Source organism: Maylandia zebra, linkage group LG18, assembly GCF_041146795.1.
Source record: "Maylandia zebra isolate NMK-2024a linkage group LG18, Mzebra_GT3a, whole genome shotgun sequence".
NCBI classification, from domain to species: domain Eukaryota; kingdom Metazoa; phylum Chordata; class Actinopteri; order Cichliformes; family Cichlidae; genus Maylandia; species Maylandia zebra.
This window is the reverse complement of record NC_135184.1, coordinates 25,248,022-25,308,484: the sequence shown is the minus strand read 5'-3', so window position 1 is coordinate 25,308,484 and position 60,463 is coordinate 25,248,022. Positions and strand designations below refer to the sequence as shown.

General features: G+C 40.5%; 5 protein-coding genes and 1 long non-coding RNA gene across 10 annotated transcripts; 3 read left to right on the top strand and 3 right to left on the bottom strand.

The window, feature by feature from the left end:
• The first annotated feature begins 1,843 nt into the window (after positions 1–1,843).
• On the top strand, positions 1,844–14,180 carry LOC106676020 (complement factor H-related protein 1). 2 transcript variants are annotated; one of them, XM_023154360.2, is made up of 9 exons: positions 1,844–1,960; positions 2,042–2,221; positions 2,671–2,850; positions 2,932–3,108; positions 11,301–11,357; positions 11,617–11,778; positions 11,872–12,033; positions 12,816–12,841; positions 12,960–14,166. In XM_023154360.2, the coding sequence occupies exons 1-9, from the start codon at positions 1,906–1,908 to the stop codon at positions 12,990–12,992; spliced, it is 1,032 nt and encodes a 343-aa protein (XP_023010128.1). In that variant the 5' UTR covers positions 1,844–1,905; the 3' UTR covers positions 12,993–14,166. The 2 variants fall into 2 exon arrangements, with proteins under 2 accessions (XP_023010128.1, XP_076732488.1); XM_076876373.1 differs by lacking the exons at positions 1,844–1,960; positions 2,042–2,221; positions 2,671–2,850; positions 2,932–3,108 and adding exons at positions 8,913–9,052; positions 9,134–9,325; positions 9,972–10,160 and having other exon boundaries at positions 12,960–14,180.
• Positions 14,181–23,946: 9,766 nt separating this feature from the next.
• Positions 23,947–35,923, top strand: LOC101468945 (complement factor H-related protein 1). Of its 2 annotated transcripts, none has more exons than XM_024805981.2 (11): positions 23,947–23,965; positions 24,087–24,219; positions 24,313–24,489; positions 25,389–25,568; positions 25,650–25,826; positions 26,265–26,351; positions 26,513–26,554; positions 26,675–26,836; positions 26,925–27,095; positions 35,605–35,630; positions 35,762–35,923. In XM_024805981.2, exons 2-11 carry the CDS (start codon positions 24,165–24,167, stop codon positions 35,780–35,782), a joined length of 1,098 nt encoding a protein of 365 aa, XP_024661749.2. In that variant the 5' UTR covers positions 23,947–23,965; positions 24,087–24,164; the 3' UTR covers positions 35,783–35,923. The 2 variants fall into 2 exon arrangements, with proteins under 2 accessions (XP_024661749.2, XP_023010119.3); XM_023154351.3 differs by lacking the exons at positions 35,605–35,630; positions 35,762–35,923 and adding exons at positions 27,863–27,888; positions 28,067–28,272.
• Positions 31,624–32,648, bottom strand: LOC111501234 (uncharacterized). The gene is made up of 3 exons (XR_002721438.3): positions 32,197–32,648; positions 31,983–32,089; positions 31,624–31,847 (listed from the first exon to the last, which is right to left on the bottom strand). It is a non-coding gene; the product is annotated as an uncharacterized LOC111501234 (long non-coding RNA).
• A 959-nt stretch (positions 35,924–36,882) lies between the features above and the next one.
• On the bottom strand, positions 36,883–46,566 carry zbtb41 (zinc finger and BTB domain containing 41). The gene is made up of 11 exons (XM_004570472.5): positions 46,283–46,566; positions 44,529–45,770; positions 43,352–43,559; positions 42,101–42,170; positions 40,389–40,536; positions 39,925–40,054; positions 39,696–39,791; positions 39,420–39,526; positions 39,179–39,284; positions 38,943–39,031; positions 36,883–38,323 (listed from the first exon to the last, which is right to left on the bottom strand). Exons 2-11 carry the CDS (start codon positions 45,736–45,738, stop codon positions 37,692–37,694), a joined length of 2,796 nt encoding a protein of 931 aa, XP_004570529.1. The 5' UTR covers positions 45,739–45,770; positions 46,283–46,566; the 3' UTR covers positions 36,883–37,691.
• Positions 46,567–47,672: 1,106 nt separating this feature from the next.
• On the top strand, positions 47,673–55,517 carry LOC101470289 (protein crumbs homolog 1). Its single transcript, XM_004570471.2, has 8 exons — positions 47,673–47,844; positions 48,086–49,057; positions 50,226–50,776; positions 50,907–51,072; positions 52,746–53,655; positions 53,740–53,781; positions 53,892–54,014; positions 54,133–55,517. Exons 1-8 carry the CDS (start codon positions 47,796–47,798, stop codon positions 54,383–54,385), a joined length of 3,066 nt encoding a protein of 1,021 aa, XP_004570528.1. The 5' UTR covers positions 47,673–47,795; the 3' UTR covers positions 54,386–55,517.
• LOC101469453 (sentrin-specific protease 5) lies at positions 55,512–60,223 on the bottom strand. 3 transcript variants are annotated; one of them, XM_012924456.2, is made up of 12 exons: positions 59,976–60,223; positions 59,801–59,889; positions 58,776–59,401; positions 58,461–58,673; positions 58,282–58,387; positions 58,059–58,206; positions 57,899–57,946; positions 56,884–56,961; positions 56,558–56,695; positions 56,399–56,482; positions 56,261–56,311; positions 55,512–56,177 (listed from the first exon to the last, which is right to left on the bottom strand). In XM_012924456.2, the coding sequence occupies exons 3-12, from the start codon at positions 59,140–59,142 to the stop codon at positions 56,061–56,063; spliced, it is 1,350 nt and encodes a 449-aa protein (XP_012779910.1). In that variant the 5' UTR covers positions 59,143–59,401; positions 59,801–59,889; positions 59,976–60,223; the 3' UTR covers positions 55,512–56,060. The 3 variants fall into 3 exon arrangements, with proteins under 3 accessions (XP_012779910.1, XP_004570526.1, XP_012779909.1); XM_004570469.2 differs by having other exon boundaries at positions 58,461–59,401; XM_012924455.2 differs by having other exon boundaries at positions 58,461–59,398.
• Between the last annotated feature and the right edge of the window lie 240 nt (positions 60,224–60,463).

The window sequence follows — 60,463 nt, the reverse complement described above, 5'->3', positions numbered from 1 at the left end:
TATTCAGTGCCGTGGACCTCTCTAGACCTGGAAGCCTTCATAACTGGAGGAGTGTCTGGCTTGTTCTGTCGCAAAGTTCCCACAATAGTAAGACCCTTCTCCAGGAGATGCTCTGCAAGAGGCACACTGGTGAAGACACAACTGATGGACAATGTTTTCCCCCAGATTCTTCTGGATGTCTTCCCCTGGTTGTCTCCCTAGGTACATGATCCCATCAATTGCATATGGGGTGGGTGCATCACACACCCAAAAGATTTTAATGCCATACTTGGCAGGTAGATGTCTAAGGGGGACAGTCAGAGATGCGAAGAATTAAAGGTTCATAGAAGATTCCATAGGAACTGCTCCGGGTCATTTTTGACACCACTTGTGAAAGAGTGAGGTAGTGATACAAAAACTGCAATTTACTTAAATTAATGAAAAAAATACATAATTATCAAAATGGTCTCATCTCACAAACTCATTTTATGAGGAATACCTGGAATATGAATATATTACACTGGACTGAGGTGAAGCTTGTCCAAGGAACAGTTTAGCAAATATAGAGAAGTATAGCTATAACAAAGGCATGTTAATAATAGAGTCTGAAACTTTTGTCATCATCAAGCCTCTCCAACAGTCACTGGACCCATCTGTAGCAGTTGTCACTATGGAAACTTCAACCACAGATGCCACAGAGGTCAGGTCTCTCTCCAGAGAAGAATCAGTCTACTTGTTCTTATTATTAATGATGCAGAATAATCATATAGAAATAAAAAACCTGAAGTTGTGCGCTATTTGAGCATGTTGCCTGACTAAAGGACTCGGCAAGAGACATCTGTCTCTCCCTAGCAGCACCTGTCCCTCTCCTCCTCTTCAGTTCGCCTCAACATAAGCTCATCATATTCTGTGATATGATTTGAGGTGTTTGACGAGGTTAGTGGTGTTGCCACCGCGTCTTGGCTGTTTGTGGAGGTAAAATACGTCCACACATGACTCCGTCACACACACATTGTTGTGAGTGCGCACGCCAAGGGGCTGCGACACATTTATACAGCCATATTTTGCATATGACTGTGAAATGTGTAAGAAGAAGTAGTTCCTTCTAATTTAGACGATCCGAATGATATAGTTTCTTTCCACTGTGTTCCTGTTAAAGAAAAACTACAAATTTTCCCCAAAGTACTAAAATATCAATATTTTAATACGAGAATCGATTCTAGAACATAAATTACTGGTAAAAAAAAAGTCAATATTTCAATATGCCACTAACGGGCAGCTGACCCAATCAACTCAATATGGAAAATGATAAACGCACATTGGCCCTCTCAATGGGAAATTTGAGTATTTAAAACATAACAAGATGGAACAATCGACCAACATAAAGTATTATGCACGTTGTGCAAGAAGGAATTTTCTTTTCACCGAAGCACCTCCAGCTTAAAATATTAGTGTATACTTACTTATTAGTACATAGTTTTTTTAAGGTATATTTCACAGCAGAGAACCTGTGCTAAAAGATTGAAGAAAACTACACAAATCCTCTTTGAATTTAAGCATACATTCTTTGTGTTTATTCTGCATTTACTTCATTATATTGCATAAATGTCAGTTACAAGCTTAAATATAAAGTTGAAAAAAAATGTATATGCAACCAGGCTGTTGATCAAGTATATGCCATTAATCGTGATTAATTACAGAAAATTGTGAGATTAATTAAGGTTTGTTTTTTTTAATCTACTGACAGCAATAGTTTGTTTATACAACATGTCTAAGAAATATGGACCAGAGCCAGAGTTACTCAGCGCAATGTTTACTGTGTCCTGACTTCTTAGTTCTTTGGGGGAAATTCCCAACAATTATTAACTCGTCCAGCAGAACACGGCTCTTTACTCTGCCTTCACATCGTGCTTTCATTGCTGCAAAATGTGTCTCAGGACTCTTGGATTTGTCCTCGTTTTGTTTCCTGGATTGCTTCAAGGTAAGAAGATTCAATTCTGTTATAGTTTGTAAATGTGAGACTTATGTGGGATTTTAAACAATTTTCTTTATTGTACATCAGCACAGGGTTGTGATCCTCCCAGACTGGTTCATGGTAACTTTCTCCCCAGACAAGAGGCTTACTCTGACAGAACCACGATCACTTATTCCTGTGATAACGGATATAAACCTGTAGTGGAGGGTTGGTGGGCAACCAGTACCTGTGAACGTGGGAAATGGTCTCATGAACCGCAATGTATAGGTAGGTCAGTCCCGGGAATGGTGAATTCTTTTACCATCTTTTACCAAAGATGAAAATGAAATTCTGTTCTTAAGGAACAATGTAATTAGTTTAGATTTGCTAAAAAAAAAAAATCAACTCAATTGAGGAAAAAGAACGATGAAATCTGATTATTTCAGTAAATAAATATAAAAAGCAATAAAATCCAATTGAAGAATTGTGAAGTTTAATTTAATGTTTTTGTGTCAAGTATAAAAAAATTATATTATCGTATTTTTTAAGAATTACAAACTAGGAATTTCAGTCTCTCACAAGGAATAATAACGAAAACTTTCTTCCAGTAATTCCTTGAATTAACTATTCACAACATTTAATGCGGCATGTTGCTGTTCGCAATCAGAAAGTTGTAATTATAGTTACTCTGTAAAATCTCAAAGTGTTGATGGTGACTCTGGTCTGTTCTTCCTCAGATGAAAGCGCCTGTTTTGGACCAACTATTCCCAATGGAAAGTACCCTAAAAACTCAAACGGCTGGTATGAGGATGGAAGTACACTAACGATAACATGCGATGGAGGATTTGAGCACCAAAACCAGATCAACACCACTACCTGTGGAAATGGAAAATGGTCCTCTGCACCAGTCTGTGAGAGTAAGTCTGCCACATGTTTGACTCCAGTTAGCTGTTCAACACTTTTTTTCTGCTTCTATTCATGACTTTTTATTTTTACAGGAAGTATGAGTGCATGCAGTGCACCTCCTAAAATCCCCCATGCAGTCATCATTCATGGATACCAGGAAGTGTTTGCAGCAGGTTCAGAAGTGCAGTATGAGTGTGAAGATGGATACACTGCACACACCGAGAAATCTGTTTGTATACAGGGAAACTGGACACCAGTGCCAACATGCAGTAAGTGGTCATGAGTTAAAATTCTTGACTCACTATAACATAATATTATAATAATATAGTAGCCACGTAGTACAGATCAATGGTGTGACTTGATCTTCACGGAAGAGCATTTAGGCACCATTATTGACAAGTTTGTACCAATAACTCCTCTCAACCTGCAGACAGAGGAAGTATTAAACCATTTATTTATTCTCTTTATAAAATATAGATATACCTTGTAGCAATGTTTTGAAAACACTCATTCACACATCTTTCTTTATTTTGACTGACAAACAAGACTTGCAAATCATTAGTTATAGAACAACACCAGTTAGTAAGCCACAAAAGAAATACAAATGAAAATTGGGGGTGGACTCAAACCATGAAGTAGCCTGGGAGAGAAACAGAATAGGAATGTCCTTAAAGCAAGCACATGTGTATAGTGTTGTGGAGGTGAAGAGAGTGTCAGACAGGGTCCATCCATCCATGCATCCATCCATCTTCTTCCGGGGCCGGGTCACGGGGGCAGCAGCCCAAGCAGAGAAGCCCAGACCTCCCTCTCCCCAGCCACCTCCTCTAGATTATCCGAGGGAATACCAAGGCGTTCCCAGGCCAGCCGACAGATATAATCTCTCCAGCGTGTCCTGGGTCTGCCCCGGGGCCTCCTCCTGCTGGGACATGCCTGGAACACCTCACCCAGGAGGCGCCCATGAGGCATCCTTGTCAGATGCCCGAACAACCTCAACTGGCTCTTTTCGATGTGGAGGAGCAGCAGCTCTACTCAGAGCCCCTCGCGGATGGCTGAACCTCTCACCCTATCTCTAAGGGAGAGGCCAGCCACCCTTCAGAGGAAGCTCATTTTCGCCGCTTGTATCCCCGATCTCGTTCTACTACCCACAGCTCGAGTAGGGACGTAGATCGACCGATAAATTGAGAGCTTCGCTTTTACGCTCAGCTCTCTCTTCACCACGATGGACCGGTGCAGCGTCTGCATCACTGCGGCCGCAGCACCAATCCGTCTGACAATCTCTCGCTCCCTTCTCCCATCACTCGTGAACAAGACCCCGAGATACTTGAACTCCTACACTTGGGGCAGGAACTCATCCCCGACCCGGAGTGAGCACTCCACCCTTTTCCGGCTGAGAACCATGTTCTCAGATTTGGAGTTGCTGATCCTCATTCCTGCCGCTTCACACTCGGCTGCGAACCGTTCCAGTGCATACTGGAGGCCTTCACCCGATGAAGCCAACAGGACCACATCATCTGCGAAAAGCAGAGATGAGATTCTGAGGCCACCTAAGTAAAAGCCCTCCGCCACTTGGCTGTGCCTACAAATCCTGTCCATAAAAGTTATGAACAGAATCGGTGACAAAGGGCAACCCTGGCAAAGCCCATCACCCACGGGAAACAAGTCTGACTTATTACCGACTATGCAAACCAAGCTCTTGCAACGGTTGTATAGGGATCGAATGGCCCATAGCAATGGGCCAGACAACGCGTACTCCCGCAGCACCTCTATGTCTCAATGAAATATATGCAGCATGTACCATATAACTAATGAGTTATCTGTTCTCATCAAGTAGAGGAACTACTGGACATCAGGGAGGTACAGCTAGCAGCAGGACTCATTTATAAGTCAAAGAAGTTTATAAAGTGATTTCACTAACAAGGACCACATCCTTGGTAACAATGGGCGATGGGGGATAAGGAAGTGTGAATAGTGCTGCAGTTTGGGGAAGGCCTTTTTTTTTTCTTTTTTTTTTGGCCTGTCCCGTTTGGCTCTTTTGCCATCAGAATTGTTGTCTAAAGGCAAAGAAAGATGCCCAACGGATTTACTTTACCAAACTGACCATCCCAGCCTTGCCGTAATGGTCCATTTGATTCACCTTTTATTGTTTATTTTATTTTCACTTACTGAATACGGGACAGACTTGACTGGGGGAAAGGAGGGGAGAAAGAAAGAGGGAAAGAGAAACAGCTGAGAAGAGGGACGGGGGAGAAGGGCAAAAGACAAAAACCAACAGAACGGGCAGAGAAAAAAAAAATGCATATATCAATCACCTGGATCACCTGCTGAGAAAGAAAAAAGAAAACAAGCAGAAGAGAACAAGAGTAATAGAATAAACAACATCACAATGATATATGGGAATATGACAGTAAATACTAAATGTTAAACATTATTGTGCAGCACATAAGATCAACAGAACACAGTGTGCTTTGAGGTAGGAGCCAAAAAGGGTGTAGTTTGTGGGTGTGATCACCCGTGTGTACACCTGTGAGCATGGACGCGTTTGTTTTTTGTTTTTTAAAAGGTTCCTTCATGTAATAATCTGCTAGAGGGTGTGGGGGGGCCACAGCCCCGTCCTCCAGGGCGTGAAGCAGGTGTGGAGATCAAAACTCCAGATATCCAGAGGCCCCCAGAACACAAGAGACCAAGGAAGACCAACAGAGGGGCAGCCGCGCCACTGTCCCGGAAAGAGCTGAGGAGAGTCCCAGATGAGGGCTCACTCAGCAGCCGCGGAGCAGAAGCCAGGGGGAGTTGCAGTGACGCGCCCGTGAGCTCCGCCGGCAGCCAGCCGCGCCTGAGTGACCGAGCCCCAGGCCGGGAGGCCGGGGGCACCCCCCCTCCGAAGTGGCCCGAGCGAGCCCCAGGCCCCGATAAGCGGCCGCCAAGGAGTGAGCCGGTGTGTACCTGGACGCCCATCCCCGGACACAAAGAACCACCAACGCACCGATGTCTGAGGGGGTCCACCACTGGCAGGGGAAGTGGTGGTAGGGGGAGATAGGCCTCCAAACCTTGCAGCATCCACACTTGTTCCAGTTGCCCCCAAATCACCACAAAACAGTTTGTTATGGTTACAAAACACACAATGAAGTAACTTAAACAAATGTTAATGTGGAATAAAAGTAAAACATGAGGAATAAAAGCAGTCTGGCTCTTTAAGAACAGAGAGGATTTTCCTCTGTAGGTTTATCTTTGAATGCAGTGAATCAGTCCTCACTGATAAAGTTTATGGATCTGAGCTTCTAACTGACAAACTATCTGCTTCTTTTTTAGGCTGTACTGTATCTGAATTTCAATATTTTGTAAGTGTTATTCTTTGATTTATTTTCAAACAAATATAGTTTCTTTGAAATAAATGTGCTTGATGTTTTTCACTCAGCTGTTGTTTGTTTGTGTTTTAATCAGCCTGATTGCAGAAGATTCGGAGAATCCTACTGACAACACAACCTTTCTGAAACACTTCAACCAGAACCTGCAGAGCAACAATGAAACATGTTTCTTTTCTTTGTCAAGTTTTGGGGCTGATTGTTCTCTAAACACCAAACTGTCCATAAATGATTTGAACTTTTCATGCACTCAGTACATGATGTGTACATTGAATCCATAAAGTGTCGATGGCTGGCTGAGGTCTGAATAAAATGTTTCGTCATCAGAGACGTCTTTGTATTGCTTTGTCTGCTAACTGTGTAGAACAGTTCTTTTACTATGCACACCAAAATATTATTTAATAAATAACAATAACGGAAACACTATAGTAAGCAGACAGGAACAAGTTTATTGATTTGTTTTACTTCATGATGGTGTTGGCTTTGGTTAGTGACCAAAAGCATGCAGAAGATTCAGTAAGAGCATAGGGAGATATTTTATTTTAAGCCAACATGAAAATAATCTCAGGAAATAATTTAAACAGATATTATTAACACATTTATATTTAAACAAAGATTTTTAGTAGATATTTGTCCAACTGATATTTAGGCTTAAAATGTCAGAGGTCTGTGATGGCACAAAAACACTCATTTGGTGTCCTGGTCCAAGAAACAGGAGCAGAAGATTTAAAGAACTGACCATCAGACACAGAGAAAGTTCTTATATCCAACCCAACATTTGAGCCAAGCCCAAAGATTCTTGTGCTTCACAATATCAAAAGCAGAAAGCAGCTAATGTCCAAAATAATGAGGGCTGTGATATCTCCTGAATCTAATGTGAGTCACAAATAATCGATCACCTTCAACAAAGCTTTTTCAGAACTATGAAAAGCTCTGAAGTCTGACTGAAATAGTTGCTGTATCTCATTTGAGAAGAAGTCATAACAAAATCACTTTTCCCAACACTTTTGACATTAATTTACAATTTGTAATTTATGTTAACAGGACAATGATTTCTTAGACTCAGCATAAAGGTTGAATTTTTATGTGTAAACCCTGAAATACAGTATTCTTAAAACATGCAGTGCTTTAAAAAATTATTTTCATATTGTAATATTCAACAAAGATATCCTGAGTAAATACAAAATCCACTTTAAAAATGACGATTTCATTTATTAAGAGATATAAAGCTATTCAAACCCACCTGCCCCTGTGTGGAAAAAGTAAAAGCAATTAGATCAGATTAGATGATTGGAGTGGAGCAATGATGTCAGCACTGACTAGGACACCGTGAAAAAGTGGAAGTGACGTGATGAACAGACTAGCAGCCAAACAGCCAAGAAAGCAGACAGATGAACACTTACAGATCGTCCTTACTGAACATACACATGATAACGTAGGTGTAAGTGTAAAGATGTATACAAGTGTAAGTATACTGAATTAAACTGAACTGAATTAATACGCCACAACTGCAGACAGACTGACGACCTGTCCAGGGTGTATCCTTCTCTCACCCTTGGATCGGGCCCAGCACCTCCTTTCTCCACTTAATGTACTCATAACATGTCATCTTCATTCTTTATTATATCTTATCATGGCAGCCTCTGAGTCCTGCATTTGGACCCTAATGAATAAGCTCACAGTGACTAAGATGCAGAAATGTTTCACAGCTCACTTTTGCATGTACTAAATGCGTGGTACAGCCACTAATTTGATGTGACATTAAAGTTTCAATCCCATGGCTGTTAAGCTGTGGCCTGTTAAAGGCATCACGGTGACCGAGTCCCTACTTGAACTTTTTCTAAAATAAACTCGGCCACAGGTTTATAAAATCCAGCACTCAGGCATGCAGACGTCAACAAACATTGTGAAAGAATGAGTCGCTCTCAGGAGCTCAGTGATAGGATAGGATGCACCACCCGTGCAACACGTCCAGTTGTGAAATTTCTTTGCTGCTAAATATTTTACACTTAGCTGTTATTGGTATTATAACAAAGTGGAAGTGATTGGGAACGACAGCAACTCGGCCACAGAGTGGTAGGCCATCTAAAATGACTTTGAAATTTGGACTGTAAATAGTTTCATTGATTTGATGTTTCAAAGTAAATATTTCGAGTCGCTTCAGAGAAAATGTCCCAAACACAACATCCACTGTGTGATTAATAAAATCAATGCAAAATATGTGTTGCTCTATTCATTCAATACGCACTGAAATAATAAATGTCATGAATAATGTAATTTGAAATCACTATGTTTAAACCAAACTAATCGGCAAAGTAAAACCAACAATTTTCTCTTCATTTTCTGGGTGATGAGAAGTTTTGTAGACATCGGGAAGATGTTGGTGTGTGCATGAAATCAACAGATGTAACGATATGTAACAAAAGCACTGAGAAAAGAAGCTGTGGAAAACCCCAGTCTCGATAAATTAGCTGTAAAAGAAAGAAGTTCATGAGTTTTAGATCAGAGCTCTAACATTTATATATATTTTATTATATATATATATTTATTTATATATATATAAATAAATATATATAAATATATTTATTATATATATATATTTATATTTATATATACTGGTTTTTCTCCCGTTCTTTCTCAAAAGTTGTTTTGGATGTGTACGAACTTTTTTCCATCCCACAAAATGGGAAGGGCCAAGGTGATTGCACAAACTTTCGGATGACAGTTGTGATAAGTAGCTGGTTCTCATGTGGATTACCTTTAACTGCTGGTGCTGCTTTGTTGTTGGACGATTTAAAAATGTGCATCAAATATTTTGCATTTGCTCTTCTTTGGTTTCCTGGAGTGCTGCACGGTGAGAACAACAAGTAACTTCACAGAAAAACATTTACACTGGTTGATAATGTTTTGCACTTACTTCAGTGTTGTGTTTCAGCACAGAGCACCACACAGGCCTGTGATGCTCCCACACTGGACGGTGGCTTCTTTGCCCCAAAGCAAGAGACTTACTCTCAGGGCACCAAGCTGAGCTACACCTGCAACGAAGGACGCATGCTAGCAATGAAGGGTTGGTGGGCAACCAGCACATGTCACAATGGAAAATGGTCTCATCAGCCACAGTGTATAGGTAAGTCCTGCCAATAGCTCTTCTTTCTTTGCTCACCCACTTAAAGAAATCTGGTCGCCTTCTTTCCAAGATCCTTAAACTGCTAATCTTAAAAGTAGAGAGGGTGTCTGTCTCCTCAATCTAAACTGGGAGCAGGTTCCACAAAAGAAGGGCCTGATAGATGAAAGTGCTGCCTCCCATTCTACTTTTAGAAACTTTAACTCTTTATTTAAGACCTTTTATGTCAGAGGAGGAGTGTCAAATTTAATTCTGCATTTTAAAGGAGCCAATAAAGGGAAGATGATACAGGAGACATATGATGATAGTACTCTTGCTATAGCAATTTGGATTAACTGCAAAGTATCTGTAAGTATCCGGTTGGACACCACAGTCTGCACACTATGATGAAAACTATTGGTCAACCAAATTAATACTGGTCAACACAGAACAAATTTGAGACCAATGCTGTTAATAAAGGCATTTTATGTAATTTGTTTACAGTAGCAGGTCCTCACTTTTCTTTGATCCATAACTCAACTCACAGGAGTTTTTATGATTAGTGTTTAAGGACTGTAGGTTTTGTGGGTTTGATCCTGTGAATAAGCTACAAACAAACGGCCCTGCTCTGGGATTAATAACGTTTTTGAGTCTAAATCTAATTTTACAGAAAGCATGAATGCGTGCAGCGTGCCTCCTAAAATCCCCCATGCAGTCATCGTTCATCAGGACTACCAGGAAGTGTTTGCTGCAGGTTCAGAAGTGCAGTATGAGTGTGAGGATGGATACACTGCAGAGGGAGCACACAACACAAAATCTGTTTGTACACAAGGAAGCTGGACACAAGGCCCGACCTGCAGTAAGTGGACATGAATTAAACTTCTTGACACACTATAACATAATATAATAATAATATAGTATCCATGTAGTATAGATCAATGATGTGTCTTGATCTTTACAGAAGTGCATTTAAGCACCATTACTGACAAATTTGTAACAATAACTCCTCTCAACCTGCAGGCAGAGGAAGCATTAAACCATTAAACCATTTTCTTGATCATTAATATGCAAATTGTCATGACCATTGATCAACAACTACTGATCAAAAACCATTGATCAATGGCTATGAGTAGCATTCACAGAGAGTTGGGGAATGGCTGCAATCACAGCACTGAAAGATGCTGAAAGATGTACCCTTAGGCTCCCCCCTCAAATCAGAGATGGTCTTTCCCTTTTCACGTAAATGGCCTCCTTCACACCCCACTCAAACCAGCGTTCCTCCTGGAACGCCAGGAAGTGAACCCCCTCATGTCCACTAGCATGTAGGTGTTAATAGACTGCAGAGTCCTGGCCTGACACTTTCACTCTTTGATGTACCAGCAAAAGAACTGTGATAATGCAGGTGGAAAAGTAAAGATGCAACGAATAGAAGTAGTAGTGGAGATACCTTGGGTCAACCAAAATAACAGATGGTGCAAAAGAGAAGTGAAGAAGATTGCATGCAGGGTGGAGTGGGTGGAGGTGACTGTCTTGTAGTGAACTCTGACACAATGATAGCAGCAAGAGAGAAAAGGAAGGTTTACCAGACAGTAGTGATACCAGCTCTGATGTATGGCACTGATAAAAAGACAGGAGCTGGAGGCATCAGAGTTGATTTTCATTAGGAGTGCCCAGGAACAAGATTTGACGAAATGAGTGCATCATAGGAACAGCTCAGGTTGCTCAATTTGGAGATGAAGTCAGAGATCTAAGATGCTGAAAATGGAGCTGCCAAGCAGGGAGAAAAGAGGAAGACCTCAGCTCATGGACGTGGTGCAAGAGGAGATGCAGAGGGTTGTTGTGACAGAAGAGGATACTGGGGACAGGATGATTCACTGTGATCACATATCAGGGAGGTACAGCTGGCAGCAGGACTGATTTGTAAGTCAAAGAAGTTTATAAAGTGAAGCTGACTGATGTGTTGTCTGTATATGTGCGTTATCTGCTCTGTATCCTGCAGCATCTTCTAGCACCTCTGATTCAAATAACAGAGACAACAGTCTTATACCAATAAACAGTAAGTTGCTCACAACCTTTCCACTTAATCAGCATATACATCAAATTCAGTTTATATATTTAATTTAGTTATATGAATGACAACAAGCAGCTGGATTGGAGTTAGAAGCCAGCGTTAATGAATGAATGAATCGTTGATCACTGCAGAAATGATTGATGTTGATTGGTTCAGCACGTTGTACAGGAATTCAAAGATTTGGAAAACTAAACAGCTGAGTAAACAATGATCATTTTGTTACACTCACTTTCTTTTATTTTAGTTCAGTCGTGTGGAGCCCGCCCATACATTGAAAATGCTGTAATTGTGGAAGAAGGTCCAATGCATTTGAAATACCAGTGCAATCGTTATTACAAACTAGCTGGTCCAGAGGCTGTGAGTTGTTACAGTGACGCTCACTGGTCCAAACTGCCCACCTGTGAAGGTATCAAAAAAATAATTTTCACTCTAAAAGTTTATTAAAAATGTTCTTAAAATTCTTTTTATGTTTGGTTTTTACTTCTTGTTGTTTTTGCAGAAGCGTTCTGTGTGGTGGATCCTGCTAGATATGCTCGTTATGGTCTTGTAAAAACTTCACCTGAATACATGCGGGAAGGAGAGACGAAGCCTTTCCCTTGTACAACAAAAGACTATTATATCAATGTTCGGTGCACTAATAGAAGAATATTTCTGAGCACATGTAAGTATATAAAGGATCTCTTGTTTTTCTTTCAGTTTCTTTTTTCCTGTAACAGCTAACATACATAAAACTTCATTCTCCAGGATCTAATTAACACATCATTTCAAGAAGAATAGTAAGAGAAAACCAGTAAATAAACATTTCCCACACAGGAACATAATGAAATAGAAACCTAACATTGCTGATTTGTGAAAGGCTGCAGCTGATGTTTGCCTATAGAGTCGTTCCCAACTTCCAACAGCCAAACTCATGTCATGTCAGAGACATTATTAGACAAATATTGAGATAAATATAGAGATATAGGTATAAATACAAACATAAATATATATATAAATATAAAATATGTGTGCAAATATATGCTATGGTGTACAAAAGTAACAGAGTGCAGTTAGGTGTGTTTGTTCTGCATGTGTGGATCTGACCCAAGTGGATGAATTAAAGAGTCTGATAGCAGCAGGAAGGAACGGCCTCCTGTAACGTTCCCCTCAGACAGTGAACTTGAAGAAATCTGTTCCTGAAACTGCTCTTCAGATTGTGCAGTGTGTTATGGAGGGAGTGGGAGTCATTGTCTATGATTGCAAGCAGTCTTGACAGCAAATGATAATATGGAATAAAAGTAAAACATGAAGAATAAAAGCAGTCTGGCTCTTTAAGAACAGAGAGGATTTTCCTCCACAGGTTTATCTTTGAATGCAGTAAATCCGTCCTCACTAATAAAGTTTATTGGGTCTGAGCTTCTAACTGACAAACCCACTTTGTTGCTTTTGTCTCATTATGTTTAGGTTGTCCAACAGCTGACATTTTTTATGTAAGTGTAATTCTTTGATTTACTTTTCAAATATATACATTTCAAAGAAGGATATTAAATTGTAAGTAACATTTACACAGCAGTTTGAAAAATATTGTTTTATTTGTAATTTAATCAGGAAGTGTGCAGAGTATTCAGAGAACCCAACTGACAACACGACCTTTCTGAAACACTTCAACCAGAATCTGCAGAGCAACAACGAAACATGTTTCTTTTCTTTGTACAGTTTTAGTGCTGATTGCTCTTTAAACACCAAACTGTCCATAAATGTTTTGAACTTTGAATGCACTCAATACATGATGTGCACACTGAATCCCTAAATTGTTGACAGCTGGCTGAGGTTTGAATTCAATGTTTCATCATCAGAGACGTCTTTGTTTTGCTTTGTCTGCTAAAAGAGTGGAGCTGGGGGGTTTGTACATACCTAGAACATCTACAAATGACTGTTTAAATATTGAAACTAGTCTTTTAGGCAGTTTTCGAGTAGAGGTTTGGATTGTGAGTTCTACACAATGAACACTTTCATAGATGCTGCAATGTCAAATTCTTCATGTGTGTACATGCACAGACCACATGTGCATGTACATGTACCACAATTTGTTATTCTAATTTTAAAAATGTAATACATATAAATTCAATACAGTTTTTAATAGACACCGTTCAGAACACAGCCTGTGCCTGATTCTCATACTTGTATTCGTTTAGTCATAATGTGGAAAATTTTCAGGAAAAAAGCAGATGAGCAAATCTGTAGCTGCCACCTGTCCTCTAGGCTTCACCTCCGCAAAACCTGTGTCTCTGAACTGGATCTCAACAGTATTTGTGGTCTCATAAGCTCTCCTGTGAATTTTAGTTTGCATACTAGTTTGCATGCTTGGAATTATTATTATTACAGGCTTTTCCACAATAGATATAAAAGTAAAAGTTAGTAAACCTCTATTAAAGTCTGTTGTTTCTTAGATTCAGCAATGAAACTGAATTTAAAACAAAACATAGATGACATTCTGTCACCTCGGCAAACACCATGATCTCACTGCCTAAAGTCATTCAGTAACTCTTATTGGAGAGTGTTCATTAACATCTTTCACTAAATATCAAAGTTTTCTACCTGCCCTAGTTTAAATTATAAAAGAAATTATTATGCATGAGAATCTCTAGAATGTTGAATACTTTTCCATTAAACAGTCATCTTCTACTTTAGTTAGGGTTTTTAACAACCATTTATTAAACTTATATTTTGCTTTTGCTTTATTTTTTACTGCAATTTCTGTACAGTAGCTTTTATAGTGTTAAATCAGTATATGCTACAAAATAAAAGCCTTTCCTTTACAGTAGGTTTGTAGGCATTTTATTTTGAATTGCTCCAATCATGGCACTTCAAAGGAACAGCCCGTGATGTCAGAGTGAACATTCTACTGGAAAAATCCTTAAATAGGAGAGAAACTCAACCAACTTTAGTGGATCTCGGATGGCAGAAACACACAACAACCTGGTTGTTAAAACTAAGATAAGGCAGACGCAGAGAAACGCAGACACAAACGCTGAACCATCGACAATGGCAGAAGCACAAACGAAAATGGTCATTGCAACAATGAAAACAACAATCCTGCAAGGACCAAAAAATGAGCTTGAAAAACCCGGAAAACCAAATACTGAAAAATCTCCCGTGGCACAAGCTCAAACAGAAACGGTCAAGAAAACAAAGAAAGCAAAAAAACAGCAAAGAGTGGCTGAAGAGCCAAGAAGACCGTTTACTCAGGCAACATCAGTCCAACATCAGTCCAATCCCAGATTTAGACCCCATCAGGGCGCAGTCCAGTATAATCCATGGGACGAGATTGCTGCTCTCAAACAGCAACTGCAAGCCTCCCAAAACTATCAGAACGACATTTATTGGCAAATGGTTGGTGCTAACAAGAGGGCCTCTTATCACCAGTTTCAGCAGAGCAAACTTCATGCACAAATGTACGACAACAACAGAAATCATGAGGAAACAATTAAAGACCTCATAGAGCAGCTGGAAGAGGCTTCTAGAAATAAGCCCGATAACAAGAGTGAAACAGAGGCTCTCACAAATGACAATCAAGCAATTGAAACTGGATGAGGTGATGCTATCCCTGCAGGACCAAATCAGCCACCCTACCACAGAGCAGTGTGTGGAGTCTGCCACTCCAACCGCAGGCACTTCACACGCCGACTCTGTAGGCCTAAAGTCCTCTAAGGAGGCTGAATTGGAGGTCCAATGTAGGAATCAACGAGAGCAGATAGAGATGCTCCAGAAACAGCTGAAAGAGCAGGCCATTAAACATAGCCAGGAGAAGGAGTCACTCAAGACAGAAATCAGTGACCTGAAATCCCAGCTGCTTTCCAACAAGGCCCTTCATGATTTGAAGGTAGAGTCTCTTGACCAAGAGCTGAAAGAAGCCAGAGCTTCCTACCTTGAAGTCACAAAGAAGCAAAAAGAACAAAATTCTGCCGATGCAAATAAAATGCAAAGATCCGAGCTTCTGAAAGAAAATGGCACTGGAGGACAGGAGAAGATAGAGAAAGAGGACTCGCTACCATCGACTGCAATGTCTCTGCAGGAGACTCTGAAAGAAGAAGACACCCGACGACGAGAAAAGAAAGAAAAAGAGGACTGCATTGTGCGTCCAGGAATCTTTGCAAAGGCTACGAGATAAACAGAAAATCCTTACTGCCAAGGTGGCTGAACTCGAAACCGAAGTTAAGAGCCTGCCAGAGATACCGCAAATTAAGAAGAAGAAGAAGAAGTGGAACTGGCTGCTTCGGCTTTTCACCTAATTTGGTCTCAACATCGTGTCCTAAAATTCATATTTATATTTGGGGCTTTTTTAACACCAACCACTTATAAGCCCACTGGCATCAATTTTAGGACAATATGTAAATGGATGGAACTGAAGAAAAAAACACGTCTTCCTCCACCTCTGTTCCATCTTAATTTTCACCTCTCCTCTGTTCTCTCCCATCTCCGTCCCTTTAACTCCTGACACCTTCCCCATCTCCCCCCCCCCCCCCCCCCCCCTTCTCCCTCTCTCTCTCTTTTTTCAACCTCACCCCCCAACCAGTCCCGACAGTTGACTGCTCCCTCTAGAGCCTGGTTCTGTCATAGGTTTCTTCCTTTTAAAGGGAGTTTTTCCTATTCACTATCGCCAAGTGCTTGCTCAGAGGGGATTGTTGGGGTTTTCTCTCCTCTATTCCCTCCTTTCTATCCCTTTTTTACCTCTTTTTTCCCCTTCTACCTTTCTTTTACCCTTTTCTTTACAACCCCCACAATTTCCTCCATCATCTCCCTAACCTGTGTTCACTTTTGAACAGACAGGTTAGGGAGGTGGGGTGGAACAATAAACACAATTGGCTACATTTTACATGTGACTGATCGATGTATTCGTTCAAGAATAAGTTGTCTTAAGTATAAATACAAGAAATGGGTGATAGCTGCATGTGTTTGTCTGTGTGCATAATATGAATACTTTACTTGTTAAATCCAAATCCCAGAAGCAATTAAATAAAACAAGAAGACAAACAAAACCAAAACAAAAATACAAAGAAAAATCAGAGAGCTGTTTTATTTCTTTATAACATTTGTATTAATAAGATATTCTTTTGTGTGTGTTTATAACTCTGAACTGGTAACCAAATTTTCTTTTTGGGGGGGGGGGGGCGCACGTGTGTTTTAATTTATTTTCATACTTATGTTGACCCTGTCTGTGTTTACTTTATGGTTAAATGGAAAAACACACACACAAAAAAGAAGAAGACAATTTTTGAAATGAATTAAAATGTACAGCTCTGCTACCACTTCCAACATAAATGAAGACAGAAAACTAAACAGCAGTGGCGTTTGCAGGGTTACTGAAGTTGGACTACCTGGTATATAATGTTGTGCTACGTGATTGCTAGCGACACAGCTATGTTAGCATAACATTAGCACAGTGAAGCTGGAGGATGAACACCAACATTTTTTCCACTCGATAAAAGTTAACGTGAGGGATTCTGGTGGTCAGGGACAAATGCAATCGCATAGCAGGATGCTATCCGGTTGTTCAGTGATGACACGACGAATCCTACTTTCGGGCCTAAAGTAGTCTGCGTTTAATATGGCTTTTGTGTTGTTAACATGGTTAATGTTATGTATTTTCTTCTATTTAATCTCAAAAAGCTCCTAAAACAGTCAGTGATCACTGTTGACCTCCCTCGGCTTTTATTACCGCTAATCATTTGTTTAAGTTCAGTTTTTAAACCCTTAGGATGTAACTACAGCCCAGCCCATGCAGCAGTATATGAATGACTAACCTCGTATTGTGGATGGATTATCTCAGTTGTTCTCCTGGCTGAAGTTTGGTCCCTTTACAGCATCCTGCCATGCGATTACATTTGTTCCTGACCACCGAGAACACTCACGTTAACTTTTATCGAGTGGAAAAAAAGTTAGCTTGTTTATATTATGCTAACATAGCTGTGTTGCTAGCGGTCACGTAGCACATCATTATATACCAGCTAGCCCAACTTCAGTAACCCTACAAACGTCACTGCTGTTTCGTTTTCTGTCTTCATTTATGCTGGAAGTGATAGCAGAGCTGTACGTTTTAATTTGTTTCCAAAACCCTGCAGTCAGGACATGCTATATTGTATTTAGATAGAAGCTAGCGAGCTAACTCCCTGCTAACTTCTAACTCCGTTAAATGTCATAAATTCCATTTTCATGGATGCCTGGATGTTAAACTCAATTGTTACACCTGGTAGAGCAGAACGCTGATCATTTTATTAAAGATGAAAGACTTTAGACAGTTTTTCAACTCTCAATAATGCTATAGTGATCGTTTGATATATGGACCTGCAGCGGAGTTTAGGTCCAGACACGGCTAGTGACGTCAGACTGAACAACCGGATACAGGGGCCAAACTTCAGTCAGGAGAACAACTGAGATTATTCATCCACAATACAAGGTTAGTAATTAATATACTGCAACAATATGGGAACAGAACAGCTGCGAGAGATTTCAACATTAATGAATCAATGTTACGGAAGTGGAGGAAGCGCAGTTTTTGGCTTTCCCCATATTTCAAAAGTGCTTCATCTCTTTGCTATGACTGTCACCATAATTTGCAGACGATAATAGTTTTAGCCGCCGCCATGCTTTCGACCAAAACAGGCGCAGCTTGAGGACATCATCAACATGCGCTATCGCAATAGGGCTTTGGAGTTGACGTCACACCGCAGTGCATTGTGGGATCGCGGCACCATGTCAGAAGGCCACAAATCAAAACAAACACACTGTGTTGGAAGCGGGACTGGCAGAACCTTGCTTAAAATCAACGCAAAAGACAAAGGGCTGTATCGCGACCGATTGCGCCCAGACGCCAAGAGATGGTACTTGGAAAAAATAGCGTGCATCGGTAATGTGGACCCATATGAAATAAGGCAGTGGAGTGGAAACCCAGACAGCCTACCGCCGTTGTCCTATCCCGATATCTTCGCTTACCCGGTCTGTGGAGTCAGCGCATACACGGCGAATCATTTTCAGAATTATAAATCCCTGGAGACACACATCTAGTTCACAAACGGTTGGGTACAAGATTTAGCCGTTTTTAAGCCTCCATGTTGTGAGTACATTGACCATATGACCAAGATACAGCCAGGTTGCCAGCTGTGCGTTGCCATGTAAATAGTTTGCATTTCATGTGTATGTACTTGCTAAGTACAGGTGAACAGATCTTGAATAAAAGAAATAAACATACTTTTCTTTTCTGTTTCATATTTCATATGCTGGTTTGCCTGCAATAATGCCAAATAATAAGCTACTCCGTCAACATGACGTGATTCTATAGCATCACACATTACGATGTTCTATCTAATTATCTATGACCTCAGCGCATTCAAAATACACTAAAAGCCTATTAAGAGAGATATGAATTTATTTAGAACTCATCGGAAAGAAAATGCTGCGAGCAAAACAACAAAATAATTTTTAAAAAGAAATGTTCATTTACCTGTTACTACCACACACCAAATCAGGTCGTTGGTACTTGCTGGCTTGTGTAGCCACTAGGTAACAAAAGCTCAACACTGCCCCTAGCATCCTAGAGCACTTCTGTTGTCTTTTGTACGTGTTTTGAGTTTTTATGTGCTTCTTAGTTTTTACGTGTTTTGCAGTTTGTACGTGCTTCGGAGTTTGTACGTGTTTTGGAGTTTGTACGTGCTTCAGGGTTTGTACGTGCTTCAGAGTTCGTACGTGATTTGAAGTTTGTATGTGCTTTGTCTGTAGGGGCCACCGTAAATATACTTTTATTTATTCACTCCACATAAAATGTAATAAATAAATCATATAATACAAAAATCAACTATTCCCAGTTCAACTTTGAACTATTTAAATTTTCAGCTTTTTCCTTTTACAAATTTAAAGTGAAACAACACAAAACACTGCAAACCACAACACAATTAAATATAAATTATAATATGAAAACTAAAAGAACATGCATATTCTCTGTCATATGGACCTGCATAAATAAACTTTCTGAATCCTTTATCATCTGCAACTGAAAATAGTTGTGGATGATTACTATACCTTTCTAATGTGACGTTGTTGTCCCTGGCTCTTTCTCTGTCTCTCCCTCCTGCTCTGTTCCTGTGCTATTGAGTGTAACTACCGCCCCTCCCCCCTCTTCCCAGCGTAAAGCACAAGGCTCATGCTGAGTGAAGCGGGAAAAAAGTGCGAGAGAGAGGGTGAGAGAAAGAAAAAAAAACAAAAACCCATGGCTCGCGATAAGGACCCGGCTCTAAGAGCCATTTCGTTCGCGACCAACCCATCACTAGTCAAAATCTCTATCGTTGGCCAAATTTATATTGTTTCTATCGTATATCGTTTATATTGCCCACCCCTACACTCATTGTGTAATTAGGATTGGCTTATGTGACAGTACATCACTGCAAGCGCCAGGCACAAAATGCACAAGAGGCTTACATGTATCTAAATCCAGATTTTATACCGAAATTTTGTTAACCATAATGAAAATATATACTCCTTAGCATAAATTAACCACTGGATGTAAAATAACATATACAAAAGAAAAAAATCTGAATCACATTTAGTGTTTTAATTCAGTGTCGCAATCATTCTATGACTGAGTAGTTTATAAATCCAGCAGTTAGCAGCACTAACTTCAGCTGCTTCAATTCATTGACATTTGCAAGCAATCCTTGATACACAGCATTTCAGTCAGGTTAAGGTCTGGACTTCCATTCTGTAGATTTGCTGCTGTGCTTGGGGTCATTATCCTGTTGCATGGTCTAACTTAGGAGAAGCTTTAGCTGTCAGACAGACACTAGAAAACTTTGGCATACAGAGGAGTTCGTCAACTGCAAGGTGCCTCTCTCTTGTGGCTGCAGAACAAGCCCAAATCACCACCCTTAAACCAGCATGCTCTACATTTGGGTTGAAATATTTGGACTGTGTTTGATTTTTGCTGAAGGTACTGCTGTGCATTATGGCCAAACCTCCACTTTGGTCTCATCTGTTAAAAAGACGTTTCTCCAGACGTCTCCTTCAAGGGCCCAATCACTTGTGTGTGTGTCCGTCCCCAGCTACTCAAGCAGTTGGTTTAGTTCAGCTCTGGTTTCTAGCAGTCGTCACAACATGTCAAAAGTACTGTTCCAATGAGTGGTACAATCCCAAAACAGAGTTTTGCAACACCTTTTGATCATCTCTTACAGCATGTACCAGTTTTCTTGCTTTAGTTATGACTGAATCAGCAGTTGGGTGTTTCATAGCATCGTTCATTGTGAGTTGGAGTGTGCGGTAGGCACGGCTTTCTGTGGAACTTGCTGTTCATCCCATCTTCTTGCAGCTCAAGGTATTAAAAAAAAAGAAAAACAGTTAACATTTAAAGATTATAACATTATGAATGTAGAAGCAACAGTCTAAAAATGTTATTCTATTTCCACTTGAGGTATTTATTTCATTAAATAAAAACTACTTGTTAAACTATGGTCATTAGTTCCAGTTTATTCCAGATTATGCTCCAGGTATCTTAAGTAAGCGGACCTGTAAGCGGCAGAGGAGAGCAGCTTGATGACATCATCACCCGGGGCAGAAGAGAGCAGGTTGCTGACATAAGCAGCTGATAAAGATCTGTGGCTATTCATAGTCCACCAAAGTAATTAAGTAATAAATTTTAAAAAAGGAAAAATTTGAAAATTCATGCCTTTTCAATATTTTCAATATTGAGTATATAGAAACTTTTTAGTGGGCCCAGAAAATATATGGGCTCAAAATGTGGTCATAAATATTTTGTACTTGTAAAAAAGATTTGTATGTGTAAAAAAGATTTGTGTGTGCGTAAAAAAGATTTGTATGTGTAAAAAGAATTTGTGTGTGCGTAAAAAAGATTTGTGTGTGCGTAAAAAAGATTTGTATGTGTAAAAAAGATTTGTGTGTGCGTAAAAAAGATTTGTGTGTGGACTTAGAAAAAAAAACCCTGCAAGTTACAAGTACGGATTTTGACCCTATTTTTCTTCCTTTCATCTGATTGGTCAATGTCATGTCAATCACAAATGTAACAATCCAATCAGAGAACAGATGGGTTTGGCTGTCACAGGGGCGCTTTTTTGAACTGCAGGTCCTTGAAGGGTGATACAGTTTGAAGCTGGAGGATCGCTATATAAATATCTGATAGCAGCTAGGTCCCCTAACTTTCAGTAGCTGTTGAAAGGAAAAAGTTGTGGTATATCAGTGGTTAGAAATACCATTATTACTTTAGGATTAGTTTAACACAAAGTCAGGGTTGACCCAGGACCATTGCTGTGAGTCACAGTGCGCAGCATAAAAGTCCTTTCACATCGGACGCAGGATGTGCTGCTAATGCTAACTGCTAACTAAAAGCAAAGGATCCAGAATTTGTTACGCTGGCTGCTGGGCTCTGTGGGTTTTTGCAGCAGATCTACCTGTACTAGATGCACCTGCTCCTTGTCTTTTCTATCTCTGACTTTATGTCCTCTACAAGAGTTTGTTTTTTTTGCTAGTTCTTCAAATGTTCAATAAAAACATGTATGCTAATTCATAACGAAGAAAGCTTTGTAATGAAGACTGTCATTTCCAAAACACTGCCCGCCCCCACCCCGCGGTCCGGAAAACGCTGGGTTGGCATGTAAAAGGGCATTTATTCCCTTCAAAGACCTGCAGTTCAAAAAAAGCGCCCCTCGACAGCCAAACCCATCTGTTCTCTGATTGGATTGTTACATTTGTGATTGACATGACATTGACCAATCAGATGAAAGGAAGAAAAATAGGGTCAAAATCCGTACTTGTAACTTGCAGGGGGTTTTTTTCTAAGTCCACACACAAATCTTTTTTACACATACAAATCTTTTTTACGCACACACAAATCTGTTTTACACATACAAATCTTTTTTACGCACACACAAATCTTTTTTACGCACACACAAATCTTTTTTACACACACAAATCTTTTTTACACATACAAATCTTTTTTACACACACACAAATCTTTTTTACACACATACAAATCTTTTTTACGCACACACAAATCTGTTTTACACATACAAATCTTTTTTACGCACACACAAATCTTTTTTACACACACAAATCTTTTTTACACATACAAATCTTTTTTACACATACAAATCTTTTTTACGCACACACAAATCTTTTTTACACATACAAATCTTTTTTACGCACACACAAATTCTTTTTACACATACAAATCTTTTTTACGCACACACAAATCTTTTTTACACATACAAATCTTTTTTACACATACAAATCTTTTTTACGCACACACAAATCTTTTTTACACATACAAATCTTTTTTACGCACACACAAATTCTTTTTACACATACAAATCTTTTTTACGCACACAAATCTTTTTTACACATACAAATCTTTTTTACACATACAAATCTTTTTTACAAGTACAAAATATTTATGACCACATTTTGAGCCCATAGAAATAGGACAATTTCTTTGAATTCACAGAAACGTTCTTGTTTTATAATTACTGCACAATCTGGGCAACGAGCTAATTTAATCAGCCAATTTTCTTTGGTCATTTTACACATTTATTTATTCCAATTTATGCTCAAAGAGTATCACTGAAATATTTATTTCATTACAGCAGCATTTTTTTATTATGTGGAAAAACTTAGTTGTACTGTTCAAATAGTCGTTTGTTTTTCTTTCTTACGACGTCTCAGTGCTTTGATTTTTAACTAAACTTATTTTCACCGATGGACAGTTTCACTGGTCGAGCCCACTTTAGATCAGTGGGCTATAGTGCCACATAATGTAAGATGAGTTTGACATCCCTGAATTAGACTCAAACACACTTCACAAGATTAATGTTGGATTCTTTTAATATGTAATACTGAATTTAATAAACACCGGCAGCCTTGCAGAGCACGCTGACAACAAACTAATAGTAATTAATAAAAATGATGCACAGGTTTTAAGACGCTGTAACAAAGCCTATATTCATCAGCATAGCGATGTGTCAGGATCTAACAATTTATATAAACTGCTGTCCTGTGATTCCCCTGAGATGTCACATTTATCCAGAGAAAGCTCCGAGCTCTCAGCCAGCTGTCAATAGAGTGAGAATAGTAGGAAACTAAAACTCATATGTAATTCATCCATTACTATTTTGTTTTTTTAAACAGCTGTCCTTTTACTTAATTTTACTTCAATCTACCCAACACATGTCCCTCAAAAGAAAATATAGAGAGCATGCAAGGATCAATAAGAACTGAATCTTTCACCGCAAAACAAATATCATGATAACAATATTACTGAACACAGTCAACATCCTTTTTGCTTGTTTTGTTTCTGGCTTTAGGATTCAGTCTTTGCTGAACGTCTGTGCGTTGACGTGGCTGCTGTTTGATGTTTCACAATGTTGAACTCTGATTACGGCTGTCCGGGAAGTCAGTTTGAAATCTGGACTGTAAATAACCTCATAGATTTTTGTACAAAAACATTATCTGACAAATGCAGGAGGAAAGAAATAAATACAAGCAGTTCCAACTGAGCGGTGTTTTCTTAACGTTCACTATGTGTACAAAATGTGTGTCTGCGTACTTTGTGTGCATTTGTAAGGACCCCAATTTAAGCTTTATACATTTATAAAATGTGCACGCAGTGTCTATTTGTGAATTGATTTCAACAGCAACCAGAATTACTCAGCCGTTTGTTTACTGTTTCCCAACTTTTAGGCTTTGATGACTAATTATTAACTGGTTCAGAAGAACAAGGTTCTACTCTGCTCTGCTTTGTGAATTAATTCCTGCAAAATGTGTCTCAGGTCTCTTGGATTTGTCCTGATTTTATTTCCTGGAGTGCTTCTCGGTGAGGACATTTATTTATTTATTTGAAGTTGTTGGTTATATATCTAATGTGCGTTTTTATGGGGCTTGTTTGTTTGTTTTTATTGTATTTCAGCACAGCGCTGTGACGCTCCCAGGCTTCATGGTTATTTTATCCCCGAACAAGAGACTTACTCTGACAGAACCATGATCACTTATTCCTGTGATAACGGATATAAACCTGTAGTGGAGGGTTGGTGGGCAACCAGTACCTGTGAACATGGGCAATGGTCTCATGAACCACAATGCATAGGTAAGTGTTACATATATATGTCTATACTGGGAATGGTAAATGTGCTTAAAAACTTAAATAAATATATATATATATATTATTAAAAGATTGTGTAATCAGTTGTCTCAAAACATAAGAAATAAGCTAAAAATCAGACTGATCAGCAAATAAAGACAATGTTCAATCTTATGTCAGGATGGTGAAGCTTTCATTTTAACTCTAAAAAAGTTATAAACTAAATAAAAAATAATATTATGAGGTACAGGACATACAAATCAGAGTTTGGGACTCCTAATTCTCTTTGAATTAACCGTTCATGCAGGGACACATTTTGCTGTTTGTGGAGTTTTAAAGTTAAATACCACAAATCACAGAAGTCCAAGCCTGTCAAGAATCATTCTGCCACGAATAAAAGAAAATTGCATTTCTTCCAAGAAAATACGTGTTTGTTAGGTTTTTTGTTTTGTTTTGGTCTGTTTGTTCTTTTTTTGTTGTTGTTTTGATTTGTTTTGTTTTGTTTTTTTCCCCTCCACTGTGATTAAGTTGTATTGTTGTTCATGTTGTATAAATAAGAAAACCAATAAAACATAAATTATAATTAAAAAGAAAATACATGTTGCTTGTCTTCATGGTTAAGATGGGAATTTGTCATTGATCGTGACTTTTATGAACACTTACACTAACCCTGAACCCCAACAGTTAATATTGTTAAACTGTTGATGGTGACTTTTGTCTGGTTTTCCTCAGATTTAAAGGAACAATTAAAAAAAACTTTCTTCCAGTAATTCCTTGAATTAACTCTTCACAACGTTTAATGCGACATGTTGCTGTTCGCAGTCAGAAAGTTTTAATTATGAATGTAAAAGTTACTCTGTGAAATCTCAAAGTGTTGATGGTGACTCTGGTCTGTTCTTCCACAGATGAAAGCAGCTGCCTTCCACCAACTATTCCCAATGGAAAGTACCCTGAAAACTCAAACAGCTGGTATGAGGATGGAAGTACACTAACGATAACATGCGATGGAGGATTTGAGCACCAAAACCAGATCAACACCACTACCTGTGGAAATGGAAAATGGTCCTCTGCACCAGTCTGTGAGAGTAAGTCTGCCACATGTTTGACTCCAGTTAGCTGTTCAACACTTTTTTTCTGCTTCTATTCATGACTTTTTATTTTTACAGGAAGTATGAGTGCATGCAGTGCACCTCCTAAAATCCCCCATGCAGTCATCATTCATGGATACCAGGAAGTGTTTGCAGCAGGTTCAGAAGTGCAGTATGAGTGTGAAGACAGATACACTGCACACACCGAGAAATCTGTTTGTATACAGGGAAACTGGACAGCAGTGCCAACATGCAGTAAGCTGACTGTTTACTGAGATCTGCATTTATGTATTTACTTTTTATGAATTGGCAATAATCCACAGTAAGTTTAAATACAACTGATTACATGACACTTGTATCAGTGCACAAATGAATGAGAATGTTTAGTGAATGATCAGGTGGTCAGAAATATAATAAATAAAAAATAATAAGTAGTCTGCAATCAATCGAAGTTTACAGTCTACAAATGATGCACGTTTAAACAGGAAGTGGACTGTCAGTGTCTGTTTACAGTCTTTTCTGCTGTTCATAGTGAAATTTAATAAAATACAAAAATACAAAAAAAAACAGATATTTAATACATATTACAGTGACTTTATCCTTTTATTTTTGGGTGTTTTTGAGCAGTAAAAGTTCTTGGATGCATATGTAGTGTGTGTAGAATATGTGATGTATTTTCTGTCTCTCTGACAGAGATTGAAACCAGACCAGGTGGTGAACATAATGAATCAACAGTTACAGAAACAGGAGACGGCAGTGTGATACAGCCAGGACATGGAGGTAGGTTATGATTTACATTATGTCTCAGTGGGGGTTAAAAGTTCTCTAGCATGAATACCTTGTTAACATAAAAATGACTGACAAACTTTATAAAATAATAATAGAGAAAATGTTCAAATTGGCCTAATCTCAAAGCAAAATAACTGTTTTGTATCTTTCAGGATCTTCAAATGAGAGAGACACACGTCTTCGTTATACAACAAGTAAATAAGTACATTATTTTCTCCTTGAATTTATTCATGCTGACCAATCAGAATGTTAAGTGCATTACCTCAGCGACAGTTTGGTATGTTTTCAGAAATATTCCTGCGTTTTCATTTCAGTTCAAAGTTGCGGAAACTTCCCTGTTATTGAAAATGCTGTTGCTCAGCAAACTTCACGATACTATTTGATATACCGATGCCAACGTTTGTACAGATTAGTGGGTCCAGAAAGAGTGAAGTGTATCAGCAGTGGCATGTGGTCAGACTTACCTGAGTGCAGAGGTATAAACACATCAATGATAATCATTTTTAAGGATCTCTTAAAGCGTTGGGGAGAAATTTTAATTTAATGGTTGTTTCTTGTGTCCAGCTAACTTCTGTGCTGTCAACACCAATGACAATCCTGCATACATATCTGTGGGAACTGTGCACATAGAAAATGGTGAGGAAGAGAGAGTGGAGTGTGTGAAACCACACAGCTGGTCGTTAGAACATTATTCTAAGGTTCGATGCATCAATGGAAGAGTGGAGGCAACTGAATGTAAGTATTACTGTAAACTCTATGTTTGAACGTGTCAGTCAGAAAAGAGTTTTCAGTGCTGTGTTGCCTACATGTTAACACGTTTTTATTACCTATAAGAAAGAAAACTTTGAAATAAATAAAACAACTGAACATGAATCGTTTTAATAACAACTACATTTTAAAAGCACTTAATGTCTCTGTGTGTCGTCATATCCAACCAAGCTTTTACAACTTTAAACTCCTTTAAACACACAGAAAAAAACTGCAGCAACTCTGCTGATTCACTGATTCGTTGTTGCCTTCATTACTTGTCACCAGAAGTACTGCACAGGCACCTGTCACACCTTGTAGTGTATGCTGCCGCCCTGACAGCTTCCCTTTCCCTGCACTAATGCCTGTGATGTGGAAATTATTAAAATGAGTAACAGATATACACAATAGATCTTATAGACCCGATGAATATGTATTTCTTTAACATACACAGGAAAGCTTTAAACAGCGTTTACTGTGTGATCACCTTTAATGAGGCTGATAAATATGTTGTTTACTTTGTGCCTCGTGTAAACACACGGGACTATTTAGTAAACAACCATATCCACTTCTATAGAAACTTCTGCCTCATGCAGTGATTTAAACAGTATCCCAGTAAAGTCGATTAAACAAATTATCAAACCTGATAAAAAACTGCCAGCAGCTTGTAGACATGTAGAAAACTGAACACACCTCATCTGCAAATGTTAAGTAACTGAAGTGTTCACACTGAGCTTCTGCATCACTGTTTACAGGTTGTAACTGGGCAGAGCATGCAGCGGTGAGTGTTCCTCTTTAAAAGAAATGCTGTTATTGCTCTGATTTAACGATGTTTCAATTGAAGAATGACATCTTGACTTTTATACTTAGTTTTCACACTTTCGTTATTTTCTCCTTTGTTTTTACATTTTAAAATTATATTTGTCATTTATTCATAAAACATCTGTTCTTCTAACCAGGGATTGTGTGACTAAACCTGTAGCTGAGGATTTGCTCACCACTTTGGAGCTTTTACAGGAGGAACCTGACTTATGATCGTATCGTCACAGCCTGTGTTAGCTTTTCATTTTCATCTTCAAAAATTTAAGAGAAAATGGTTTGTGTGCTCTTATTTGAGACACAAACACCACCAAACTGAATAAAGTCTCAGATTTTACCATCAAAACTGCTCCTGCTTTGTGTGTGTGTTTTATTTGTTTAGTATCTGAAGAGCACTGATTTAAACCTAGCTGTTGTCAGGTTTATATAATGGATTGTCATTTATGCTTAGAAATATTTACTCATACATGCTTATGTAACCAGGGGACTATTTTGTAAACAAACATATCCACTTCCATAGAAACTTTGTAGAAACTTGTAGACATGTAGAAAACTGAACACACCTCATCTGCAAATGTTAAGTAACTGAAGTGTTCACACTGAGCCTCTGCATCACTGTGTACAGGTTGTAACTGGGCAGAGCATGCAGTGGTGAGTGTTCCTCTTTGAAAGAAATGCTGTTATTGCTCTGATCTGTCATTTAAAGAGCTTTCATATGAAGAAACACATCTTGGTTTTTTGTTTGTTTGTTTTTTTTTGGGGGGGGGGGGGGTGTTTTCTTGTTTTTTGTTTTTACACTTGTAATTTATTCACAAAATATATTTTCTTCTAACCAGAGGTGCAAAGCACATCTGTAGCTGAGGATTTGATCACCACCTTGGAGCTTTTAAAGGAGACACCTGACATATGATCACATCATCACATCTTCATTGTCATCTTGGAGAGTGTGAGAGAAAATGATTTGTGTGCTCATATATGAAACAAACACCAGTGAACTGAATAAAGTCTCAGTATTTACTATCATTACTCCTGCTGCTCTTGATTTCAGGGTGTTCCTTTTCAGGGTGACAAGTTGCTGAAAGTTCTCACATGTGGTTTTCTTTTCTGGAGCCTCCAGACAGTCATACACCTACAAACTCACACATTTCTTTTTGCCGTTTGTTTGTTTTTGCAGTTTTGATTTATAGATCATGGCAAAACGTTTGAGAAAAACTTCATCACTTTTTACAAATGTGAAGAATGTTTAAACTATCGAATTGTCAAACAGTTCTGACCAAAGTTACGGGAAAAGCCTCATAAAAATAATAACTTTGTTTTTATTTCTTTACTGTTTTTAACCCTTTAAAGCCGGTCGGAGCGGGCACGCTCTGTTTTGCGTAACTATTTTTAAATCCTGGTAGCACTGCAACCACTTAAGCTAGCGCAATAATTTTTTTTGCATATGAAACCGGAGGAGTTGTGCTTACATCTTATGCCATCAGCTTGTCCTAGGTCACAGTTTCCTTCCACATATAGCTTTGCAAAAACTGCAGAAAAAGCGCTTGCAGCAACAAAAACATAATATTCCAGAAACACGCTTTGCCGATCCGATCAGCTGTTTGTAACACTTCCTACATTGGAATAGACATCAGTGCAAACTTTTGCATGTCCGCCATTACCTGCCCGAAACCGGAAGTGACGTCATTTTCGCGGAAATGTAGTTTTTTACCATCAGGGCCTCATGAGTCTATACTGGTGTTTTTAAAAGTTATCTTTGACTTTATGACTTTCTGTGTCGTTTCTGGGATGCTTAGGACTCATATTGCACTGCTGGAAATAGTTTATTTTGATGCATATGCTGCTTTTTTGCAAATTTGCAGTATAATATTTATTTTCGTTTTTCCTGCAGTATATAAAAATTGGTGTATTTCAAAAATAAAACTATGAAGACACTCAAAATAAATTTCCTGTGGGAGGAAACTATTTTGAGCAACTTTTTTGTATTTACAGTTTTGAGGGATAAGCCTCTTAAATTTCTCTATTATTAGAACAAGCTCTGAGTACAAGCTCCATAGAGGCTGGGGTCTATCACACCAGGCAAGACCCCAGGTGCAGGCTGTGTAAAGATGCCCCAGAGACAATCCAGCACATAACAGCAGGGTGCAAGATGCTAGCAGGCAAGGCATACATGGAACGCCATAACCAAGTGGCCGGCATAGTGTACAGGAACATCTGTGCCGAGTATAACCTGGAAGTCCCGAGGTCAAAATGGGAGATGCCCCCAAGGGTGGTGGAGAATGACCGAGCTAAGATCCTGTGGGACTTCCAGATACAGACGGACAAAATGGTGGTGGCTAACCAACCGGACATAGTGGTGGTAGACAAACAGAAGAAGACGGCCGTAGTGATCGATGTAGCTGTTCCGAATGACAGCAATATCAGGAAGAAGGAACACGAGAAGCTGGAGAAATGCCAAGGGCTCAGAGAAGAGCTCGAGAGGATGTGGAAGATGTCCAGAAGAGCGCAGTCCTGGGAACAGCCAACATACTGCGCAGGACCCTCAAGCTCCCAGGCCTCTGGTAGAGGACCCGAGCTTAAAGGATAAACCGCCCGCAGGGGCGTGCTGGGTGTTTTTATATATATATATATAATATATATAATGGTTGTATTGATGTATAGCAACTTGAAATGCTCCCAAAAATTGCACTACAGCATTTAAAAATATAATATAAGCTCTGGCGGACTTTGTTCTATGGTAGGTCTTAAAGGGTTAAAAACTGAATAATTTCCCAATTATCAAAACACTTTCTGAATGTTTAAAAAAGGTTCTTAAACATTTTATCGTACTGTGTGTGTGTGTGTGTGTGTGTGTGTGTGTGTGTGTGTGTGTGTGTGTGTGTGTGTGTGTGTGTGTATATATATATATATATACATACATATACACACATATATATATATATGTATATCTGTATATATATATATATGTGTGTGTATATATATATATATATATATATATATACACACACATATATATATATGTATATGTGCATATAAATAAAAAAATTCACCTCTCGCCCTGCGGGCGGTCTATCCTTCAAGCTCGGGTCTTCTAACAGAGGCCTGGGAGCTTAAAGGTCCTGCGCAGCGTCTTAACTGTTTCTAGGACTGCCCTCTTCTGGACAAAGATCTCGGATGTTGTTCCTGGGATCTGCTGGAGCCACCACACCTAGTGCTCCGATTACCACTGGGGCAACTGTTACCTTCACCCTCCACATCTTCTCAAGCTCTTCTCTGAGCCCTTGGTACTTCTCCAGCTTCTCGTGTTCCTTCTTCCTGATGTTGCTGTTATTCGGTATCGCTACATCTATACATCCACGTGAAATACTATGAATACTTTCCAGATGCAGTGTATGTATGACCAACAAATTTAAAAAAAAGCAGCCTAACACCCACAAAAGCAGATAGATCACTCATTACAGATTTTCCTTATTCAACTTATTCATAAGCTTCATAACAATGCCATGTGTTTACTTCCCCATCGTGCACAACCAGACGAGCCCAGACATATCTGACAGTTCGACACTTTACACTATTTCCTTTGCTTCCTTACCTGAGTGAGTCCTAAAGTGCATTTCTAGACTTGACTTTCCTTTAAATTCTTTCATGCAGACCTCACACTGATGCACAGCAACTTTCTGCAGTATTTATTTATGCAGACAACAAAAGAAAACAACACTTGCCAAAGTTACAGGCTACTCTGGAAAGGAGAGAGAGAAGCCGGTGACAACAACAACACCACTGCACTAGAGAACCAGCCCGTGGTTTGTATAACATACTTCTGCCAGACTTTCTCTCCCAGATGAACACTTCTGTAGTGGACTGTCAGGTGATCATGGCATCTAATGCACTTGCCACACTCCTCACACTGGTGTGCTTTCTCACCTGTAATAGAAATGGGTACAGTTAAAATACTGTTTTTAAGTGTTTTAACGCTGTACCATGTGACTGTGTGGAGGCAAAGCCACGAAAGTAACAAGTAAAACTAGAGAATAGCACTGCCGTCCCTTCCATGCTCACCAGAGTGTATTTTCTGATGTTTGGTCAGGTGATCGTGGCGTATGAAGGTTTTCCCACAAACATCACACTCATACCGCTCGTCATCATGGTGGACTCTGAGGTGAAGCCTGTCCAAGCCAATATAGAGAACTATAGCTATAAAAACGGCATATTAATAATTGAGAGTTTGAAACTTTTGTCATCATCAAGCCTCTCCAAAAGTCACTGGACTCACCTGTAGCAGCTGTCATTATGGAAACATCAGCCACAGATACCACAGAGGTCAGGTTTCTCTCCACCCTGAATCATCAAGTGCTCCTTTAAGGTTGTCCTGTGATGAGAACATTTCCAGCCATGTTCCAGTTACTCTGGTATGATGATTTTATAAATGTTCAGTTTGGCGCACCTTAAAGTCTTCTTTCTGAAAAATGGGAAAAACACAGATTTTGCCAAATCCTTCCGCCTCATATGAATTTGGTAAAAACAAATGTTCTTACTATACACCTGGAAACATTTTTAGTTGCTAGGCAGCCACGCCAAACCTGTTGGGATGCTGTAAACTCAAGTAAAGGAGAATCTAACTGTGCTTTCTTATATTTTCCCTCATTTTCCCTGATATCTGTTTCTTAACAAAAACACAGAGCTTGTAGAGATCTAGCTGACAATCAGAGAAACTCTGATTTTAAATCAAACACACATTAACCAGAAAACCTGTGCTTCTACATGTTTGATGTTTCGTAATGGTGACCTCTGATTACAGCAATCCGGGAAGTCTCTTTGAAATCTGGGATCTGTAAACAACCTCATAGAATTTATCCAAAACATTTTCTGAGAAATTCAGGATCAAATGAATAAACATGGACTTTTTCTGCCATATAAAAGTGAAATACTGAAGTGTTTTCTTGACAATGACTGCGTCTCACGGTCAGAAGGACTAAATATTCACAGTAAATGAGACAACAGGAGTAAAAAAAATATGAGTCTTTGTGCATTCATTTGTCTTTATTTTAGTCCTGTCAAAATTAACGCATCTGGAGTGCAGAATGACTCAAAATTCCTGAAATGTTTCTGTCAACGCCTTTCGGGCAGTTTGTCCAAACAGAGTTACCTTCGCACATGCGCAAATGGGCAGTTGATCTAGTAGTGACGGGCAGCTGAACCAATCAACTCAATATGGAAAATGATGAACACACATTGGCCCTCTCGATGGGAAATTTGAGTATTAAAAAAATAACAAGACGGAACAGTCGACCAACGTAAAGTATTATTATGCACATTGTGCAAGAAGGAATTTTCTTTTCACTAAAGCACCTCCAGCTTAAAATATCACATTGACGCAAAGCATACGTTAGCCGGGGATGCTGCTAGGACTTTGGTTAACGCGTCACTCAGCTTGCTACAAACCACTCACGGAGCATCGGGGACTCAGTAAGTCTACCTCGGAAATATTGACTGACACAATTGCCAAGTGGATTGCAAGAAACTGCATGAATGATGCATTGAATGATATTTAATCGTGATTAATCAAAATGAATCCACAGTAACCCTGTGATGAATCTGATTAAACATTTGTTTGACAGCAACAATACATATTATATATTAGTGTAAACTAACCTATTAGTATATAGTTTTTTTTGTTTTTGTTTTTAAAAGTTGTATTCCACAGGCGAGAACCTGTGCTGCAGTTTTTTTTTATTGGTTTGGCGCAGTTTTCACAAGCAATTGGTACATTTTCAAAACTCTTAGTACTTATATCACAACAGATCATCAAAAGTGCTCCTTTTTCAAACATTTCAGCATATTTTCAATTGTGTTAGTACAATACACATAATGACAAAATATCCTTTTCACTACACAAAATAAGTGTTTCATCTAAATAAATGTTTCGTTCACAGTTACTGCCTTTCATAATGTTATCACTATAAAATTTTTGATTTGCATCTCTTATTATTCAGTTTAATACATTTGTCTGTCATTTAATTCAACTGATCTTAATGTTTAATCAATGAATTCTTCATTATGTCCATGGATTTTCAACTTGACTGATTGTTGTCTGGTCATTTGTAAGTTACACATAAGTTACACATTGCTGCAAGAGCTTTCAATCTAGAAACACTATAATTGCTAATTGTTTCCCCTTGATGATCACAATTAGTTACCATATAAGTAGAACTGTGTTTGAGACTTTGCACTGTTCAAATATGGAGCAGGATAGACTCGTAGGGAGAGGAAACCTTCATCGAAGAGGTGGTGGTGCTCCTCGACAGAGAGGTGGTCTTCAGAGAAATGTAGGCAGAAGACAACGCACCATCATCTCTAATGAAGTCCGGGCCATCATTGTTGACCATGTGGTTAACAGAGGCTTTACCATGGCTGAGGCTGCCAGGTTGGTACAGCCTAATTTACAAAGGTCAACTGTCAGCTCGATCATCAGAACTTTTCACCAAGAAAACCGATATGTCTGCTATAGCAACTTCACTTCTAAAATATAGTACTCTATTGTATAGATGAACAACATGTAATTGTCAGTTTACAGTAATGTAATTTGTAATACTTCAATATTCACAGTATATGATTGTTCTCAGAATTAACAGGAGACAACCTGGTGGTGGTCGCCCACGTGTTTTGACTGACCAGCAGGAGTTGGCTGTGGTGGAAATGGTCAGGGCAAGGAATGACATGCGGCTAAAAAAACTAACTAAATTATGATTTTAGTGGGTGATGGAGCTGGACGCTGCTGTGAATCATCACAAGTATATTTTTGTTGATGCGGCCGGTTTCAATCTGGCAAAAACTAGACGCAGAGGACGTAACCTTATTGGACAAAGGGCTACCATCCAAGTCCCTGGACAACGTGGGGGAAACATCTCTATGTGTGCAGCTATATCTGAAGATGGTGTGGTAGGCTGTAGACTCTAAGTGCCCACAACAGCATCAAGCTTCTCTTGATCTTATCCATGCTGCGTTTGATGAGCACATTTTGAGAAGTCACAACTTGTGCCACGGTTTCAATCACAGCGGGCAGCCTTGTGGGGTTTTGATCAGCCATTTCCGCTTTCTTCAATTTCCGATAAGCTAGGGCCAAGCCAGCTCCGATCAGCAAGAACCCCGTTATCATGCTTCCGAAAAGGTAGATGTCTTCAATGTCCTCAATCGACAGTCCCGCCAGGCACACGACCCTCTAGTTCCTCCACCCATCCATCGTGTATCCGGCGGGGAACGTCCCTCCAGGACACTCGGGCTCACCCGAGCCCAGGCTTCTCATTGAAAGGAGAGTGTGAATTGCATTTAGGGACCAGTTGATCAAATCTATAATTCCTCTTTAAGGTTTTAACATATGCAGAAAGGCTTTAAACAGAGTTTACTGTGTGATCACCTTTAATGAGGCTGATAAATATGTTGTTTACTTTGTGCCTCGTGTAAACACAGGGGACTATTTAGTAAACAACCATATCCACTTCTATAGAAACTTCTGCCTCATGCAGTGATTTAAATAGTATCCCAGTAAAGTCGATTAAACAAAATATTAAACCTGATAAAAACTGTCAGCAGCTTGTAGACATGTAGAAAACTGAACACACCTCATCTGCAAATGTTAAGTAACTGAAGTGTTCACACTGAGCTTCTGCATCACTGTTTACAGGTTGTAACTGGGTGGAACATGCAGTGGTGAGTGTTCCTCTTTAAAAGAAATGCTGTTATTGCTCTGATCTGTCATTTAAAGATGCTTAAATGCAGAATCACAACTTGATTTTTTTACACTCGTAATTTATTCATAAAACATATTTTCTTCTAACCAGAGGTGCAAAGCACAGCTGTAGCTGAGGATTTCCTCAGCACCCTGGAGCTTTTAGAGGACACGCCTGACATATGATCACATCATCATTTTCATCTTTGAGAGTGTGAGAGAAAATGGTTTGTGTGCCCATATATGAAACAAAAACACAGCTGAACTGAATAAAGTCTCCTCCTCATAAAGACTCCTGCTGCTCTTTACTGTTCTTGTTTTTAGTGTTTATATCTGAAGAGCATCGATTTAAAATCAATCAGTTCTCAAATTGTGACCAAAGTTATAGGAAACAGTAAAGAAATGAGAAGAAGTAATCCTTCTTCTTCTTTTCTTTACTGTTTAAAAACACAATTATTTCCCAAATATCAAAACAAGTGTATTATTAAGATTATTGCACATTTCATTACACTCATATGCAGTGAATCTTTTTCAACATTCACCTACGGTAATGTTATAAAAACCACGCTGTTGCCTTCCTGTTAACACACACCTGAATGCTCTAGACCTGCAAAAAGCCAAAACCTCTGCTTTGATAGATGTACTTCACAGAACCACATAGTGCTCTGAAGACTCTTTTTTTCACATGACTGTACAGCATTGAAAACACAAAAACATTGCATATGTACAGGTTTTAGTGCGGTTTATGCTCCCACCCAGAATAGGTCTTTTTCTGGGAAGGTAAATGGTAAATGGCCTGTATTTGTATAGCGCTTTTTAAATATGCAAGGAAGGCCTTGCATATTTCAACAGGACAACACTAAACTGCATCCTGCACCATCTTTACAGCATCACTTTGTAGTGCAGGAGTCTGGGTGCTGAATTTGCCTGCAGTTTAACTGAAGGGAAATATTTGAGACAAAACCAAAGACAAAGACGCAACACAGCTAGAATCTTATATCAGACAAATCTCCCAGAGGTTCCAGCTGCTGGTCTCCTCAGGTTCCCAGATGTTTACGGACATCCGAGGAACTGAAGGAGGTCAGGGGTATATTTGCACCAACCAGGTGATTTCCAAAGAGATATTAACTGAAAACTTATCTTTAAAAAGACTTGTCTGTTGGTGAGTCTTCATCTGTAAAAGAAATGCAGTGTATGCCTAATTATTGCCCTCAAATAAAGAGTCATTATATGTTATTCATTGTACACTTGTTTTACTTTATTTAACAAGCTTGAAATTTGTTCATGAAACATCTCAACTTAAAACCAGATGTGTAACTAAAGCTAAACAACAAAGGTTATTCACACCTACAGCTGTTCAAGCTCACAAGTGGCTGAAAGCTCTCCCTTTCACCTACATTACTCTAAATCATAAAACTACATCAAGTTTTTAAAAAGAAATCATTGTGCTTGTTTTTGACAAATTGCACACATGTATACTGCAGTCACAGTTTAGAATTCCTCTAACCACCAGCGATTATTATTTTTATTAGAAGTTTATTATGTATTTGGTGAACCAGCATTAATTATTAGAAGTTAGAACCGGCAAACTGTTTGTACTAAAAATAATTACATGATTTGTCTATCAAAAATCTCATCATTCATTTTAAAATGAATCCGTTAAAAATGACAGTGACCGTGCTAATAAAAACTCTGATATGAAACGGTAAACACTTCAGTGACAGCAAAAAATCCTGCCTAGACTTGGACTTGCTAAAGTAATGTTTAAAAATGTTTCATTATTACCAGAATGTCTTTTTTTAAGTTTAAATTCAATTTACAGGTTTTTAATCTTAAACATGTCACACAAATCCATCAAAATCTGGTTGGATTTATTTTTTTTGTCCTAAGTTTAGATGGCACGTGAGTCTGACTGCGAGTCACCGCCATGTTAAAATACAAACACACTGCAGAGGTGACTACGTCTTTGGTTCTCCCTACATGATTTCTGTGCCAAGTTTGTTGCGCTTTGCCTTTAAGCTCCAGTTTTTTGCCAAGGAGCGTCAGTGGGCATGATCAGAGGTGGCCAAGTTCTGCACAGAGGAAGATGAATCGAGTCCAAGCAGCGTTCCCAGGTAGGACTGCTCTCGGTGGTCCAGCATCTGATCCGACCTCACGGGGTGGACGATGTTGCCCGGTTGAGGTGTGAGGGTGTACTTCTCTAAGAAGGCCATGTCCGTAGCCTGGTAGCCAGAGTTTTGCTGCTGTCCTTGAGTCTGCAAGCTAATGACTGTGTGAGTCTGTGAGGAGTGAGGTGGAGGCCTGTGAATGGTCAAGTCGCCCTGCGCTCCTCCAGCCATCTGGATGGGAACTAAAGTGACGGGAACGCACACGTTTGTAGGAGCGGGGCTGGTTTGGTGGCTCGACTTGGGCTCGGCATGGTACGTCTTTGAGCTTTCCTCAAAAGTAACCGACACTATTTTTTCTTCACCGATCGAGCTGAGGGGCTGCTCGGCAAAGCGCGTGCTGTGCACGTGGTCGACGTGGTACTTGAGCTTGTCTTTTCTTTTAAAAGTGGCGCTGCAGTGGGGACAGTTAAAGGGACGGACGTCTGAGTGAATCACCATGTGCTTCGTCAAAGTCTTCTTGATCCGAAATGTCTGATGGCACTCGGGACATCTGTGCGGTTTCTCACCTGTTACACATAACACAGAAAGACAGACATTCACGTCTACGGCACCTTTAATTTAATAATAATCATCTTCTGTCCTGATGGACCCTGCATCAGAACACTGACTGTCAGGCTTTCAAGACCCCCCGACTGTTTGTAGAGGCGTCTTTTGTTATCACTTCTCCAAACCCAAAAAGTCTTTATTTCATGGTTCTTCTAAATGTTGTCTACTCGACACAGCTCATACAAATGAAACTGTTAAACAACGAATGCACAGCTGTCAGCAGCAGTTAGTGGTCTTGTTATAGTTTCTGCATCCAGGAGTCTGCTCAGATCTGTTTGTGTCAAAGTGACTTAAGTTTTATCATGAGACGGTGAGCGCGGAGCTTACAGACACATCCACGGGGCTTAAAGTGAGATTCAAAGAACAAGAATGACTACTCATCCAGATATCTGTGTCTACATCCAAAACAGAATATAATCTCCAGTTGAAGCTGCTCATGTTTAAAGGATTCAGAGTTTATAAAAAAAAGAATAAAACAAGCCTAAAAACACTCATTAAAGATCCACTTCTTTTCTGTTCTCATACAGGAAGTATTTTCAAGCAAATGTAGACTTTCCACTAATTCATTTGCTTCCTTACCTGAATGAGTCCTGAAGTGCATTTCTAGACTTGACTTTCCTTTAAATTCTTTCTTGCAGACCTCACACTGATGCACAGCAGTTTTATACCTGAGAGGAAAAAAAATCTGTCATTAACACACAAAGAGAACGTTTACCAAACCTCCAGGCTACTCTGGAAAGGAGATGCAGAGAGAAGCAAGTGACAACAACAACACAACTACACTAGAGAACCAGCCCGTGGTTTGTATAACATACTTCTGCCAGACTTTCTCTCCCAGATGAACACTTCTGTAGTGGACTGTCAGGTGATCATGGCGTCTGAAGCACTTGCCACACTCCTCACACTGGTGTGCTTTCTCACCTGTAATAGAAATGGGCACAGTTAAAATACTGTTTTAAGTGTTTTACGCTGTACCATGTGACTCTGTGCGGAGAAAAAGCCACAAAAGTAACAAGTAAAACTAGAGAATAGCGCTGCCGTCCCTTCCATGCTCACCAGAGTGTATTTTCTGATGTTTGGTCAGGTGATCGTGGCGTATGAAGGTTTTCCCACAAACATCACACTCATATCGCTTGTCATCATGGTGGACTCTGAGGTGAAGCCTGTCCAAGGAACAGTTTTCTCATTAAAGACAAGTCTACTATGAAGTTATGTTCATAAGGTCATAAGATACCTTTATTAGTCCCACAAGTGGGAAATTTCATAGTAGAAAGTTTGAAACTTTTGTGATCACCAACACCAAACGGCGTCTCCAAATCTCACAGGACCCACCTGTAGGAGCTGCCGTGACGGAAACTTTGGCCACAAATACTACAGAGGTGAGGTTTCTCTCCACTGTGGATCCTCAAGTGCTCCTTTAGGGTTGTCCTGTGATGTGGAAACTCAAATATGATCATCTATGACTATTTTTTTTAAATAAATAATCATTGCCGTATAACATAGTGCACTCCCACATAAAAACGGGCCATGTGGGAAATGTAACAGGCACAGACAGGTGTACCTTTCTCTTACTGATTTCCCACAAACCAAGCAGGTCCACTTTCTTTTGCCTCCATGTGTGCACTCGATGTGCCTCTTCCTGTTGCCGGTGTCATTAAACTGACGACCACAGATCTCACAGGGGAAAGGACCTGAAAATGAGGCAGGACGAAATCGAGTAGATCAATTGCTACTTCAATATGGGTTACAGAAGTACACCCTGGCACATTCAGATAACCATTCACTCTCACATGAACAAATACAGTCAATTTAGAATCACTAACTTAACCTAAACTAACCCGTCTGCATGTCTTTGGACTATGAGACGAAGTTGAAGCACCTGGAGAAAAACGTTAAAGGTTTGGATTTAATATAGTCTGAAAACATGAAAAACAAAAACTTTATCTCCTGAATATTCTCTATTTAAATACTTATCTGAGATTCAAAAATACATTTAAATATATAAGTGAAACAAATAGTTCTCACCTAAGTGGAACTTCTCTTGGTGTTTCAGCCTGGCAAACCTGGATTTAAAGTATTCATCACAGAAGGAGCATTTAAAAGGCCGGTCTTGGCTGTGCAGGATCATGTGCTCCTCCAGATGAGGTTTGCGAGTGAAGGTCTTGAAACAGATCTGATACAGAGAGTTCAAAGGTTACAGGTAGGATTAATTCATCATTACAGCCCATATAAAAGTCATGGGTGTAAACACTGGTTATTTCACAGATATACTAATATAAAGAGTTTCTTTAAATATTGACACAGGAAAACATTGATCAATGAGCTTAATCCATTATTATAACTTTACCACAAGACCACAAACTATCCAGTTTAGCCTACAGCTGCCATCCTGTATAAACTCTGAGCAATAAATTATTATCATTTAGTCTCTTATAAAAGACATTTCACAATAAGTTGTGTAACATGTAAATTTCCATTTTAACAAATGTTACTTGCTGAACAGTCCTTGTCTTTGAAAATAATCTGTCACCTTCCTCTCCTCTCCTTCTTACATCTTTCTCCATTTCTCAGATTAAAACGATCACACACTAACTTTTTTCTCTTCAAACACAACAACTGTTGGAGCAGCAAACAAGAGAGACTGTGTGGCAAACGGCACAGACACTTTGTGTTTGGTGACACCTGTTGAGCTGTCTGAAAAGCTGCATTTGAAATGACATGCCACATAAAAAAATGTATGAATTAAAAAACAAATCATCTTTGTTGATCCTCACTCCTCCTCCGTAGGCCTAGCAGAAGGCTTGAAAATAAGTACTGTAACTTTATTGACATTTGCATGCATGAATGCATGACAGAGACGAGAAAGGAAAACGTGTTCAAAGAGTTTGCAAGTGGGTTGTGCGTTCTGGTCTGATCAGTATCTTACCACATCAGCTGCAGACTGCAGAATGAAAAATTAACTCATTTGATAATGGGAGGGAGAACCTTCAGTTTTCAGGCCCCTCTTCTGTGGAACCAGCTTCCAGTTTGGACTCGGGAGACAGACAATATCTCTACTTTTAAGATTAGGCTTAAAACTTTCCTTTCTGCTAAAGCATATAGTTAGGGCTGGACCAGGTGACCCTGAATCCTCCCTTAGTTATTCTGCAATAGGTGTAGGCTGCCGGGGATTCCCATGATGCAGCTGCTTCTTCAGCCACCTTTCTCACTTACTATGCATTAACAGACCTCTCTCCACTGAATCATACTTGTTATTAACCTCTGTCTCTCTTCCACAGCATGTCTTTATCTTGTCTTCCTTCTCTCACCCCAACCAGTCACAGCAGATGGCCCCGCCCTTCTCTGAGCCTGGTTCTGCCGGAGGTTTCTTCCTGTTAAAAGGGAGTTTTTCCTTCCCGCTGTCGCCAAAGTGCTTGCTCATAGGGGGTCATATGATTGTTGGGTTTTTCTCTGTATGTGTTATTGTAGGTTCTTGCACCTTGAGGCGACTGTTGTTGTGATTTGGTGCTGTATCAAATAAATTGAATTGAACTAATATTATTGTTGATTCCACAGACTATCAGTTAAAAAGATAAAGTTCTTAAAAAGTATTTAATTTGATAATAACTGATTGTTTGATTGACTGAGTCTTGGAAATACATTATAAAAAATGGATGTGGGCTCATCAGGAGAAATACATTTGCTAACATCACTGTCAATAACATAAATATTTCTTCAAAACTGAAACCAGTCCTCACAGCACATTTCCAGCTTTCACTCTTCCTCTTCCTTTTGGTAAGAAACTCTTGGATGTGGTCTGGATGAAACCTGACAGGAAAGAGAACATACTTCATTACACAGCGCAACAGCACAGCAGCAGCTCAGCTGATGTTGGTGTTGTGTGATGTTTGTGCTGCACAAATGACTTAACTATAATATCCGACCTGCACTGGCTCCCTATTAAATTTCGTATTGATTTTAAAATCTTATTGCTCACTTTTAAAATCATAAGTAACACCGCGCCCAGCTATCTTACGGATCTCCTCAGCTTTTATATCCCTGGGAGAGCGCTTAGATCAGCAGGCCAAATGCTCCTGGTGCGACCTAGATCTCGGCTCAAGACCAGAGGTGACCGCGCATTCGCCACTGTCGCACTCTACCTCTGGAATAACCTCCCCCTAGCTATTCGGGCGTCTGATTCAATTCAATCTTTTAAATCTCGATTAAAAACTTATTTGTTTAGTCTTGCTTTCCCCGCCTCCTAGAGCCCACATTTTTAGTGTACTGGAACTTATCTTTATCACTTTGTTAATGTTTATAATGTTTTAACCTTCAGCATTGTGTGCAGACTTCACTGGTGCCTACTATGCCTGGTGTATTATTGGTTAGTTATGTCACCCGCCTGTTAGTATATTTTATTTGTATTTTCATATTTGTATTTATTATTGCTCTTAACTCATTCTGTGAAGCACTTTGGCATACCTGTGGTTTTTTAAATGTGCTATATAAATCAAATTGTATTGTATTGTATAATATCTTAACTAGAATTTAAGTAGAGCCAGAGTTTTACAAATATGAGCGCTATAGTGCTGGTGACACTGCTTCAATCATTTTAATTGTATATTAAATCCAATAACACGGAAACTGAACATGTAAAATGATAGACTGCCAATCTCAGACTCTTCACCACGAGGCTGATCTTTCTGGATTTATTTTTAACTATTAGTGTATATGAATTATCATTCACTGCACTGCACACACCATATACACTGTATGTACATGGATGCAGTGTTATAGCTTCTCTTTTTTGTAAAAAGCAAAGCCTAAATACCTCCCACACATGTATGCTGATATCTTGAGCTGGTAATGATTTGCAACCAGAGCGACAGGGAGTGGTCCAAACATACTATACTTGCACATTTACATCCATTTTCTTACCCTGGCATCAATCATCCCATGAACATTATGTGAATTTATTACAATACCAAAGTAAAATGGCCATCTCTCACCTCCTGACGTGCTTGGCCAGGGTTTTCTTGCTGGCATGGAGTTTGTTGCAGAAGGGACATTTGTGCTCCTTTTTCTGGAACGGGACGTCGCTGGCGTGCTTCTTCTTGTGTACAGTCAGGTTAGACTTGGTGGAGTAACGCTGCAGACAGATGTCACACTGGAAAGGTTTCTCGCCTGTGTGCACTCGAGTGTGGCTCTCATATTTCCCTGGAAATATGATTTATACTGTATTAGGAACACATCTGGGTCATAAGATAAACACACACTACAGACGTACCTCTACAAGAAAAAAACCCTTTACACTTACAATACAAACACAGCAATGCCTTTTAGAGGCACTCTCTAAAGACAGTTTAGAGGCCACAAAAAAATCTATTTATAAACAATGGCCATGTAAGTTTGGATTTTTTCCCCTTAATAATAAGCACCTTCATTTAGAAACTCTTGTATTTACTTGTGTTATCTTTGTCTAATATTTACATTTGTTTAATGATCTGAAACATTTAAGTGTGACAAACATACCAAAAAACAGGAAATCAGTAAGGGGTTAAATCAGTTGAATAGTCTTCCACACTAGTTGTGTTATCACAAATCCTGCTTTCCTTGGTTAAACAGAATCTAATATTAAACACTTGCTGAACATTACAAACTTACTGTATTATAAATATTATGAAACAGAAGGAACCATGGCCAGGAGATGAGACTCGTATGAAAATGTAGACAAAAAAGAAGACCCTTCGTATGACATAACTTGTTTTACTGTCTAACAGGTTAGCCGTGTTAATGGTGTATGTATGTATGTATGTATGTATGTATGTATGTATGTATGTATGTATATATATATATATTTATTTTACCCATGAAATTATGGGGGGTGAAATGCTGCAATAAAATTTAAAAAGTGCAAACTACAACTCATCTCTATTAACGTTTGGGGTTACAAAGCGCTGATAAATAAACAAAAAGTTTTACAAAATCAATTTTGACTGATCTTCTATGGAATGACCCTCAAATCTTAGGCTGTGGTAATTCATGATGAGCATTTATAGCTATTATATGTGTGTGCCGACCAAACACTGAATGACATTACAAAAAATAATTATCTCTGGTCTTATCTGTTAACCCTGTAAGATAAGAATAACACTAATAATCTAGATCTTATTCCGTGGTTCCCACCTGCACGGTCAAACGTCTTTTCACATTTGGGGCACTTGAGGATCTTCTTGCTGGAGTTCTGTATGATGACTGGAGCCAGACCTTCAGGATACACTGGACTCTGGTTAGAGCTTCCTGCTGCTGCTCCAACATGCATCTCCACCCTGTCAGCAGCCTGCTGCTCTGTCCTCTGTAGATCTGAATTCTGCAGATCTGCACGGCTCTCTGCCTCATCAGCTGTCTCAGCAATAATAGCGGCATTTGCGTCTCCTCTCTCTTCCTCCTCCTCTTCCATATCCATTACATCGTCACCCTGAACTGGTTTAGATGCCTTATTCACATCCAGCTTGGCTGTCACATTCACTTCCCCTTTTCCTTCCAGTCTGTTTTTGTTGTGCTGCCTTGATGATGCAGTGCTTTGTTTTTCCTTGGGAGCACTGCTACTGTACTCACCATCATTTCTTTTATACTTAGTAGGTGTTCTCCTCCTACGAGCTGATCTCCGTGTGGTAGCACTTCCCTGACCTGTCGTCTTTTCTTCCTCATTTGAGGCCTCCTGATGTACATCAGTGTGTACACTCTCAGCCAATTGACCCTGATTGGAGTTATCATGACCGAACAGGTTTCCTTGAACATCAGCTGGACTGTTGATCTCTGTATCAGCTCCTGGCGAGTTATTGGAGGTAGTTTCCACTTTATGAGAAGCTATTGTCTCAACCTGGGTTTGTATTACACTTACAGGTTGTACTTCACCGTCTTTACATAACAGCTTTAATATATCCATCATGTCCAGGAATCGGGCCGCTTCAGTTAGAGCTGGGAGTGCTGTCTCTGCAACAACACACTCAGCGGTGTACAAGAAGCTGAGCAGGTGCTGGAAAACAGAGTCCTCCACGTGCTCCAGAGTCACATGAGTTTTAGCAGAAGGATTCTTGGACAGCTCAGCATGGAAATAGCTGCTCCCATGGGCCAAAACCACCTTGTGAGCACTGTAGGTCTTCCCACCTACAGACACAAACACATCGCAGAACTTCTGCCGGCTCCGGTCCTCATTCAAGAAATTGAGGAGGTTGTTACTATGCTGTGACATGATCAGATGTCTCATTTGTGGGGCTGACTCCTGTAACGTTTCAGAGTTTGTTGGGATGTTGGATGGAGGTACACCGTCACCACTGGCACTGGCCTGCCTGCCACGTCTGGGACGGAGCATAGTGCTAGGCTTTTTCGTCATTAATGTGTCTGCAGGTCTACAAGGAATCCCTCCTGGAGAGAAGAGGAATGTCATCAGAGCTGGGACTGAACATGTATAGCTGCTGACTACTTGGTTTTTTATTCAGATTTCACAGGAGCACGTTAGTCAAGAGGTTGCACAAATGGTTTGGTATGTAAGTGCAACACAGTGCAGCAAAGCTGACTGTAAAAGGAGACTGTAGTCATACATATGCATAACCACACATAAAAAGATGCTAAGAGATTTCTCGTGCTAATGCGAAACACAAAACTGCTATTCGTTATAAACAATGCATTCAACACAATAAAGGCCTCAGTGGCCTTAAATGTGAAATTAAGCTAACTTAACTCTGCTGCTAATCTAAATTGTTAACTGCCAGGACAGGGGCATTTACATATTCGCTCCCCACCTCAAGGACCCCTAACATTGTGTTATCGGAGTGACGGGCGGGCCCCCCTCCGAGGAGAGTGTTGACAAACGACCTCTGATGTTACCCTGCAAACTATCATTTCATACGCACTCGTATTTTAACCAAACGTCTTACCTAAGAGTTGCGGGACACGTTTACAAGGGACCGCGTACCCCCAGCTTGAATAAGAAATGTGAGAAATAAACGAAGGAATAATAATTTCCTGGATATTTGTAACGCCCCACCAGACACCGAAACAAGCCGTTTGCTCATTGGCTGCTTCAGCTTTTGTTCTCTAACGGTCCATTTTTATCCGCGTAAACACAAGCAGCAGAGAAATAAACCTCAACAATTACGACAGTTCATGCCCGTGTTACTTCATTTTCTATATAATACATGAAAAGTCAAAGACGAAATAAACAAAGGCTGGGGTGTTTTTTGTCGATTATCATCGTGAGCTCATAACACGACGGCATCATGGGTAATGTAGTCCAACAGCTAATGGCATATTGGCTTTCTTTTTTTTCTACTTTCCAACTACATTTATCTGACAGCTAACATTTAAGATTTTTTTTAAACCGTTGACAACATATAAATGCAGTATTTTGTTTTTAAAAATGTAAAAATTCCCAGCCAATTGCAACAAAAATATAATATAAAGTAATATTGGTGGAATCGTGGTGAGATGGTCGGCACTGTTGACCCACAGCAAGAAGGCCCCTGGATGTGAATCCACGATTAGGCTGTGGCCCCTCCAGGTGGAAGAATTTACAGAGTCACCCACCTCCTGCAGGGCAATTTGGTTGTACTGTATATTTAAATTTGAAGTACATTGTTAGCACTGTACTTCTGAATTCACTAAAGTGAATGCATGGCAATACGGAGTATTTTGGTAATATTTTCAGTGAATGAGTTTAAGGGTTCAAAACCCTCATCATAGGGTGGAGTCCTAGGTTTATCAGCCTGAGCCAGACCAATGGTAAAATAAGCAACACAAACAGAGCATCAAGCCCATTAGTTGTACCAGAGACCAAAGTGAATGCTCTTAGAGTTAAATGAATTGTGGTTACGTCAGAGGCATTTAAATGACAAAGATGCTTCCCAGATTAGAAACACTGGCCTCAGTTTGCCTCATTCAAAGACTGGAGCCTTGATCCAACCCACTGCAGCCAAACTGCACTCAACCTGCAGTGCATATGTGTGTGCACGTGCACACATCCATTTGCGTTAGTGTCCATGTTTCAGGACATGTGCATAAAAGTGAATGGAAGGACTGCTTACCTCTACATAAACTTAATTCTCAAACTGAATATCAGTTGTGCCCAAACTCTGGCACCTCTGGCATCGCCATCCCTTACATAAGAGGACATTAGAGTTCTGTCCAGGGAACATGCTTGAAGTTGTTCAGATTAGCCTCTTGGGTGCACCCCTCCCTTCCCCAACACGTTTAACGTGTAAGACATTGTAAGTGCATTAGCTTAATCCCTCCTATCTGGCGTGCAGCGATCCATGCATTTCAGTGAACGCACACAAACAGTGGTCCTCAGGCAGTGAAGATGGAGGTGCACATGCAAGTATTTTCACCTGTGTTTGATCCAAAATAACAAACCTGCCAAATATTGAACAGTTTGTAGGATTGTAAGGGACAATGTTGAGATTCAGCGTGTATTTGTGCATGCTGTGGTTGCTTTTTGCAGGTAAATATAACTTGTGTGTTGTTGTCACAGGTCAATATTAGAGTCATTAGTATGTTTTTCTGCTCTCGTTCTCACCTCGTCATTGGCACATTTGAAGTGAAGTGAAGTGTACTGAAGTTTGTACAGCTGATTTTTTTTTGTATGTTTAAAATTAATTCATTTGTGTAGACGCCTTACGTGCCTCTCTGTTTACACAAATATATGTATAAAAAGTTATAATGAACTATAATCTGTTCTCTAGACACCGTCTCCAGCGAGGACATCAGTGGATGTGAACAGCAGCCATGCCAAAACGGTGGTGTATGTGAGAGCCACAATGGAGGATTCAGATGCCTTTGCGCCTCTCAGAGCCAAAACGGGCAGCTGTATGGTGGACAGAATTGCACAGTTGCACTTACAGGCTGTAATGAGAACCAGTGTGAAAATGGAGGAGTGTGTTCTCCCTTATTTGTGAACGATCACCACAGTTACACATGCATCTGCCCTGCTGGCTTCACGAGCCCTAAATGCCAGACTCCTACTGTTTTCTCATTTGAGTCCAGAGGCTATGTGTACATACAGACGCCGCTCCTAGACCAAGAAGCTCCTCTTAACGTCACCTTCAGCTTCAGGACGGAACAACTGGTTGGCACCCTCTTACAACGCAGGGTGGACGATCTGCTCTTCAGCATCGAGCTGATGCACGGGCATCTCTGCCTCCTCAGCCTGAGAGGCCAAGGCTCCAGCACATTGGTTCAAGAGCTTCCAGGATATTTGTCTGACAGCAAGTGGCACACAGTGGAAGCATCTCTGGGTGGCGTGATCAGTCTCATCAGGCTGCTATGCACTGAAGGAAGCTGCACCAGAGAGTCCAATGCTGAAGTCCAGCTGCTTGAACAGGCCTCCTCTCTCCCTGAGCCCGAAGCAGTTCGTCACAGCCTCTTCATTGGAGCAATCAGTGGGAACTGGACACTGGGCAGGGCAGTGGAGGAAGCAGACTACCCTCCTGCTTTTCTGGGCTGCTTCAGAGATGTGTTTGTAGACTCACGGCTGTTATTGCCGGTTATAGCGCCAGAAGGTTCACACATCCAGGCGAACATCACTGTGGGGTGCAGCGACAAAGACAAGTGTGACGACAGCCCGTGTCAGAACCGAGGCCGCTGTGTTAGCCAAGGCTGGAGGGGTTACCTTTGTGAGTGCCACAGGCCATATGAGGGAAACAACTGTGCAGAGGGTAAGACTTACATATACATTAACATCATTGCAAGCTGTGTAAATTTTTTAATTAGATTCTCAAATAAACTCAAATTGCTTGTTAGTTCCCAGTTTTTCTTCCTATTTGCTCCGCCATCCACAAAAACCTTGTCTGTCCCCGCCTACTGTTCAGGGCTTCTCCTGTGTTTGTTTCCTTACCTGCAACATCAAATACTGCATAAAGTCATGGCATTAAAAAGCTCTGCATCCAGTGTTTTGTTGACCTGTCTCTCCATCCCAGCCTCCTCCCTACATAGTCTTTTTATTTCTTTAGGTACAGAACCTCAAAAAACAAATTTTCTTTCCCACAATGAAACACAGCAATGGAGGTCCTCTTTAACAAATGGCTGTTTCAGTCTGAGGTTATAACTTTTAAAAAATATGTAGGTTTTGTGAGCAAAAGCCTTTTTTGGCCTTGTGCAACTTTTGGTTTAATAGATGTGGTGCGATTTCCATTGAACCACACCCATTAGCGCTAACCTGATCTCTGTTAGGTAACATTTCTGAATCCTGAATAACATTTAATTTAGCTGATGACAAATTATTGGAGATACCCTTTAAATATAGGTGCACTGGTTCAAGTTCAAGCTCAGCCTGAGTCATCTTGCTGCTCAAGTGTCAGTGGTGAGCTGTGAAGAGAAGCACCCTGCAGGATAAAATTAGTCGGCAGACGTTAAAGGAGCTTACGGAGCTGGTAGAAATAGCAGACTGTCAAGTCAAACAGCCATGCTTTTAGAACATACACCTGCATCGAGGATTAAAAAAACGTGGTGTTCAGTAATTGACCGGGAATGCCTTCAGTTTGCCAGATCAGGGAGTCTTATGGACTTGTGTCTTCTTTGGTTGCCAAACTGAGGAGCTCCTCCTTGTAATGACCTGCGAGCCTTCTTCATTGTAAAAACCTTTTACTGAAACAATAACTCGTTTAGTTCCCATAACACTGACGACTGTACAATAATCATGGCATTCTTTTGCTTAAAAATGAGATTAGAGACTAATTGGTGTTAGATAAGACGATACATCTTTTTATCACTTACATAAAGACTGGAGATGCTGCACATTTTTGATTTTACTGGGATTGTACATGTAAGACTTTACTGCTCCTGTTAAGTAAATTATGAATTTCTCTCTTTCTCGTGCTTATACAGAGTACATCACAGCCAGGTTTGGAAACAAAGACCTCGAGAGCTATGCTGTGTTCTCATTGGATGATGACCCAGGTGATACTGTGATCATATCCATGTTCATCCGCACCAGACAGTCCAGTGGTCTGCTCCTTATCATGACTAACACCACAAGCCAGTACCTCCGCCTGTGGTTGGAAGTGGGTATGATCAAAGTTCAGGTCAACAACTTTGAGACCCTGGTCGGTCGGGCTGTGATCAATGACGGCCATTTCCACCTGGTGACTCTGAAACTGGAAGGAGTGGTAGCCACCTTGTTCCAGTCAGCCCAAAGCCAGGGCTTTATACCCATCAGGCTCATCCAGGTCCATCCTGGGGATATGGTTTATGTCGGGGGGCTACCAGACTCAAGGGCATCGGCTTCTTTTGGCGGGTACTTCAAGGGATGCATCCAGGATCTGAGGATTAACAACAAAAGACTGCAGTTCTATCCAATATCAACTCCGGTAGAATCGTACAACCTGGAACAACTCATCAGCGTTGCAGAAGGATGCAGCAGCGACAACGCCTGTGCTGTGAGTTATGGCAGTGCTGCCATATCGATAACGCTGTTGTGCATGAGCTGCTACCCCTTGCGACCCTGGTGTCTGCACTAACACTGAAAGAGTGCTTTATAATTAATTGATACTGTCTTCTCTGCATTAGGTGAACCCCTGTCTTAACGGGGGAGTGTGTTACTCCATGTGGGATGATTTCATTTGCAACTGCCCCCCCAACACTGCAGGGCGGCGCTGTGAGGAGGTGAAATGGTGCGAGCTGTCTCCCTGCCCAGCTGCTGCAATGTGTCAGCCCCTCTCTCAGGGTTTTGAATGTAAGTAACCTGATAACAGGTTCCAGTCATGCATAATGCATGTCCTGAAAGTACATCATCAGGGAGGAATAAAGACTCTTTAAGAATTCATTTCCCATTCATGGCACATGCAAGCATTTGGAAGAATTTACAAGTAATGTGCAAGCGAACTGACATCCACTGAAGACATCATCAGCACTGCACGTCCCTTTAGGGGACTCAATGGTGCACACACAGTTTTAATTACAGCACTGTTGATTACAGCAGGGAACACAGTAGAGGCAGGGATCCTGCATGGGATTCCTCTAAGGCGTGGTAATCCCTGGTCAGATTAACTCTGCTGCCACATGGCTGTGGTAGTTTATGATGACATGTCTTCCTGGAGCAGTCACATGTTCACAGAGGGGAGGGGAAAAAACAGTAGCTTTTTAAACAGTTTTTGAGCTAATTTGCTGTTTAAATAAAAACAAACGGTAAGGACAGTGGGGTTATTTCACACTGGATGTTTTTGGAATTATGTTTTCGTTGAAGTTATTAAGGCTCAGTCAGAATAAAGTGGAATCATCTCCTTCTGTACGCCAGTACAAATCAGTTTCCGCTGAGGCAGAGTTGGTATGTTTGTATTTGCTATGCTGCCAGGCTACTGTCAAGTGTGGTTGAACTTACAGAGTCCTGAAAAAAGACATTAGCTTAATTAAACTCTAACCTTGTGACTACACTAGGAACTTCCCGCTCACAGGGTGCGCTTTGTAAAAGCAGACCAGACTGTTTTTTTATTAAACATGAGCAGTATGCAGTTCTTAAAGAAACTGGTTTAACGCTTTATAATACAGCGTGCAACTCAGCATGTAATTCCCCTGTAATTTAATGGAATGTCAGTGGTTTTTTTATTTGATATTACAATGTAATTATAATAACCTACACATTCATAAAGGTAGGAATACTAGAATAATGCTTTTAGAGGACGCAAATAAATAATTGTTGTAAATAAATTGAATAAGTCTGTAAGTAATTTTTAGTAATTAGTAAGTAACTTTACATAGTGCCACAATTCTGGGTATTTTACAGGAAAGGGGATAAGTCATACTCTAAGTAATTGCTGCTCTAAGTGCAGCATAATTTCTTGGTAATTTGACAGTAAAACCAATAACATGTCCCAATCTTACATTGTAAGTAGACTGTAGTTTTAAGGGTATTTTATGGAGTGGATTAGCCTTGACTAACCTCAAGGTACTTTACGGGGTTTGAGACACTCCTTTTGAGAGATGTGAACAGTGATTTTGAAAGAAAGAAAATTAAATTCACATAGGCCTGCAAATTTAGATGGCATTTATTTTTTGTTTTAGCATTTGTAAGGGAGAAAAGTTCTTCTCACATCTATATTGGATAACTGAAAAGGAAAAAGGACAATCGAGTAATACAAAATCTACTGTGTACATGTGTTAAAAATAAAGGAAATTGGGAAAAGATTAATTTGCTTTATAATATGGCCCACGCCCCAAAATGTAGAGCATATTTACAATGGGTTGTGTCAAACTTTCAGCCACAGGGAGGACTAAGAGCAATGTGGTATTAGGTTACTCTTCAAGACCTGAAAACATGAGTCTTTAATGTTCAGGGGGGACTGTAGTCTGTATGGGTGTGATGCTTTGAGACTGCAACAAGTAAGCTGCTCCTCCCTGTCTCTGCTACAGGCTTGTCTAATGTGACATTTCGGCTTGGAAGCAGCATTCCACAATACCGGAGCAATGGAAAGATTAAGCGCAGCCTGACCAGTGTCTCCCTCAGCTTCCGCTCAAGACGGCTTGCTGCCACATTACTGCATGCACACAAGGACTCAAACTACCTGACGGTCTCTCTCCTGAACTCTCATGTGGTCATGGATCTCCAGGTTGGGGGTGACAAGGACAACGTGTCTATTCAAAGCCAGACTCAGTTCAGTGATGGAAAGTGGCACACTGTGAAGCTCAGCTTGGAAACCCAGGCATCGACCTCCAGTTGGATCATGGTCGTGGATGGAGGAAAGGAGGCCATTAGCATGCCCAAAACAGCTGTGGGTGACCTGGAGTTTCTCAGCAAGGAAGCGGACATCTTCCTGGGTGGTCTAAGCCTGAATGCTGGAGTGGATCTGTCTGGCTGTCTGGGTCCTGTCGAGATTGGGGGGCTTCTTCTCCCTTTCCACCCCGATACAGAGCTGAACCTGCCCAGACCTCAGGAGGAGCAGTTTTTGAGGATAAACAGCAATGCTCCCCTGCTGTACGGCTGCTGGGGAGCCAGTGTTTGCACACCTAACCCTTGCAGGAACGAGGGTGTCTGCGAGGACCTGTTTGACCTGCATCAGTGCACGTGTTCCTCCGAGTGGACGGGCCACCTGTGTCAAGACTCGACAGACCCCTGCATCTCCGGGCCCTGTCTCTACGGCAACTGTGTCAGCCTACCTGGAGGGTATAAGTGTGCGTGTGAGCAGGGGTACAGCGGCGAGCAATGTGAGGTAGAAGTCGATATGTGTGAAAAAAGCAATTGCAGCCACGGCGCCACGTGCCTCAAAGGCTTCCAGACGTACTCCTGTCTATGCCCTCAAAATATGACCGGCCAGTACTGCGAGTGAGTTCCTCAAGAGTTGATTTCAATGTCACCAGAGATAGCAATGTCACCAGTTGTGCTGATTTGCAAACTTCTCTATTACAGCGAGAAACTCCCTGAAATCCCATGGTACATCGAGACCAATCCGTAAGTGCTATTACATCAAATTCAACACACTTCACTTAACCAAGTAAACAACAAATCAACCATTTCTGAATTAAACAGTGTTTACTTTCTCTCTTCTGATGTTTGCCCAGACTTCCTCGGTTGCCCGTGTCTACATGCACGGGTACACGGTGGAACTACAGCTGCTTTAATGGAGGAAGCTGCTCCGAGGCTGATGATGCTTGTTACTGCCTGCCTGGCTTCGCGGGACAATGGTATGACATGCATAATGATAGTTAATTTGCACGCAACTTGTGATTTTAAAAGTCCATTTCAGTGCAGCTACTGCCCCCAGGTGGCCAAAAACAGAACTTTTTTAAATTTTCCTTTCAGGTGTGAGAAGGACGTGGATGAATGTGCCTCTGACCCCTGTATGAACGGAGGTTTCTGTGTCAACTATGTGAACAGTTTTGAGTGCGTGTGCGACATGAATTACTCGGGGATTCACTGCCAAATAGACGTCAGCGACTTCTACTTGTACCTCTTCCTGGGCCTGTGGCAGAACCTCTTCCAGCTCGTGTCCTACCTCGTGATTCGTCTCGACGACGAGCCAGAAATTGAGTGGGGGTTCCAGATCAACGATTAGACCCTCTTTATGATGAATAAAATCAGACCTAGCTCGATGTGAAGGGTTAATCAGTCACAACAGCACATCTACTGGAGGAGATCTGCAACACCTTTGGGCTGTATGAATCAGTTTTATCTCTTCCTGTGGGAACATACATGTCCACAGACATTGCGAGCAAATATATCTACCTACATAGTCTCCGTGGTAAGGGGAAACTGTTCTCCTTTGTGGCCTCTTGTGATTTAGGTTGATAAACCAGGTGTATCTGCATTAATCTACATAATACCTGCAGTATTTAAGTGGTCCGTGTTGCAGATACACAGCTCTTGGTTTCAGTGTGCACTCGTAAACATGAGACTTTTATGAATGTTTGAATTTTTTATGAAGACAATTTTTTTTAAATCTCAGCTTTACAACGAGCTGCTAACGAGGAACAGTGGCTGTTGATATACGTTACGTATTCGTGTAATGTATTGACAGGGTCAGCAATAGAGATGTGTCTGTTGTGAACAGGTTTATTTGGTTATGTTGAACAATACATACTCCATCGTGTTTTTGACAGTGTGTGAATCTGGTTCTAATACTGAAAACTACACTTTAGAGAGCTCTGTGTGTGCCTTAAATATCCACTTTTTGATCTGTGCGACAGCTTTTCTCTCACTGGGTTTTGTAACTGTTCCTCGCATAGTTATAATCAAGTGGATGAAACTGAAATTACAATATATGTATCTAAGACGTATTTACAAATATTTATGTAACGTAATATAAAATAAGTTGTCCTGCATACAGTATCTGATCTTGAAAGGGAACCCATTATGCTTTTCCTTCATTTCTCAAACATAGCATCTACAATTGTGGATGCTCATGTTAAACATGGATAGAGACTGAACTGGTGAGGTCAGCAAATGCAAACGTGAGTTAAACACTCACTTTTATGCATTTTTTTTTCTTTTGGCACTGTGTGATGTGATATGCCTAATATGACTATCAGGCACACCTGACGGGCTGCAAAAGGTCCAATATGTGATTAAAAAAAGGATCATACTGAAATATGAATCATGCAAACCTACTCTGAGTCACAGGAAAAAAACATGTGGATGGAAATGAGCATTAAAGGTCTCTTTTAGGAGAAACAAATATAAATAAATGTGAAATGTTTGGAAAATGACAGTTTTTATTTAAATCCTTTGTATACATATTGCTCATCTGAAACAGGCACATTCAAGAAAACACTACTTCAATTCACTCATCTGGTGATAACAGGTCAAATCTGATGCTAACAATGGTGCCAATAAGATTCACAGAAACATAGTAGCTGCCAAACGGACACAGGACAGGACAGACTCCGTATGGCTCCAGGTAAGTCCACTCGTCTTCTCCTCTCAAAGACATGCTTGATTAAATACTGATCATATGCAGTAGTTACCAAAATGGATGAAAATGTGACCTGACGAGTGAATTATATTTCGCAGCAGGGATCGTATTTTCACATTATATACATAATGTAAGGCCGCTGTGGAGCTGCTACCACAATCACACCCTACACGATGTTGTCTGTGAAGGTTCTCAGTCATCCTTGGACCAGGTCATCGTAGTCCAAGGAGCTTGGAAAGAAAAGCATCTGGACTTCTTTAAGTTGCTTATTATGTTATTTTTATACCAAAACACATCCATCCAACAAGTTAATGACTCATCAGTCCTGTTCATGGAGCTTACAGTCGCAGAGCTCTTTGTAGATCCTCTTTCGTATCTTTGGTATGTCTTTTTGTGAGAAGTGGAGGGGTCTTGTCAGAGCAAGGCATCTAGAATACTGTAAAAGAGCAATATCATGTAGTGAGCAAGCAACAGAAACAAATCTGAAACGATCATGCACGCGAACAAAGTCGCACATACCTCCAGAACAAAAACTCCGCAGTCGTTCTCGTTGGTCTGCTGCGGGACTTTCTGCGAGGAGCAGCAGGGGGAGACAGCACATCGTGTCAGTGAGAGCGAGCGTTCAAACAGGTAACAGTTTAAACCAGGACGACGTACCTCATCGAACGCCACCGTCCAACCGCTTTCAAAAGCAGTTTGCTTCTTTTCTTTTGCTTCGGTCATCAAGTATTTCAGGATGTTCTGTTGAGAGGAAAACGTTTAGATAGAAAAAGTATTTTGTCAAAGTAACTGCGTGTACGTGAAGTGTGTAATTACCCTTCCAACTTTCTGGAGCCCGTTCCCTTGAGAGTCATAAAGGCAGATTTTCTTTTGGACGATGTCGGCAGTCACCAAACACCAGTGAACCTCCAGATGGATAGGCACCAAAAGAAGTCTCTTAGAAAACAAATCCACCTGGACGAGACAAACGAGATCACAGCCACCCATCCCACCCACTCTTTAGTTCTTTAGAGACTTTTTTCATACTTTTCACTGCATAGAAATAAAAGTTATGTTAGTTCTTTTTGCTTCTGGGAGAAACATGGCAATAGAAAGCTGCATGACTAACAAGGGTATCACATCATTTCCATCTAAGAGCTCACCTGCTTCGTCCATCGCTTAACACCATCGTATCCTTTGGTCATCAGCTGCCGGTGGAAGAAACTGTTGAGAAAATGGACCTAAAAGCGAAGACAAACAGAAATCATCAGTTTATAACAATTAAAAATACGTAGATTTAAAAGTTCTAGGATCAAACATCGCTTTCAAGTAATAGGATAAATATTGGAACGATATCTACAGTATTGTCTCATATTGGGGTACCAGTACTCCTAGGGGTAGTCCACAGCACTACATGGGCTACTAGCAAGGAACCTGGGGCCTACTGCACCAGCATAAGGTCTAACTGTAGGTCTGTGGATTTCATCTCCATATCTAACAGCACTCAACGCAGCACTGGCTAACAAGCTGAGCCATGTTTGACGCTCAGAGGCTATTCGTCACCAGAGCATCACTGACCGACTGCCTAACCAATCATCCTGGCTGATGCTGCAGAGAGTATCACGTTTGGATGATATCTTCAGACTCAGGTCTGCTACACAAGTTCAGTGAATCTGCTCTCATGTGTGAAAAGCGACGGGTGCCAGTGGTCGACTTGCCCGTTCTGGTGATCTGTGGCACCGAAAGCCAGTCGAGCTGCACGAAGATCATCTGTGAGCTCCAACTAAAGGACATTAGGTTCTCATGCCACCCTCATAGAGAGCAGCTGGAAGTCATTTTGTGGGGCTCCTGCTTTTTTCTGCTCCTCCTTGTACAGAGGAGCAGAAACTGTTCCTGAAACTGGCTTGATTCCCTCTCCAGCTCTCCTCCTCCTCCATGCCTGCCTGCCCGGCAGGGTGACAGCAATACTCTGTCAGCCTTTTACAGCGGAGGGGTAAAAAGCATTTTAAACAGTCTGGAGTAAATAAACTGACCTCGTTAAATAATATAGAAATACATACAGCCTTATAGTCCCTTTATTGAAAAACTCAGGTAGGTGAAATCTTTCCTCGCTTAGCGTTCCGATGCAAGAAAAATTCCAGCATTTTTAGAGCTTCATTTAGAGCTTTGTTTAATTACCTTCTGATGGGATGAATCCATGATCAGTTCCCCGTACATGTTCATAACCTTCAACAGAAACAACAAATGCGTACACACACCCGTTACATTGATCTTAAACATTCACACTCCAGTGAATCCAGTAAAGCATGGCGTGTTTGGTGTTATAGATGATGCTAACCTGGTCGTTGAGCCAGTTCTGATCTGCCAGCGTCAACAAATCGTCCAGAGTCAACGTGTGTTTCTTGTAGACCACCTGAAAAGACCGGACGGGCTTCTGGAGGATCGCAGCTCGGTATCTGGTAACCTCAGAGAGGACTGTGTTTTTCCTGAACAGACACAAACAGGCAACGCTCAGAAAGCTCCCACTTACTCTTTACCACAACAACAGAATTCTGATTTACCTGTCACTTAAACCAGTGTAAAACTTCCCCTTGAGATGCCTCAAGACGTCGTTCTTACGTAATGGGATTAAGCTTCCATATTTCATGTAGAAGTCATCAAGAAACTCTGGAGAAACACAGAAACTCTTAACAAACGGCCCAGAGAAGAAAGTTGCACCAAATGTTAACGATGCACATACCGTGGATGTCCTTCGTCAGTGCGTTCAGGCTGACATCAGTGTGAGGGGATACTGTTTTTTTACTACTGATGGTCTCATCAGTATCTGTGACTGTACTCTGGTCCTGGCCTGGAGTACCAGCAGTCTGTGCTGATGGGCTGCCGACCTCGAGTCTTTGTGCAGGAGTTGTTCCTGGTACCCTGCTCTGTGTGACGTCTTCACATGTGTAACTGTCTGCATTTAATGAAGATTGGATACTATGACAGTGTCTTAAAGGCTCTCTAATTTCACCAATGTGTACCAAAGTTTCTCCTGTAATGGTTTCACCATCAGTACCTGCAGCAGCATCTGTGTTCACATCCTGGTTCTGTCTTTTAAGGGGATCCTCTGAACCTCCAGTATCACATCCAAGAGCTGACACAAGGACTGATGTTTTTGCTGCATTCAGCGCGTGGTACGCTTTCCTTTTATTTTTTTGTGTCTTTAAACTGAGGCCAGGGCCCGAGCCAAAGCGTTTTTTAGCTCTAAATATCCCAAAGTGGCACTTCTCTCTCCACTTCCTCCACATCCAAAGCTGTAGTTTACAGTACAAGCGCCTCTTGGCTCGCCTGGACATGTGAGAGACCCCATTGATTAAAGAAATGGATCCCTTCCTCCTCTTCAAGTATTTCGCTTTGCTCCGCTGGCTCTGTGCTCGGTGCATTTGGCAGAGAGTGAAGAACGCTTTCCGGCGAGCCAAGTGTGAGCGAGGCGGCTCAAATGTAGCAGCATTTAGCAACAAACCAACACACGGAGCTACATGGTTTCCGGGCCATGATCCAGCCGCTGTTAGATGAGACAATTTCACCTTGAAGTGGAAAGGTGAAATAACATGAGGTCTGAAGAATTCACAATTTGACACGATCCTCACAGCTTACTTAGGGGTCCCTGTCCTGGCTTTGGTTTCACAGTCTGACCATCTGCTGCGACACAGAACAAAAGTTTGATTACACATGAGCCTCACTTTGATGAAAAAGGATTTCATAAATAGATCTGATCCTACGGTGAACCGATCAGTGGCTGAACGCTGGTAAATTCTTCTCAGGTAGAGAAGAATTTTAGTAGCAGGCTGCTACTAACAATGTGCATATGGACTAATTACTTACTGCTTCTTTTACCAAGGCAAATGATCTGAACAGGTCTTCCATCACAGTTGTTGCTTTTGCACTTGCATCAGCTCTTTATACTGAGAAGGAGGCCTTTTTCAGAAGTTGTCAGAGGTCTGAGAGTTACAGACCTGCCTGCAGGTGCGCGTGTGCAGCACATGTCCCCACACAGAAAGACACACATTTTTATTTTTACAAGCAATATTATTTTGTTACCTCCAGGCTGTCGGAGCGGGTACAGGTCGCTGTTTTGCCCGCCTTGAATTGCTTTCTTCCAGACACGTGTTTCCAATCACAGACCCTTGCTAAAAAAAAAAAAAAAAAAAGCCGGCGATGTTTAAAGACACCCAACAATTGCCTGCAACAAACGAGGAGCTAGCCACACACTCACGTAGCCTCGCAGTTTCCCCCTCGTTTGGCTCAATGAAACCTCGAAGCGGAGAAAGCTCTTCGCGGACACGTCCTGTCTGTGTGTGCGTTCACATAAATCAGAGCGTTTTTTATTCAGAACACGGCGTTTGGAGCTAAAACTCTTTAGCTTACTTAGCATTCAGGTTAGCCGATGCAAGATTGGATCACGCAGACGGACGCAACGTGAGCGACGTCTTGCTGTGATTGGTTGTTAGACTTCGGCTTCATCCAATCCGTTGACCGTTAACAGTCACATGTAGTCACGTGCCCCTCTCATCCTGACCAATCAAAACACGATCTTCTTCTTTAGACGTCCGTTTAGTTACATTAAAGTGTGTCACTGCCCCCTGCAGGCCCTCTCTGTGCGTTCAGGGATTTTATTTTATAGAAATTTTATAGAAACAAGTGTTACAACAAATCTTGATAACCCGGGTAAATATACCGTATCTTCAACTTCAACTTATACAT

Coding starts and splice junctions, on each gene's coding strand:
- LOC106676020 (XM_023154360.2), top strand. CDS start 1,906: ATGTGTCTCAGGACTCTTGGATTTGTCCTCGTTTTGTTTCCTGGATTG. Junction 1,961..2,041: donor GTTTCCTGGATTGCTTCAAG/GTAAGAAGATTC, acceptor ATTGTACATCAG/CACAGGGTTGTGATCCTCCC. Junction 2,222..2,670: donor TCATGAACCGCAATGTATAG/GTAGGTCAGTCC, acceptor GTTCTTCCTCAG/ATGAAAGCGCCTGTTTTGGA.
- LOC101468945 (XM_024805981.2), top strand. CDS start 24,165: ATGTGTCTCAGGTCTCTTGGATTTGTCCTGATTTTATTTCCTGGAGTG. Junction 25,827..26,264: donor GACAGCAGTGCCAACATGCA/GTAAGCTGACTG, acceptor TCTCTCTGACAG/AGATTGAAACCAGACCAGGT. Junction 27,096..35,604: donor AAGAGTGGAGGCAACTGAAT/GTAAGTATTACT, acceptor CACTGTTTACAG/GTTGTAACTGGGTGGAACAT.
- zbtb41 (XM_004570472.5), bottom strand. CDS start 45,738: ATGACGAAAAAGCCTAGCACTATGCTCCGTCCCAGACGTGGCAGGCAG. Junction 43,560..44,528: donor AAAGACGTTTGACCGTGCAG/GTGGGAACCACG, acceptor TCATATTTCCAG/GGAAATATGAGAGCCACACT. Junction 39,527..39,695: donor CGTCACGGCAGCTCCTACAG/GTGGGTCCTGTG, acceptor TTCCTTGGACAG/GCTTCACCTCAGAGTCCACC.
- LOC101470289 (XM_004570471.2), top strand. CDS start 47,796: ATGTTGAGATTCAGCGTGTATTTGTGCATGCTGTGGTTGCTTTTTGCA. Junction 47,845..48,085: donor GCTGTGGTTGCTTTTTGCAG/GTAAATATAACT, acceptor TCTGTTCTCTAG/ACACCGTCTCCAGCGAGGAC. Junction 51,073..52,745: donor CCTCTCTCAGGGTTTTGAAT/GTAAGTAACCTG, acceptor TCTCTGCTACAG/GCTTGTCTAATGTGACATTT.
- LOC101469453 (XM_004570469.2), bottom strand. CDS start 59,142: ATGCACCGAGCACAGAGCCAGCGGAGCAAAGCGAAATACTTGAAGAGG. Junction 58,388..58,460: donor ACTGACGAAGGACATCCACG/GTATGTGCATCG, acceptor GTGTTTCTCCAG/AGTTTCTTGATGACTTCTAC. Junction 56,178..56,260: donor GCGGAGTTTTTGTTCTGGAG/GTATGTGCGACT, acceptor GCTCTTTTACAG/TATTCTAGATGCCTTGCTCT.